Below are 69870 nucleotides of genomic sequence, written 5' to 3'. Positions count from 1 at the left end.
CTAGTCACTGTGACCTTTTTACCTGTGCTGGACTATGGTGATTTGATATATATGAATGCACCTGCCCATTGCCTGGAAAGGTTAGATGCCGCCTATCACAGTGCTCTGAGATTTGTTACTAACTGTAAAGCACTTACTCATCACTGTACCCTGTATGCCAAGGCAGGTCTGCCTTCACTTACTGTACGGAGGCTCAGTCATTGGTACATATTCATCTATAAAGCTATGTTGGGTAAACTCCCAATTTATATATGCTCTTTGATCTCACAGAGAGTGGCAAGTAGCTATTGCCTGAGATCCCAGGATGTGTTCTTATTACATGTGCCAAGTGCTAGGACTGTTTTAGGTACTAAAGCTTTTATGTGCGCTGCTCCTCTAGCTTGGAACACTATGCAATTTTTTTTGAAACTGAGCATTTTGATTCCCTTGCATCATTTTAAAGCACGGCTGGATGAAATGTTATTAGATACCTGTCATTGTGAATAGGTTGCTAATGTATACCCCTGTAATTATGTTGTGATGTCCTTTTTGTTTTCTGTTGTTTTTATGTGTAACCAATGTACCGCAGGTCTCCCTTGAAAAAGAGATCGTTGATCTCAATGGGATTTTTCACCTGGTTAAATAAAGGCTACAAACAAACAATTGAGAGTATTATGGTTTCAAACCTCTGTGTGGGGATGTTCCAGGTGAGAGGTTTAATAACTGTAATAACCCAACAACAAATTGGGACTATTTTATTCAGATATAGAGAGGCGAAGTCCCCTTCCGGTTGAGCTCCATGGGACCTTATTTCGGAAAAGTTATGCTGTCAATGGAGAGAGAAAGATTATCTTTCGATCCCGTTTGAATTGTGCCACGAATTACACATATGATGTTTGTCAATTTAAAAGATAATTTTACAAGTCAAAAAAATAAAAATATGTCGTAAAACTGTGAAGTAACACTTTTTTTGTGTGAAACCGCTCAATGAACTACATCTCCCGTCTCGCACCACACACCAAGACGGCCGTCACGTTGGCACATTTAACCTCTTTCTTTTAGAAAGAGGCGAAAAGTATTAAAAGAGGTGAAAATCACTACAAGTCTGGGCATGTTGAGAGCTGTACATACACAAAAGGGGAGTTAGTCGGTTCCGTAAGAGCCAGCATGCAGGACCGGGATTCTGGGATTTGTAGTCTTTCTAGTCTTTCTAGTTGCATATTTTTCATAGTCTTATATTTCAACAGCTTTACGACAAACTGTGACTTTTTTGACATGGAAATGATTATTTAAGATTGACAAACATCATATGTGTAATTCGTGGCACAATTCAAACGGGATCGAAAGATAATCTTTCTCTCTCCATTGACTTCAATACAAACTTTTTCCGAAATAAGGTCCCATGAGTCCCACCGGAAGGGGAGGGACTTCGCCTCTCTATAATGTAACACACAAGTTAATCACTGGTATTATCTGGAAACATTCAAAAACATTCATGAAAAAGCTTTTAATTTGCAGATTCATTTAGCCACAGTTAAACATTCATGTCATTGTATTCATGTGTCAAAGTATACTGCTTTATAATTTGAATAAGTAGATTGGTATGTAGACTAGAGAATATATGAAATATAAATTAATGCTGCTTATTTGATTTAGGGGGCATGATTAACCTCTAAAAGTTGATTTCAGAAACATGAACTTGTATCAGATTTGTTCTGTTAGTAACTGGTCCTCAGTCTGAGCTCCATCTCCTGTCAGTCAGCCTCTGCCGCTGCCCGCCCCCTCTGACCGTCCCTCTCTGATGATGTGGGGTTTCTTTTGTCTCGTGTCTCTGACCTCAGCAGGTTTGTTTCTCTACCCATAATCCCTCTCCTGTGGGCGCCAGCGTATATAAAGGAGGTGCGCACTTCGAGCCGCACACACTTCGAGTGAGGCTACTCATAGCATCGCACACACACACAGGTAAGGTACAAACACATACTGTATACCAACAGGTGTGTTGAGATACAAATCAGAAGGAATAGGCATAGATTAAATTAAATTATCCAGTTTATTTTAAATACCTTTTAAAAATGTTACATTTATAGTCTTTCCTCTATCTCGAAACACTTTCACTGGTGCAAACAGGATTGATTTGTCATATCAAAGTTTCCACTCTTATGATTTTTTTCTCTCTTTCCACCCAGCAATCATGTCCAGTGATAAGTCCAAGAATTCTTCCCAGACCGACGGAAAGGCTGCTCAGAGCAAGAAGTCTGAGATGGGAATGATGTCCTACAAGGTGGGTATCTCTTTCACGGGATATCAGGATATATTCAGGTTATCAAATCACAGATAACTGACTCATCTGTGTTTATCTGTCCCTTCCAGATGTACGTCTTCGACCAGGAGAACTTCCAGGGTCGCATGATCGAGATCAGCAACGAGTGCATGAATGTGTGTGAGATGGGCATGGACCGTGTGCGTTCTCTGCGCGTTGAGTGCGGACCGTAAGTCTCAAAGAAGATTTTTTTTTAGTAATTATATGCAGTCATCTTGCAGCATGGATGCTTCATAATATTGTCTCCTCTGCAGCTTCGTGGGCTTCGAGCAGATGAACTTCTGTGGTGAGATGTACATCCTGGAGAAGGGAGAGTACCCCCGTTGGGACTCCTGGAGCAACTGCCAGAAGAACGACTACCTGCTGTCCTTCAGGCCCGTCAAAATGGTACAAAAAAACATGCTTGATATCTTACTCACAAGTTTCTCTTTTACTTTCGACTGCCAGCTAAACTAGTGTTTCTCCCTGTTTTCCTCTACTCCAGGACGCTGAGAAGCACAAGATCTGCCTGTACGAGGTTGGAGAGTTCAAGGGCCGCAAGATGGAGATCATGGATGATGACGTTCCCAGCCTGTTCTCCTACGGCTTCACCGACAGAGTTGGCAGCATCATTGTCAGCTGTGGAACGTGAGTGGTTGAAGCTATCACTGATAGAAAGAAAATGTACCTACAGTATCCGGTGCTGACATGTTTCCTCTGTTTTCTCCAGCTGGGTGGGATACCAGTTCCCCGGATACCGTGGCAGCCAGTACCTGCTGGAGAAGGGAGACTTCAGGCACTTCAACGAGTTCGGTGCCCGCCATCCTCAGTTCCAGTCCGTGAGGCGTATCCGTGACATGCAGTGGCACCAGCAGGGCTGCTACACCATGGCCAGCAAGTGAGGCTCAGGGAAGGAGAGAAAGAGAAAGAGCGGAAGTGAGGGAGAGGGGCGGAGGAAGAGGGAAAGGGGGAGAGATGTCTGAGGCCTTACCTCAGTACCTTAAACAGTCGATGTGATAATGCAGTGAGGGGAAGGGTGAAGATCTGTCCCACCTCAGTGGAAGATGGACCACCCTCCATCCCTCTCTGTCTACTCTTCTCTTTCTCCCCTATGGGCTGAGCTTTGCTTTCCCCCATTTTCTCCCTTTTTTTAGTCCCTCACTTCATTCCCCCTCCACAGTCCTCTTAGAAGCCAGAGAGGGAACAAGACTCCCCTTGCTGTTTTACCAACTTGATTCTCGGTTCAGGGTATGATGCATCATGGGAAACTGACTCCCTAGAGCCCCCTGCCCCCATCTTCTTGCCCCTGTGCATTGCACACCCTCTCTGCTGTACAGAATCCTGGCCAAGTTTTCAATAAAAAGGAAAATCTTGATTTAAAAAATGTTGTTGTTGTTACTTATTACTAAAAGATCCCCTTAATGAATTGTAAATGGCATTCAGAAATATGTGAGATGAATCCCTTCTAAGTTATCACATTTCATGAAAAGTTTCATATTTGTGTTAAGAATTATTGTTATGCTTAATCGGGTTTGGAGAACAGGAAAAAAAACTAGAAAAAAGTCACAAACTGCTTGTAAAACAAGTGCAGAGAACTGAAGAAAGACAGAAAGGTATCCAACAGGGCAGTTTTAGACCTGAGATGACTACAATTTGACATATTAACATGTTGGTGTTGAAACTCCTGGATTGTGTAACTCATGGCTTTAGAATATATCAACAGGACACACCTACAACTCGGAATCTACAGTAATTGAGTAAATGCTCCAAATGGCTTTTATGTGAAAGTTAATGTCAAGAAAATAAGATAGTGGTTCATGTCCTGATTGTATGCAGGAATGCTCTGAAGTGGCTACGGGTTTATGACGAAATTAGTCCAGGTTCATCCAAAATATAATTTATAGAAAGAGAAAATAAACATTTAGGTGTGTTCTTTATGCAAACCAGACCATTTAATTATGTACTAGTGAAACCAGTAGGAGGCAGTAATGCAACTTAAATCATTCCAACTCCCAGAAAACCCCCAATTAAAGGTAGGGTAGGTAATTCACTTCAGAAACACTTTTTGTTATATTCCATGAATGCTTAACATCCCGATAGCAATGAATTAAATGCTTTGACAATAAATATATACAAATATTTCATCTGTGGAAGCCGTGGTGCTGTAAAAAGCACAACCAATTATCTGCCCCGGCCCGTGGCAGATAACTGGATGGCCTACCTGCCTGTCAGCCTTCCATCTCGTGCACAAACTTATCTCGTGCCCTCATTGGTCATTGGCGCGTTCGTGTGTGTTGGAGGAGGGGATCTGTAAGGAAGTCTGAAGGAAGGGGCAGATTTTTTTCGGTTGTGTACTTTCAAATTCTAGCTTACTCGAGCTGGTTTCTCCATTCTTACCTACCCTACCTTTAAGTAGAAGAAGAGGAGACTCAAGTCAAACACACCCGCAATGATGGTGAACAGGTGCATGCTAAATGCTAATAATGTAATGGTCTTGGTGGATCCTCCAGTGGTGACCTTTGTAAAGTTTATGAGACCATTCAGCTGTTTGTGACTTTTAATCCCTACAGAACCTCAATAATCTTACTAGGCGTAGTTCTGGCTAGCGGGTACTTTTTCACAGTTTTCTGGCTCTCCAAAATCGAGGTTCTTTCCGGGCCAACAACCGGGCTGAGTATGCTAAACTAGTGAGAGAATCGCTGGCAACTACAACAAAATGAACATATTTTACCATGATTTAATTGTAATACACGTTTCAAAAATGATGCCGAAGTAACAACATACTGATACCGGTTAGTAAAAACCATGAATTAATGCTTTGACAAGTCTGCAAACAGACGGCAGGCGAAAAACCTTTTAAAATGCGTGTTTTCTGAATGGAGATTGGCTAAGCTAACGTTGTATATGCTCCAACCAGTGGCGTCGCCTGGCCTGGGCATCCGGGGCTTTAGCCCCGAATGTTTTTTCTGTAGCCCCGGACAATTCTCCCTCAATAATATAATACATTAACCGTGCTTTACGTGAACCTCATCATGACACGAGAGGACGGCAGCACTGTAATTTCCCGTGTTCAGTGAATGCAACAGAGGCATGACACCAGACCAATCAGAGAGTTGCATGGAAATAAACGTGTGCTTGTGTCATTCAAGCTTGGCTCTGTGTGTGTGGCAATAGCGCATTTAGTGTGATAGAGAGAGAGAGAGGGAGAGAGGGGGAGGGAGGGACCGGTGCCCGGTGCCCGGTGCCCGGTGCCAGCAGGGACCGTGTTGTTAGTATCTGGTTAGCTAGCTGCACTAACGGACATAAGGAGCTGTTTGTTCCACAACAAGCTGGAGGAGAGTCCTCTCCTCTCAGACTGAGAAACTCAGGTGAGCTAAAGGACTCTCTGAGTGTTTAGATACTTAACTTTAGTCTAAAGGCCCTGACACACCAGGCAGTCATCAGAGAACTCGCCGACACCCAACACCGACAGTTCCATCGACGAGTTCTCCTGCGTCTTGGCCGTGTGTCGCACTGGAAATCACCGCAAAGACTTCAGCCAAGCACGTACGAACTGCGCATGCGTGAGTGGCAATAACTCTCCTTACCAGCAGGCGGCGGTAGTGTGTATTCGTCATTCAAAATAGGCAACAACCGGAAGACAGAGAAGAAGAACAGACTGATATAAACAAACAAATAGCGTGTGCGTTCCATTTTCACTCTCGTCCATCGAAAACATGTTTTAGAATATAAAAATACATGAATAATGAAATGAGCACATAAAGTGCAGACATACTATAAAATCACAGTTAATAGACCTGCATCTGATGATCGCAGTGTTCTGGCGGGTGTGTAGTTTATTGAGTCAGCAATGTAATAATGGCCACTTCTTGCTAAATTTACGATGAGATGAAAAACCGGACTTGACCAAACAAATCACGGAGCTCTCAGCAGAGGACAGCCGGGGACCCTCCCGCCGATATCAGAGATGTCCCTGCTATGTGTGGGAGGTAAGAGAGGACATTTAAGGGCTATGTTTGATGTCTTTAAGTATCACCTGCTGGGGTTTAGCTGCTGTCCTGTGCCTTAAATCGTTTGTTTACGTCCCTCACTTCCGTTTCGCTTCTCATTTGCTAGCTGAACAGCTAATCAGAGTGGTTTCTTGGCCCGATAGCTTGTGTCCGACACCCGGCCGATTCAACATGTTGAATCGGCCGGGTGTCGACCGTGAAAGGCCAAATAAGGCGTGTCACGGCCGAGGGTTCGGGACACACCAAATTCACTTTGGGCGACAAGGAACCCGTTTTCGCCAGACAACGCAAGACGGCCGATATCGGCCTGGTGTGTAGGGGCCTTAAGTTATCTCAGTGGGTCTCAAACGGTTTGGTCACAAATTCTTCAAAAGATTATTTCCACGGCACACCTTCATATAATCATTATAGTTATAAAAAAAATAAGAGAATAAAGGAAAAACAGTTATGAAATACTATATGGCAGTAAAACAAGAATATAGTTTAAAAGGGGAGTGATTAGTAAAATATCCATAAAGAAAAAGTACATCTGTTTACAGTTCTGCTTCATATGGGTGTTGAGAGAGGTATCCATAGATCTCTTCATTTTGCTCTCAAAGTGCACCAGATTGATGCATTTAACTTCAATATTTAAAAAAAAATCTTCCCCGGGGAGCATCCCCCCGGACCCCCCTAGAGGAGGCCACTTTACCCCTGCCTATATGCTGTGAGCTGATTATCGAGCCTTCATTGTAACAGTCGCGGGTGTATTGTGTGTGTGCGTGTGGGGAGTGTTGCAGTAAAAAATGCCACTGTAGTGCACCCGCCACTGTGGGCTAAGCCCCGAATGTTTTCAGGTCCAGGCGACGCCCCTGGCTCCGACCGTCCACACTCACAACAACGGCCTATACAGACATAAATAAACCAGCGACTGTACTCGCCATGACACAGACAGTTTGTGGTTTGTACTTGTTTAACTTTTGTCTAGTTTCTGAACAGATATGAGGAGCTGTGAGCTTGAGTGCTAACAGCTAACGGCTGATGTTGGTTTTGTGTTTCGCATTGAAGATGACGTCACGGCTCCGCCTACACTGCGCTACTATAGTTACTGCCCCAGCTACTAAACTGTAATGGAAACGCAGCATAAAGTGAGCCTGGCCTAACAAGGCCTAACGAGGCCTAACGAGGCCTAGCCATACCGTACTAAGCCGAGTGGGACCCTGCAGTGGAAAAGCGCCATTAGTGTGAGCATGCAGCCCAACAGGAGTATAACTTACACTTTGCAGATCTCTTTATCTTTAATATGTGTGTTGCTTCACCTGCAGTGGATGTTTTATTGTTTAAAATATGTCTGCTTTTGTGTTGTTTAACTGTTGATTTTGTAAGAAGTGTCAGGTTATTTTATTAATGTAGCCTTATATTGCAGTTATTTTGTGTTTTTCATTTAAATGTAATTGTTTTGTCCTCTTTCCTGGTTAATTCTGGTTGTTGTTATTCCGAGTGCTGGCACAATGAGATCTGCATGCTATGAGATATTAAAGGTGCACTTTCGGCTTAATTCTTTCCTACACTTCATGTTGACCTCAGCACATGCAGTGCAATTTCTTGTTTAATACCCTTTTAAACAATGCCCCCCTTGCCGAGTTACCATTAATTAAATCATTTTACGTCATTGACACTGTACATGCAGTCCATGTTTAAAGCTCCATATTAATGGGCTGGTTATTTCATGATGTGATTGTATGCCACATCCTTCATGTTTACCTTGTCGAAATAATTTGCCATAAACTTCATGTACATTCCTTTATTTTAAAAATGATTTTTCCATTTTACCAAACACTTTTTTTTTTACACTTAAAGCTCAAACATTGATATATAAAAAAACAGCTAAAAAACACAGAGTCATAAATGTTGTCTAAGAAGCGCTTGATATGTTTTACGCTATTAAAGTGCTTTATCTTTGTATTGCACCTAGTCAGAAGTGGATAGTCATATTATTTCTACTCTGGATACTATTCGTGCAGTCAAAGCCTTTTTGTATTCTTATTTGTTTAATACAAAAATACAATTTTATATGTGTAGTCTTACAAGCAGATTCAGCAGTTGCATTATGTCTGGCTGTACATTGTGTGACATGTGGGCATTCTGCTCAGCGGGACATCATTCGCACAAACTCTGAAAGAATAAGAGAAAGGGGTGAGTAGGATAAAGATTAGGATTAATGTAGTTGCCAAAAATATGCCACAAATGCAAAAAGAAAGTATTTTACCCTCAAAGTCCACCAGGCCGTCTCCGTTGAGGTCGGCGTCACGGAGGATCTCGTTGATCTCTCTGTTTGTCACTTGTTCTCCCATCAGCTTCTTCATAGCTTCACGGAGCTCATTCAAACTGATCTGACCGTCACCATTAGAGTCAAACTGGACACAGAGAGATAGATGCTAAGGATGACTCCTGAATATCTTCAATGTATAGTATCAAACTGAATAGATTGGGAAATACACTAGTTTGCTTTCAAAGAAGCCTGCAACTATGCCCACTAGACCCGCTTTGGGGGGAAGCTACAGTATATGAACAATTTATCAAGATAACTTTTTCAAAGAACATAAACTGTATTTTTGTATACCCCTGTCAAAAGCCAGTACAATATCTCCCAACCTGTTCCAATATAAAGGTTGTCCAGAAGACGTTTTGGCTATAGGCACAGGTAGTAATCCCACTAATAATAGCTTTATCTCATCACTTTTTGAATGTCTGTAGATTAACAGATTTAAGTAACAGTATATCTTGACCTCTTTGAATGCATCACGTAGTTCCTTGACTCCGATCATGTCTGCTGTCTCTGCCAGCATCTTGGGTCCCATCAGCTCCACAAAGTCCTCGAAGTCCACTTTACCTCCACCTGCAACACACAGGCGCCACATCATCCTCTGCTATCTATTCTGACCATCCACTCTCATCGTGTCTCTTATAAATTACAACAGTATAGAGCATGAGAAATGATTGGTAATCAATTGCATTAACCAATAGTTACCCCAAATGCAGGGTTTATCATTGTTTTGTTTATTTATCACTTAAAAACCTGTATTTTTCTATCTCCCCAACACGTTATCATTAATTGATTAGGGAATTGAACAAGAATTGTATCGATGAGAGATATGAATAATGGATCAGTATTAATTCAATCTTATTAATTCCCTTTTCACAGCACTACTCACAAATCTGCTGACTCAGTTCGATGAGCTCCATCTCTGTCGGCATGTATCCCATCGTCCTCATACACTCCCCCAGGTCATTGTGACTGATGTAGCCTTTTTTGTTCCTATCAAACTCCACAAAGGCCTCGCGGAGTTCTGATAAAAAAGAAAAAAGAAAAGAAAGATAGAACATGTTTATTATATAATGTAGAGCAGAAACACACTGAGGTTTGCTGCAGAGAAATCACTCACCGTCAATCTCCTCTGGTCTCAGCTCTCTGTCCTGCAGGAGGAAGAAAGACGTTAGCGTCTCACCTCATTCTGTTCTTGAAGAAAGTACTTTATACATTTATTTGGCATAATAAACAAATATAAACACAGGCGGATTTAAACACCCAGACAACCACTTGAGAGGAAAGATACACAAACAGCTGAAAATGAAAGAAATGATTAATGGAATTTGAAATGTGATAAACTGTCCATTTGCTATAAATCTAAGCCCATGAATTATAGTCAGGATTTTATACCTCAACGCAATTTGCAAATGTAGTAGTTTATGTTATTTGCTTTAGTTGCTCAGTAATCTGCATTGAATATACAAAACCAGTGCATATCCAAATGAAAAACAAACTCTTAATCTATATGGATTAGGGATTATTATATATATGACAATTCATGATTATTTTTGGAAGTTGACCGGAAAACAAACATCTGGAGATCATGAGATGTAGGAGGTTCAATTGTACCTTTGACACATTTCCACTGTTAGGACTTGTATAAGTACACATATAGATCCTCTCCTGCACATAGCACTCAAGCTCACACAAGCCCTGTCTGTGTATAGAGAACATAAGGCCTAGGGCTTTGGATGAAAAACAATATGGGGTATACAACTATGACCTCATTTCCTTCTGCCTAATTTCTTAGTGCAACACATTGCATGTATCAATATGAGTATGGTCTTCACAATGGGACACCAACAAAAACTTTTGTAAAATCCATATTCATACAAAAAGAAAAGATAGGAGAAATCCCATAATACTAAAGTTGTTGCACTCCTCCTTTTATCTTGGGTGCTATGCTAGATGGAAAAACAGAGTTTATCATTTGGACAGTTATTTTGGAAACGTAGCAGCAAGGTTTAGTGTAAATGAGTTCCCCTACTACTTAACATCTAATAATTGTTTCCGTTGCTGTGACAATACTACCAACGTTTGCAAAGTGTGTTAGTTTGTTTGTGCTAATTCAATTTAAAACAGTAAAAGGTTAAATGTCCTTTTTTAAAAGTCCAACCTAGATGAATCCATAATGGTTCATTTATTTGGGCCATAATGACGAAGTATCTCCTTAGTGCTCCTTGTCTGCCAGAAGCCATAAATCATAAGTCATAAATGTACCCAGTTTTAAGACATTATCTTTATGATACATCAGATCTTGGTTGCTCTTAACCATATTTGAACCGCATGTGTGTTTGACTATTTGAAGTTTAAAGAGAAACAAGTTGCCTTTGTGTCCACTTAATAGCATCAGAGAAACACATATTTTCAACATGAAAGCACTTTATTTAGTGTTTTTACTGGTTATATTTCCCTGGTCTGTTTTGGATTAGAGGACACCTTTGCAAACTATTCACCCGATTCAAAACTTAGATCGATAAAGAAATCCTAATCGAGAGAAGCTGACTCAAATGATGGCTTTAGTGGTGAAGTCGGAAATTATATATTGTGCATTAGACATATATTTATTTAGTAAAATCAAATGAATTGTTGTCACTCAAAACTGGGTCTTTAGGGGATAAGAACAGTATAGGAGCCACCACAAGGTTCTTTATCATTTCAGTTTATGTTGTGCCTTGTATTACAAATTAGAACAAGCAAATTGCCATGCGGTCAACCAGAAGTCTTAAGGGGCAGATGCACACTTTGCATGGTTTGAAATGCAGCCTTCACCCCCTCTTCATCCTTTGCTTCATCACATTTGAGTAAGCTGCACAAAGCCAGTCAATAAGTTTCCATGGAAGTGAACGATCGACCCTCTAAGTTGGCAGGCCCGTCTGACCCACAGCAGTGATGGGATGACACAGCAGGGTTAACCACGATGAGAGGATGGAAATGAACCAACACGAGCGGAAAGAAGTGGCACGGGGGGGGGGGGGGGGGGGATTCTGTGAGGACAACAGTGTGCACACGTTGCTTTGTTACATACGAATGTCTGTGAAAAGCCCTGTTTAAGGAAGATGCAGGCCGGCCCCACGGTGTTGTGCGATCTGTTGCAGAGGGGATCTTTGTACGGATTATCCTCATCCTCCTCTTCCTCCGAGCCCACTCCCCTAACTTTACCCATGAGGGGCCCATCCATTCCCCCCTTTGGAGGCACACAAGCTGTTATTCGACCTTAAAAACACTGTTTCACATACAACATAATCATTTCAAGGAGAAAGGCTAAGACCCGATGTTGTCAAGTCACGCACAGTAAGTCTAGATTACATAAACTGCTTATTATTTAAAGGAAATCCTCTCACATCCGCGGCTATTCTTGCTGTGAAAAGCTGATCCGATCTCCACATCTGCTTTATCTGTTTGTCCTGCTGACACTTTCTGAGATAGATCTGCCGTCTGGACTAATGAGTGACATCTTGTCTCAGTACTGCAGCATTAAGAACTTAATCAGTGTTTGCATTGGCTGTAAATGTACCTTTACCTAATGGATATCTTTTTAAGCATTCTTCTCGCAACCTCCATCACATGTTAAGCAGTGCAGCAATTTCAACAAATATTCTTCACTGTTTGAAAAATGTGGTCTTTTGACCTATACTTTGTTATGCTTTTCCCCCAAATACAAGAATGAACTTAGTTGCTCAGAGTTGTTGAGAGGTTTTTAGTCAATCTCATAACTTAATTTACAAAGGTGCTTAATAGTAAAAGCATAAATTAGTAAGAGACAAAGTGCTCTTACCTTTTTCATTTTGTCTTCCCGTTTGGTGCAGTTTCCCATTACCCAACCTGGATACAATGTTCCCTCCTCTCTCACTTCTCACTGATTTTATTTGATGAGTTTATTTCTTCTTTCTCTGCTCTCCTCTCTTTGGACTCCTCAGAGATCCAGATCCTGTTTGACCTCTGACTCTGGTGAACACTTCTCTGGGTTTCCTATGTTGGTTATGAATCTGATACCACAGTGATGAAGAAATAACGGGGACTTGTCTCCACCCATCGCAAAACAATCTGAAGTGAACCGATGTCACCAAAGAAAAGAAAAAACCCGAACCCAGCGTCACTGAGCTCTCTACTGACAGTGGCTCACTCGTGTTACTCCGCGCAGCATCTCTTCACACTGATCAGCGCTTTAATCTCCTCTCGCTGTCTTTATTTTTCAGTTGCCCCCCCCTCCCCTCTCTCCCTTGCTCTCTCGCCCATGTTGCACCAGCTTTCAAATGACTTCATCTACAGTGTGAGGAGTTTCAGGGGGAGAATTAAGAGGAAGTAAATGGAGAGAGGGATTTATTCGTTCCATTTGAGATTAAAGAAGATAATGAGGTGATGAAAAGAGAAAAGGGAACAGATACAGCAAAGAGACAGACAATGAGAAACTGAAAAAAAGAGTGTATGGGGTTGAGTAAAATCTACCAAAACTGAAGCTGGACTTCTTCATTGATTGAAAGAAGTTTTTTAACCTTTAAGTGAAAGCAAAAACATATTATCAAGGATAGATTTCTTAAATATAATTGAATAAATAAGATAAAATACACATCATATTCAATATCAATACCACTAGATGTTTACGGCTATATAGAATTAAAAACTAGAAAATAGGGGATTTATTATCTTTGTTATTTTTGATTAATTGAGCACTCACATACTTAAAATGTAATGTCAAAGTTTAAAAAAGGTATTTTTTAAATTGCTAAACAGCTGTGATCTTTAAGTGTTTTCCATGAAGAATTAGAACTTCAAATCACGCTCAACTTTTAAACCCAAAGCGCTGTAAAGCCTCAGCGTATGACAGCTTATGGGTCGCAGTGTCTCTCACATTTGGCAGAATGTGTTTTTTAGCTCTTCCTGATCTCTTATGGCGCATTTCCACCACACGGTCGGCCTCGGCCTCGCTCGGTACTGCTAGGCCGCGTTGGGCCTTGTTAGGGCCGGCTCACTTCATGCTGCGCTTCCATTACAGTTTAGGAACTGGGGTAGTTACTATAGTAACGCAGTGTAGGCGGAGCCGTGACGTCATCTTCAATGAGAACCCCAGAAAAACAACACAGCCGTTAGCTGTTAGCACTCAGAGCTCACAGCTCCTTATATATGTTCAGAAACTCGACAAAAGTTAAACAAGTACAAACCACAGACTGTCTGTGTCATGGTGAATACAGTCGCTGGTTTATTTATGTCTGTATAGGCCGTTGTTGTGAGTGTGGACGGTCGGAGCATATATTGCGTTAGCTTAGCCAATCTCCATTTAGAAAACACGCATTTTAAAAGGTTTTTCGCCTGCCGTCTGTCTGCAAACTTGCCAAAGCATTAATTCATGGTTTTTACTAACCGGTATCAGTATGTTGTTACTTCGGCATCATTTTGAAACGTGTATTACAATTAAATCACGGTCAAATATGTTCATCTTGTTGTAGTTGTAGCCCCCTTGCCAGCGATTCTCTCTCTAGTTTAGCAAACTCAGCCCGACTCAGCCCTGTTTGTTGGCCCCGATAGAACCACAATTTTGTCGGGCCAGAAAAGAGGTGAAAAAGTACCCCCGGGCCGGAACTAGGCCTAGTGGAAGCGCAACCAAAAACGGGCCCGGCACGACACGGCACGCTTAAACCGCGCTCCGCGCCATGGTGGAAATGCCCCATTACATGCACTCCCAAATCGAGTTGTGCCAAGTTGTGGAAAATAAGAACAGCTACATTAAAATCACACGTTGATTGCATTCATTGCAGGGCTAAGTGGTCAGAGGAGCTCGAAAAGCATCTGTCTGAAAATCTCTCAAAACTGATCTGGCATGCCGCTTACGATCAGTGCTTCCATATGGTGTGTGTGTGTGCGTGTGCGTGTGCGTGTGCGCGTGCGTGCGTGCGTGTGTGTGTAAATAGTATAAAAGGATGTAATACTAATGCACACAGTATAGAAAACACAAGTCATTTCATATTTGCCGAGTCATATTGCTGTTATTGTGTTTGAAAATAACTTCAATGGAGGACAGAATGCTACTTTACACAGTTTATATCAAAACTGATTAGTTTTATTGTTGATGATATGAAAGTGTTTTCATAAAAAACACATTTCAATACTATATCACCAAGTTTTAGATGGCTAAACCAATTCTGTACTTTTGCTCCCAACTACTCAGTTGTACAAATACATGTACATTGTACAGTTTTGGTGATGTTAATGTAAAAAGCCTTGCACACTCACACGTGTTTTCAACGTACTCTCTGAAGGAGATTTTAGTCAAGCACACACATTATTTAAAAATAGATATTTTTCGTCACAGATGAAAGGATGTGTGGTCTGAATGGATTTAAATGGATTTGTCAATAAATGTTTTTGGATTAAGAGTCTTTAGAATGAAACACAATAGCGGCATCTATTTTTGTTTGCTAAATATTTAGTTAAAATCATCAGCAGTCACCACTAGAGATCGCTTTACGACAGTCAGGTCTATAAGCTGAGTTTTATCTGACAGCTGCTGCAGTGAAAAGTCAGTAATAATACAAACTCTTTTTTTAACATAACCTCGCAGTGAATGCAGCTTAAGAGTAATGACTACTGTTAATAAAAACCTTTCCCGGAAAAGGTTCTTAAGTGGAAACGGATCGTTTGGATTGAAAAAACTATAATTGTGAATTATATGGTTGGAAAACAGGAGTATTTTTCAAATAATCTGATCCTTATGTTAGAGATCAAAAGGACAATTCTCAGAGCCTGTTGCATTCTGTGTCTTGTGCTGCGTACAAGCCGCAGAGTATTAATGTCTAATATAAAAGAGTTTATATGAATTTCGACTGTGACTTTAGAAGTGTATAAGGGCTGAACAATATGGACTAGTGCAATATGCAAACCCCAGGAGGCGCAATGCATTTGAGAATGGACAGTTTATGTGTCTAAATAATGTTCAGAATTTTGTGTTTTAGGGCTGCAGAGATGTCACGGCCTGCAAATCATACTTTACTGACTTTTCAGAATTTTTTGCAAAAGATTATTAATATTGACAACATTATTATTTTTAATACACTTTTCAATGAAAATTAAAATAATGATGCAAAATTGATCACCCCCCTCCAAAATTCTAACTTCTAAAGCAATTTCCACTTCAGTCAGTATAAGTGCAATTACCTTATTTTTACAAATCGTTCAGCCCTAATGTGTCTCTTTTGAAAAAGATATATAATAATTTATATTATTAACCAGTCTTTTACTGTGAGTTTTAGTCCTAAACTAAAGTACTTTGTTAACCATCAATCTATCTGATCATATCCTTGAAAGAACAGCAATTTATGACTGACTGTATTTATATGAGTTAAATTAGTTAATCTAACTACACAAAACAACTTTAATCAACCAAAGTAAATGTGTCTCTCAGTGAGTTACTTCTTGATTTAACAAACTGACACGGCTTGCTCAATAACCTGAGACTCCACCAATGCCATTAAGCCTGATTCATTACTATTCTCCCTAACTGATGGTTCCAGTTAATCACGCATTGAGAGAGTCAGTGTGTGTTTGTGACTGTGTGTGTGTTTGAATGCATGCAACCAAACACACACACAAGCTTATTTGCTTATTTATGTTACCTGGTTTGTCTTTTGCGACACACACATTTGTTCCACAAACCATGACGTGTGTGTCTGGGATATGCAGTACTCAGGTAATTTGACTCTGTCCTTTCTTCTGTGTGTGTGAGTGTGTGTGTGTGTGAGAGAGAGAGAGAGCAGGTAGATATATCATGTACTGTTCTGGTGTCAGATGTGCATCAGCTGGTTTTCTATTGATGAGACCTGTCAATCAGAGCAAGACTGGAAGAGACGTCATAGCTGGAGCAAGACAGGAGGAGAGGGAATAAGTATTTCTGGTTCTTTTACTCGAGTAAAAAAGGTTTACAGCATTAAAACTCAAACTAAAATGGTACTATCAGTAACACTGTTGTTGTTCTACTATTATATGTTGGAATATAACATTATCAGTACTGAAAAATCGATTTCATGTCTTTGTTGTTGAAGGTGGAGTTTATATTATATTGAGAAAAGTAATCAATAAAAGTTGATATTATTTTATATATATATTATATTTAATACACAAGTTTGGTTTGGAAATATTAATCTTGACAGTAATATAGCTGTCAAATAATTGCAGAGGGGTAATAAGTAGTTCAAATAACACTTGAAGTATCTGAACATTGTACTTGCTGTACAATTCTAGATGAAATGTATTACCTCCAACATTTGCAATAATAAATAAATTCTTTGATGGGATCGAAATGAAGCAGTTCGATGGACAAATGTTCATAAACTTTACTTGTCAAAAATTGGTCTTTATAACCCTTTTATTAGTACCAAATCTCACATTGACTTTTGTTGATTAATTGTTTGTAGTAATCAAAAAGAATTAAACTGCAGTAACATAAATAAAAAATATATACATGTATGTTTCTCAAATAGGTCATTCTGCATGATGATACTAACTTTTTGGACTTCGATTTTATTTTGATAAGATTATGTTTGTATGCTTTCGAATGCAGAACTTTCACACTGTAGCATAACTTGTATTTATGTTTTATTACAGTGTTTGCTTATGATGTAAGGTGTGTAGCTTGTTTTAAAAACATCACTTTATAAAGATGATGAGTATTTTAATCTGACTATAGTGTGTGTGGTCTGAAGGCCTCGAGGTCTCGTCCTGCAGGGTTCAGAGTGAGGGGCCCAGAGACACTGAGACGAAGAGAATATAAATTGCTTCTTCTCTTCAGACTTTGCCAACTGTCTCCTCTCTCCCACTCACTCAGCTTGTCTCTCTAATTTTGGCTCACTTGCATCACCACTGACATCACGTTTTTTTCCTTCTTTTTATATCGATTTCCTATTTCTAAACTCAGCCACACTCATCATCATCCACTTCAGAGTTTGCTGACATGATCAGGTGGACTCTTTTTTTTTCATGGAGTGACTCAGAAGCTTAGATCAGACACAGGAAGCAAGATGAGGCTTTTAACTTGGGTTTAATCCCTTTTGATTTTATTTTCATACACACACACAGACAAACCCACCACTTTCTCACACCATGATCCTACATTTCTGGCCGCGGGGTGACAGATGCTATTACGGCGTGGCCTTTCCTGCAGTGTCGTGTGTCGCTGCTTACAATGTGAGTGAAGGGATGTGATACTGAGATAGGGTGTTCATCAGATCTCTGGCTGACTATGGCCGTATCTGTTACGGATTACTCTTTCATAATGTTTCCCAAAGCAAAACGAGTTTAAATCCCATGCACACGCCATGTCCATCCTTAGCTTTAGCCCTCTGGCTTTTCTGACCCCCTCCATTTCCAGAGGGATTTAGAGTTAAACGAGAAGGCAAATAGTTAATGTTAGTGTTACAGCTTTTTGCTCTTTTGCCATGTCAGATCAAAGAGGTCAGGGGTGTGACTTAAGACTGCTATTTACAAAAACGGAACCACAGCTAGGGTATACATTTGAATTGATGCTTTACATGAAACACACACATGCTCACAAACGGGTGAACTGATGAGTCACACACACACTGACGGCAGGCGATGGCTCCTACCTGCCCGAACACAGATTCCACGATGGGCAGCAGGTCCACAGGCTCCCCCTCCTCCTCTCTCTCCCTCCCCCTGCCCTGTGGCCCCTCCATCAGCTCGTCCAGCTCCTCGTCTTGCGTCTCGCTGTCCTCAGCAGCCGCCGCCGTGGGGAAGCTAGTTTTCTGGTGGCGAGGAGGTGGAGCCGTCTGAATGTCTCCAGCCGCACCTGCCGCGCTTGATCGCCTCTTCTGCTTCTCCATTTTCTTCTTGATGGAGGCTTGCACCTGAGGGGAGAGCATACATCTGTGTCCTAACTCACAAACGTCATGTTTACATCATTACTGATGCACTCACATTTTCTTACATATTTGTAGTGTGCATAAATGCAAAATATAGTGAGATATAGAAGTTCCAATCTCTTGATACAAACACTTAATTTGTTCTATTGTCTTTTATTGTAAAGCACTTTGTAAATAAAATTTGCTTTAATAACCTAGGAAATTGCACAAAAAACAACAACGCTGCAATGTTTTTCTATCAGGTTCAAACCAACATGCGTACTTTTCATGAAATGCTCTTTGAAATAATTAATTAAATTACATTTTATAGGGTCAGACACGGGAGAATTTTCTCCAACAAAAATAGAGCTTTGTGTTTTGGACTAGAAAACAGTTATTTATCAGGTACATCAATTACACTTCAATATGTTTAAATTACCATATGTTGGAGATTGAGTTTAGAAGGAAGGCTATCATAAATGCATGCAAGATTTTGTACACAGAAAAGCATCACTGCATTTGTTTATAAGATTGCACTTGTAAATACTTTAAAAACACACTATTATACACTTCCTAACACCCATATTAACGTACCTGTTTTGCACTCCTCTCGTGCGGCGCGCTCATCACTGCACCGCCTCCTCCGGCGGACGACGACTCACGAATGATCATGAACATCTCGGTGTCACAGGCTCACACACACTCTCTCTCTCTCTCTCTACCTCGCTCACCCTCCCCCTCCCTGACACACTCTCTTGCCTCTACCCTGCTCTTCTTTCTTCTGCACTTGCTTTTGTTTTTTGGTGTTTATGTAGGCTACTATAATTCCCCAAAAAGTCTTGTTAATAGATTTTGTAAAATAAAAAAAATAAAAAAATCCAGCCCTCTTGATAAAAGTGGAAGTATTTTCTTGGTTCCAGGTAATAAAACAAAAACGAGAATAATTGAAGTGATTTAAGGAAAAATAAATGGTATATGCATCTATGTTCTCCTCTCTGTCCTAGTATTTCCTCCAGTAGTTTTCCTCAGTGCATGCTTCACCACGCTCTTGTGGTGCGTTCAGGTGAGGACGGTTTTTATCTTCAGGTGATGTCTTGGCTTTGGGATTGAGTTCCTGCCCCTCTGCCCCCCCCCCTCATTATCTCTTGGTCCTTAGGGTGACACTCTATACCTCCTGAACTTTACCTCCCTCACGTTATCTACCTGTAACACATCTGCCCTTCATCACAGGTAAACACTCCTCCTGTTGCCCAGGCACTTAGTCAAAGCCACCCTTCCTGTCATTAGTCGGTATAAAGATCCTTCATGGAATCTAGCTCTCATTCAGAATCTTGGGTTTTTCTGTCATGTTTTTTCTGTTTTCTTTCCTTCCTCCTTTACTCTCTTTGTTTGTTTCCTTCCATCCTTGCCTGCTTCTTTCTTCACCTCCAACAGTAATCCTTGTTGCTCTACATGCTTTCTCCTCTTCCCCATCCCTCCCAATCTGTCTGCCCTCAATCCCCTGTCATATTTGGAGCCTTTGTCTAACAAATTGGATTTTTGAAGGTGCCCAGGTCAGCTGTTCATCAAGTGAAAGAAAGAGATAAATAAAAGCAGGGAGGGATGCAACAAACTCTGCGGCTTGGTGATAATAATGATTTTGTGTAACGAACTGCAAAGCATCACCTTGATGTTGTCCTGCATCAATAATCTCGTCCAGCAAGCATGGCTGAGCACCCACACATGCTCACACAGGTGAACATGCTACCACTGACCTCTATTTTTAGACACGAATGTTCACACAAGCATGTAAGCAAATTATTCTGGTCTCTAAAACAACCGGATAGCTTCAAAGTCTAACGCATCTGATTCAACTCAACGCTTCAGCTTTCTATAAAAAAAACGTTCATTTTATTTCCCTTCTTTTTGAGAAAAACAGGGACGTTAGTGTTGAAGGGTCCAACTTTTGCCCTTTATTTTAAATCTCTTAAATCTCCCTCCATCTACTCTTCTCTTCTGCTTTCTCTCTCAAATTCAAATAGCACGACAGATCAGGAGCAGTTCAGAAAATGATCAACATTGAAAGATGATAATGAATAAATATGCAACTATCCACTATCATATTCAATATTTATGTTTTATTTGGTATAGGCAGATGCATTGAATGACTGAAAACACTGACAGCTATCAGAGGCAGTCATCATGTTTATGCAAGTTGGCAACATTTATAAAAGGGCTTTGAAATCACGAGTGGCTAAAGGTTAACTGGATCCAGCAGGATACAATGAAGCACACATTGAAAACATGACATTGTACGCCAGGATTTGGTAGCTCTTTTTATAGTAGTGATGATCATGTAGAAGGTTTCAGGATTTTGTGACTTCCACAGAAAATATGTTTTGTAGAATTGAGTCGTACCATTGCCACTTGATGCTGCTCTGCTGGATTGGCTTCTGATGTTTTCCAGAAAGGCTGTGGGCAAATTCATATAAACATTTAGGCTTTACATAATAAAAATCAACAAGACTCACAAAACCTAAAATATTGTATTCACTTAAAATTCGGCAATGATGGTACCTTATTTGCTTTTTGTCCAATATTGTTAAGGCCTGATTATAGAAACACTAGGGATTTGATTACAGACTGCTTACAGACTGCTTAACCTGGGCCAGAGGAGAATTAAGAATAATTTAATTTAGAAACAAGGCAAAATCAGAAGTCAATTATTCTCTTATCATCTCAAAACAGCTAAGGTTAGCCTGCATGTTTTTGCTTGATTTAAAAAAAAATGTATTTAACTGAGAATCCCTAAATTCTTCTCTGATACTTTTTCATCAAGCTTACCTTTTCTGTCTAAAGTTCAGCGATTATATTGATGGAAAACTGATCAAGCAAAACTAACACTTTTCATTTTGGATAGATAATCTTGTCAGACACATGGACTGACACTGTGTTGTCAGCGTATATAAAGGCTTACAATATACCAAAACAATATAGATGTTGTGATTTAGAGGATCACAGTAATTGTCCTTGGAAGAACACTCATTCGTCAGTAGTATTCAGCTACCACGGATGAAAAAATATTAATCTCATCATGTCATCAAACAAATCTATTTATTTAAGAAAATGTCCCTCAAATATTTCACATCTCTCACAAAGTAATTAGCGAGATTCTTTTTCCAACTCTACATCTCTTATTATCACACCCCCACATTACACATCCAACCTGATGGTGTTTATTCTCAACTTGCGGATAACGAATAGCTTGAAATCTCTCCAGTTTCTAATGAGGTTTCCATTAATCACTTTTACCCCGTCGTGAAGCCTCTCTGTCTTTCATCAGGCCCTCTCCTCATCCATTATGGATGGCAGGATGAGGCAAATTCTTGGGCTGAACTCAGAAAAGCGATCCATTACAGAATAAGCTGTGCTAAGTTAAAAATAGTGGTTGTATTTTGGGAACGGATCAGTCATATGAAAGAGCAAAGATGAAGGATGGATGAAAAAGATAAAAAGGGAGATGAGAGATGGAATTAAACACAGACTTTTTAAGAAATGAGTGTGTTAAGAAGTTTCTAAAAAAACTGTGGATAACTTTTTTCATCTCAGACTTCTATTTCACCTTGACCGTCACTGACACTGACCAAAGATAGGGATTAATGACAGAGGGAGTGGCATCAGAGCAGTAATGTAGAAGTGAAGTCTCGTGTTACTGCATGTTGATCGGCCTGCAATAATATCTAATTACAGATCAGGATAGTTAACTGAGAGAACAAGACATTAGCCCGGCACGTATAGTCTTAAGACCTGCACTCTATGGTTAACGTTGAGGCAGATGACGCACGGAGATAAAGCTGACATGGATAAAAGATACTTTTTATTTGGGTCAGACTAATTGTCATTATTTATTTGTTTGTAATAGTAGTCACAGATTACTGCACAATTGGCTCGAGGGACCTCATTAACCTTGCTCAACTGGACATTGAAAAAAACCACTTTGTGCGTATCCGTGACAGGTTAACACAAAGTCAAACAAAGGCAACACAACATGGTGAATCAGGGTTTTGTTGAGACTGTGTCAAACAGGACGTTGTTCTAACTCTGCGCCTGTAGCGTAAAATCCTGTTTGTTTTGTTGCATTATATTTTAGAATGGGCTGAACAAAGACCCTTTATGACCTACCACTTCCTGGTGTCTCTTTGACCCATTGTTGACATGGGTTTGCTGGACCATTGGCCGTCTCTCTGCCTTGCTGTTGGTGCCTCATTCCAGATGTTTTGGATCTGTATCTTTGGATGGATCTGTCATAGCTAGAGTGGAGGACAGATTGAAATTCGCCTTCATATATTTTTTTAAACCTGCCATAACCCTACATTCCTGAGACATAATATTTCATGAGAAACGTAGGAAAACATCTCGTAGCTTGAAAAATAAAAAATAATTAAGCAAAATAATTAAACAAAATGCCTCTTGAGGGCATGAAGTGACAAAAACTTTCAACATTTCTCCATTAAAGCCCATTGTAAATTCAGGCTGCTCTTTCCTCACAGCAGCAGCCGCACACCTTTAGTTAATCTGCAAAAAAGCCCACATTATGAACCCGAAAGTACACAAAAAGCACACTTCAGATGCTCAGAGTTCTTGAGATGCTTCACGCGTTGAAATTTCACCGATATCTGTTACGGTTCTTCAACAAAACGTTCACATGTAAGAGGTTTATCTCTCATTCAGAACAATGCAAACGCTCTCCTCTCACTGATTACTGCACATCACCATGGAAACCTTTGATCTCTGGACACGTCGTTAGCTGAAATAAACACCTGTGTCATGGAACACGATGATGTCATAACTCCAACTGACATGCTCAGAGCAGCAGACTTCAGATAACACAGCTCTACATCAAATCTGATGTTACGTAATGTGGTGTTACTATGGCAACGCATCCCTCGCCATAAAACAGCAGCAGACTTCAGATAATGGTTAATGGTCCTGCCCTCAACAGCTCTACGTCAATTATGGGGTGTCATCATATGACGTTTCCATGGAAACGCATCCCTCGCCATAAAACACGATGTCGCTGTAACTCCAATGGACACGGTCCGATCGTCCCCCAAACTTCGCTTTTATATCACCGGTCCATGCCTCAACAGCTTTACGCCAAATCTGAGATCTCACCATAGGCTGTTTCCATGAAAACGCATCCCTCGCCATAAAAAACGATGTTGTCGTAACTGATATGAAAATGGTCAAAACACCAACAGACTTCAGATGACAGTTAATGGTCCAGCCCTCAACATGTCTATGTGCCATTAGTGAGTTTTCCTCAAAAGCTGTTGCCATTGCAACGCATCCCTTGCAATAAAACACGATATTGCTATAACTCCTATGAAAATTGTCAAAAAGTGCTAAAACTTCACATGTGTGCTAACAGTCCAGCCGTGAAGACATCTACGGGACAGTTTTGAGATTTCTTCAAACGCCATTGCCATGGCAACACAATGCTAGCCATGAAACACGGTTTTCTCATAACTTCAATGAAAATGCTCCAAACAGCCCAAAACTTCACAGGTTTGGTAACGATGCAGCCATCAACATATCTAAGCGTATTATGGGGTGTCATCAAATACCGTTGCCATGGCGACAGATCATTCAAGTTAGTTCAATAGTTTGCAGTTCAAATATTCTGCTGCTTTTCCAAGCTTTTTTACTTTCTTTTCTTCTCTTATCACACATTCAAGCCCCCAGTGTTCATGTATCATTTCAATCTAAATTCCTCACTTTCTTCTTACACATTACATTTCAGCATACAGTAGCAGTTCAGCGTCAGCTTTTCAGCATAAAGCTTTCCCACTAGCAATTTCTTCAGGAATTGCATTCTCTAGTTCTTCATATTGTTCATTAAGTAAAGGATCTAAATATCTTATCCAGCCCTGACTCCTGTCTGTTTGGAAATTCCTAGAAGTTGCTTGAAATACTCCTGATTTTATGCTTAATATATGTTTGCAATCCATCTATATTATAACATAGTATAATACAACGTGGTTTGTGAAATCTGGCTACATATTTAAAATGGAGTTGGGTGGAAAAGAATTCTGAATCACCCAAGATGAGACGTTACCTAAAGCTTTATTTTGTCTGCAGATAGCTTCCTTATGGTTATAGGAACAAGTTTAAAGTTGTATTATAAAGAACACAGAGAGACAGTGATGCTGCCTTCAAAGCTAGATGAGGGCGCCCTCTAGTGGAATCAAATGAAACAACAACATTAGTAGGAAATTTAATCGAATTATTCAAATCTAACGGCACATTTCTAGATAGTGTTTTCCTTATTAAAAACTTCAAAAACACTCAGAAAATATTTCTGATCAATCATTTGTTGTATTAATTGTGATGGAACATTCATGTATATTTACCTTGTAAAGTAAAAGGCATTTAGAAACGAATATTAGTAGTCATCTGCTTTACACATCATTTCCTCAGTTGAACTCTACATGTTATTAGAATAACATGATTGGATATACAACAGCTATAAAACGGGTTTAAAATATATGATATTATAATGTTAGATATTGTTCCAAAACACACACTAAAATATTCTGCATTGACTGTTAATACAATTTTGAAATGTTTTTTCAAACAACCATTCAGTGTCCAAATTGCATTGTGTGTATCTTTGAGCACCAGCTAGCTGTCACATGATAACTCATAGGCTCCTAGAAATCAAAAACTTGTCATGGACCCTTTAAGTCTTTGGCTACATTACAAAGCGATATGACCTACCACTTTTCTAATGAATTCAGAACAAATACAAAATAGGATATGGCCATTCTTTGTGTTTCTTCTCAACAACACTAAAAGCAACACAAAAATTAGTCTGTTTCTCTGTACTCATTTGGCTCCCAGCACCAAGCCCATTCATGTTTACTGACATTTGTTCTTAAAAGCTTGTGCTGACAAAGTGAAAAAAGGGTTTAACAAGCAAATGTATTAAAAATAAAAAGTTAATGATGGCATAAGAAGACCCTTTGGCTCTTAAAATGTATCTCAGGTGTCCCTCATTTCTCTTAATCATCTTTGAGAGGTTTCAAAGGCGGGATTGGAGTTGTGATCTTTGCAGTTCATAAAACATGACTTGGAAAAGCACACCTGTCTAAAGTGTCACAGCTTCAGGGCAGTAAACATGCCATGAGGTTGATGATGTTCCTATACGTCATAGAGATATGAAATATATCCGTCTTTGGCTACACAGACAGTATTTGTTAGTAGGCCATCATAGTCAGTTTTTCTGGTGAAATAGTGTTCTGGCATACACTGATTCAATTACTTCCCAACTCACTCTCTTTTAGCCTTTTTTTATAGAAATAAAACCACATTCTTAGTCGAATTGGTGGACACTGTAACAACAAATTGAAAGTGCCTGATCCTCACAGCGGCAGATTTGCAGCACAGAGCAGCGGGGGTGTCACAGAGAGTTGAGAAACAGGAAGGCGGAGGATTTGATGTCAAAGCGAAAAGCACCTATTTCGCAATATCTTTGGATTTAGACTAACTGCTTATCGGGAACATGATAACATCAATGAGACAATCTGAGAATTGCTGGTAGGAAGTTCACGGACGGTGTCAGGTGGAAACATGCGGGGGCCCGTAGTGAAAGCTCGTCCAGAGAGGCCAGGCACACCGCTATCCAACATTACAAATATTTTCTTTTGATGTGTTGACTATAAGAAAAATAGAGTATCAACAGCCATGTGTTCTAAAGTCTCACTTGTCTGACATTGTCTGACACTTGTCCTTTAGTAGTTTCATCTTCTTATTTAAAGTCTCAAGTTTCAGGGTCACTTCCAAGTTCATTATCACCACATCTGATGAACTTTGTCCTGCAGTTTTATTCTGGATCTGTTCTGAGATGAAGGGGGAATCTATCCCCAGTGTGGTGTAACTATGGTGAGGGGCTCCCTGTTGTATCCGTTGATAATTGGCCAGGGATTAAAGTACGGAAAAACAGGCTCTTTGAATTTTGCACCATAGAAGGTGAAGAGGTGGGCCATGTTTCCTGCATCATAAAACCCAACGTCACCAGAACTATAGTCCAGATAGACCCCCACCCTGCTGGGGGGTTTGGAGGGATATATCATGGTCTCCTCTGAGTCAGTGCATGCCTCGTACTCGCTGCTGCCGTCACCGTTGTCCCTCAGCACTAGGGTCCAGAAGCCGTCATCTGGGCAGAGGCTGATCTCCTCCTTCCTGTTGACGGAGGCGGTGGCCACGCCCAGACCCCACGCTGTCTTGTTGCCCACCTCCACCTCCCAGTAGTGTCTCCCAGAGGAGAAGGCTTCAGAGCCCAGGACGATGTTGTAGCGGGTGAAGCGCTCTGGATTGTTGGGCAGGTTGGTCTGGATTCTCCCCACCTGGACGCTGGTGCAACACGGGGACACCCACAGGCAGGGGTAAGCTGTGTTCGGGTCAAGGGTCACAGCGGTGATAGCTAAGAGGGCCAAAACATGAGAAGGGTTAGAAATGTTGCAATTCAACAACAAACTTGTTTCCAGAGAAAGACTGGCTGTGACCTTCAACTAGATGAATGAATGCCTTCCTGTCTAATTAGTGTAAGACGAGCTAGATAAGAGCATCAGCTACATGGATACAAATAAAATATAAATGATATGCGTCAAGATGTAACTCCATTCTTTAGTGCAGTCTAGTGTTGCACGATCAACAACAATGCATGATTACATGTCATTGACTCAAATTACCCCAAATAAATCTTGACTTTGACCCAATAAGACAGAAGTTTGGAGAACAGGTACATGTTGTCCAACTTCTCTAGGCAGAGCATGTTGATAATGAGACAGAACATAAAATGCAAAGCAAATAAATCAAGTATTAATAGATAAAGGAAACTGTTTTTTAAAGAGGCACAGACTTGGAAACTGCCAATGTTTCACAGAACCCGAGTTGCAATATAAGATTACGTTTTTGTTAAGCTTTACTGATATAACTGAGCCTCTGCCACATTTATTGCCATTGCTTTCATAATTGTGTTAGGTGTTTAAATACCTGGCTGAAAAATTGAGCTCATTTTCCTCCAGGTCCTGTACTGCAGAGGTCCCAGGAACTCTCCTGACTGCAGATCCACAGTCACCTGTGGGGGCTGCTCAAAAAAGCTATGAGCCCTGACGGAGGGAAAGAAAAAGAGACAATGAGAGATAAAATAACTTAAAGCAAAAAGCCTTTTCACTTCACTTCCCATAATATATATCTATTGTTGTGGCTGCTTTAGTGTATACACCTTACTGCAACTGTTATGTTATTCTTGTCCTTTCACATACGTAAACAATTTATGTTTCTTATAAAATACAAGACCAATATATATTAAACAACTTAGAAAAGTGAAGATTTAAGCCATGTACAGCAAGCAGTGTGGACTTGAGTCATATCATTACATTGTATCTGCATTCTTACACCTATTTAAGAAGAAATGTCAACAAAACACTGGCAAATGGACAGACTGCTACCTAGTGGTCACTAGTTGGCGTGACAATGTTTGGCAAAGATAACATGATAAACCACAACAATGCCCCAACATCCTGTTTCAGCAACACTCAAAGATAATTACAAAACAATACACTATTGTGACTTTAGATTTAGGGCAACAGTCAAGTACAAGAAGACCGGGAGATTATCTAGAAATGAATAAGTAACTAAGACATTAGCGATAATGATCAATTGTGATAATACTCACCCTCCAATGAAGTCTTTGATTCCCTGAAATAGAGCAGATCAAAACAAGCCTATGATTACAAAATACCTCACTCTTTACTGTAACATGCAGAGAATATCTAAAACTGCACATCTAGAATAGAATATCAACATTCTTTGGTATTTACAGACTTTTTATATGGGGTAAAATAAATGTGCTCTACAAGCATCATATATATTACTTTTCTCTCATACCTTGAGTTGCTCAGGGTTTTCCTCTTCTGTCAGTTTGAGGCGAAGCTCGTCAGCTATATTTTCCATTTGGCTGATTTGCTCTGTGGTCTCAGTGAGCGCCTCCTCCAGCTGTTTGAGTTTCTGCTCTTTTTGATTCTGAAGTTTCACCTTTATGCGCTCCTCCTCCTCAAGCAGGAACTCCCTCAGACGGCCAAACTCTGCGGTGACCATCTCCTCCAGATCTCCTGCTCGCTCCTAAAACACATAGGATCCCATTAGCTAGAACATGGAAGAGGAGTTGTAGTGTTTCAGTTTTAACCATAGACTGTAAATATATGTTTCAACACGAGGCCAAAGTAATCTAACATTTTAAACATCTAAATTAAACCAAAAAAAGGTCAAAAGCTGTGTTGCTTCCGATATACCGGCTTGCATTTAATATTTAAAAGTTTATTTTATCAGAATACTTCTTAACCAATTTAGCATTGCCATCATTTTCACACACAAAGACAGACAGTTTTTTTTTTAAGTGGGATGACATTTTACACAGCAGAACCAAAATATGGTCTTTTTAAATTTCAAACATTCGCCTTTTTTGTCAAAACGTTCCACTTAAATTACCCATAATGCAGCTTGATCTGAGATTTAGGTGTTATGCTAGCAGCTAATGTAGCTTTTCGTCATTAGCCTGAACATATATTAATCTGACTTTGTGCAGCTCTTTCTGGAGCTTTACACTTTTTTCACATATGCCGTAATATGACCTGTGAACGGATGATGATGTGAGGTGGGGTTCCCCTTCAAGCAATAATCAATGCAGGACCTTTACGTTTCTAAGTAAAGGAGAGCAATACTTCCTTTATTGCTGACGCAGGTAGAGAAAAAGATTGATAGGTAAGCAAAAATGATAAGAAACGTACGGACACACACAGACTACATACTAAGAGAAATTGTCCGGAAAAGAAAGCTTGCCAAACTTCCTCTGAAACTTGTTGACCCACATCCTGTCATACCGGCAGAGAAACAGAAGTGAAAATCTGTGAATGTGCATAGAAACTGTGTCAAACAGATAGACAGACATATACAGGGGAATATACATGCTGAGACAAGCAGACATACAGGATAGAGAAAAATGTGTAAATAACCTAGAGCAGAGATATGTGTAGCAGCAAAAAACACTTTAACAAAGCAAACATGCTACACTAATGTCTCGGTTGAACACACACAAGCGCACCCACACACACAAACAGACCACTATTTGAGGTAAGAGCTGCTGTGCTGGATAAAGCGTCACAGCATAAATTCAGCCAGCTGTTATCTCTTTCTGTGAGGTTGTGTGACATAGTTCTTGTACTGTGTGTGTGCATGTGCTAGTTTGTGTGTCACCCAGTGGTAGAAAGTTACATAAGTATTTAACCTGTACTGAATTTAAGTACAAGTTTGAGGTACTGGGACTTTACTTAAGTATTTACATTTTATGCCACTTCTACTTCACTGCTTTTGGAAGCAAATATTGCACATTTTACTCCACAAAATGTATCTGACAATATTACATTTGTGTTACTGTGCAGATTCAGATAATAAATACGATATATATAAACAAATAAATTGTATTTTTACTTTGTGGTATCGCTACTTGACCTGAGGGCCGCATTTGTGAAAAAAGATACTGTGAGAAAGACAAACGGGATGATGTGCATGAATGTTTATTTACCACCTGTGTCATTTCAGGAGGAACTTCTACAGTTGCAAAACATGAGAACAAACCACACTGAGTAACAACCTGTTGTGTCATTGCCCGTCATAGTTAGGATTAGTCATCAATCAGTCTCGCTGTCAGACAGGTAAAGGTGGAGGAATGTTTCTTGGTGACCAGAAATGCAGGTTCAATTCACAGGCAAACACACACACGTATGTATTTGCTGGGATTATGTCCAGGGTATTTCCCAATGCTTCACAAACAAACAAACATGTATCTGTATACCTTAATGAGGAGGATCCTTTCATTGGTCTGGCTTTGGAAGAGCGTGGCCTCCTCTGTCTGCAGCTCAACCCTCTCCAGAGCGATAGACAGCTTATCCTGCAGCACAAATAAACAATCACATGCTAAACATCAAACAGAGGTGGTGTTGCTAAACTGGATTATACTTAAAAGTTGATTAAATTGGTGTATCTGCTCTGAAAAACAACAACATCCTTAATGGGAGTCATATGATGCACACCCTGTCCTCAACAGACTGCTGAGAGCCACAAATTCAAACAAAGTGGAAAATTCAGTCTTGGTGAAACATGAGAGGCCTCTCGGAGACTCTTCAAACAAACTGATGATGGTCAGCTGTCGGGTTAAAAGCATAGGGGGCGTTAAAGGAGCTCACACTGTTCTGCTGAATTCCTGTAAATAGCAAAACATCCAAAGGCTGCCAAGGCAAACAGGGAGCCTGCTTTAAAAAAATAAATGCCATTACACCACATCTGCTAAAGCCAGAGCAAATGAGTTCATTTATTAAATACAATCCTTATAAACTAGGTTTCCTTTGGCATTTAGGAATGCTTGACAAACCTGAGATATGTTTCTTTCCAAGAACAAGGAGAGGTGTGTCAGAGGAGCATGCATGGCACTCCCTAAAAGACTAAAATACTTTAAGTTTAGTGATCAATAATGACCATGATCAAATAATGATCACCAAGTTCTTTATCTTAGAGAGGAAAGTTTGTAATATTGGTTTTAAAGTAAGATTATCCCCTAATTTAGGCCTAGCTAGACGCAATCTATTGGTAAAAAAAACGTGTCTAACTCAGCCAATCAGAACGTACCTTGTAGTTTTCAAAGGCCTCTGTAATGGGGATGACATTGTGGGTCTTGTGGTCCCTGGACATGCCGCAAACCAGGCAGATGGGGAGCTGGTCGTCCTCACAGTAGAGCTTCAGCTTCTCCTCATGCTCCTCGCACATATCCATACCCAGGCGCGGCCAGTGCCCGGTGGAGGAGGCCAGGCTGCTCATGCTGGACCCCGGCTCCCGCTCCTCCGGCTCCTCCAGAGGACCCCCTGAGTCCCACCCGGTTATCCCCGAGGCAGTGTCCATGCACCGGGCTCTGCGCACACTGTCCACCACGTTGCACAGCAGCGAGTTGGGTCGCAGTCTCCCGCCGCTAGACTTTCTACACTTTGGGCAACTCGACAACTCGTCGGCCTTGATTTCCCAGCACTGAAGGATGCACACCTGGCAGAAGTGGTGTCCGCACTCGAGGATGACCGGGTCCCTGAACAGCTCCAGACACACCGGGCAGGTAAGCTCACACTGCAGCTCCTCAATTGTGACGTCCGCCATTCTCTGCTGTGAACATAGTCTTTAAACAGCCGCACAGAAAAAGTAGTTCACTGCTCTTCCGTTCCCTCTGAGACTGAGAGGGAGTGGTCTGAGGCGGACAGCAGAGCATGTTTTCACGGAAGAGAGGAGGACGTGCAGCAACAGGAGAGCCTCCTGGAGCTGCTCCATGACAGGGCGTACGGTCTGCATTAGCCCGGGGACAAACAGGTTTTATTAGAAAGAGTTAGCCACAACGAAAAACACTCATCTTACTAAGTACTGTACTGACCCCTCAAACATTAAGACAGTGAACAAAACTCACCTTTCAGAAGGACTTTTAACGTACTGTTGTCTCTTTGTGTTATGTTGTTTCATTGTTCGATTTTATTTACATTTTTTGTCTTTTTATTTATTCATTTTTAACCCTGTAAAGTGTCTTGTATTATTATCAAGCAAAAACGATGCTGTTATAAAGTATATTCCTATTGACAAAAGGTTACCTTTACCTCATGAATCAACCCTTTTCCTGTGTAAAATATATTTCAGATTGGGTTAAATTGCCCACACATAATTTAGAAAAAAATTCTTGGTATTAAGAACCTTTAAAAAAAAAACTTCGTTATTAAAATATATCCAAGCAGTGGTGGAATGAGTGTTCAGCTGCTTTACTTGAGTAAAAGTACCAATACATTATTTTTAAAATACTTAATTACAAGTAAAAGTCCTGCATTCAAAATGTTATACTTAAGTAAAAGTACAAACATGTTATCAGCTAAATGTACTTAAAGTATAACACGTAAGATTAATCATTGTGCAGAAAAATGGCCTTTATGTGTAATTATATTTATATGTGACATTTCTCGATAATATTGTTCCATCATAGCATTTCACTGTTATGGACAAACAAAGTTCTGATTTACTTTTTGTAAAATATTTAAATCATTTGACTCTTTTGTGACTTAAAGAGTTAATCCACTAGTTTAATTTTTGTTTAAAGTAGCTAAAGCTGTAATAAATGTAGTAAAATGTACATGAATTCCCTTTTTATTGTAGTGGAATAGAAGTATAAAGTGGCACACAATGGAAATACTCAAGTAAAGTAAAAGTACCTCAACATTGTACTTCAGTATAGGATTTGAGTAAATGTACTTAGTTACTTTCCACTTCTGCATCGAAGTAATTAAGTGAATCAAGTGTATTAATAAAGGTTAATGAAATAGCCTGTATTTATAATGTCACTGAAGAGTAGAGATTCTCTCCATTAGGCCAAAGGGTAGGAGGCCTAAATCATCTATTATTCTAAATATATATATATATATATATATATACGAACGTATGGATATGCTAATAGGAGGTAAAAGTGATTGACTTTGCATCTTAGACACTTACTGCCTTACTGCCTATACCTAAAGCATATTGACTAACTCAGTCATTGCATTCAAGTTGGTATCTATATAAACGTTCTCATACTCATTCATTACCATAACTCTCATGTAGCAGTAGAGCATATTAGAGAGCTTTAGGGCTCATTTATTTGGCAGAGTGAAGATGTATTCCAACTTATTTCATTAGGTAAGCGAACCAATAGAAGTTTTGAAACACACCCCGTAGCCTGTGAGTCATTTACACAAAACAAAGAATGACACAGCGTCAGTAAGTACCATAGATTTTTGCTTCTTCTTGGGACAACAGAGGTGGATCTTTTATTGCTTTTTTTTTACTAACTCCTTAAGTGTATTTTATTTCAGTCTTGCCTTCGTGTGTGCAGCACTTTCTGTTTCTCATCAGTATAAAACAGCAAGCTAATATCTGTTTTATGTAAGGCTCAGCAATTGTCCTCTGTGTGGAAACCGAAAAGGTGGTAGTTCCAGGTCAGCCACAGGTTACAATTCATCCCCAGTGACTGTAAATGCAGGGTTATTACTCACAGTAAGTTCCACGACCTGACCATTATTAGCTTTTGCTTCCGGGATAGTCAGCCTGCTGCCGAGTGTTATTCCTCTGAGTGCCCGCTAGATGGCCATAATGAACAGTCTACCCACCACAATTCAAAGAAAGGATAAAGATTTGAACAGTGTCTACTCCTTTTTGACTAAGTGTTCAGGCACTGCTCATAATCTTTACCTGCCGATGCTTTATGCTATGAATTAATACATGTGTCCAGAAATTCTCCATTCATTTGACAATGTGTATTGAAGGGAGCAAGATTTCATAGTTTTGTCTTTTTAAGAACACCTAATAATACAAAAATGAAGAGACATATTGGCACTCTATCAATGTCCTTATGCTAGTATAAATACTGAAAATAAGAATCAGCTGTTTCTAATCCTGGTCCTATCTTAACTATGCCAAGGTTTCAGTTAACATATATTTATATTTTAACTTGAGGAGAAATACAGATACTGTAAATGTTCCCACTAACAGATTAATCACATAATGAAATAAAGGAGCAAGACCTTTGGTTGAGAAAAAACAGCACTACTGTTTTGATGATTATATATTCTGGGAAATATTTCTGGTTCCCTTAATGAGAAAAGTGTTGAGAGAAGACATATCAGACAGAAACTGGACAGAGACAGAGAATGAAACTTGCTGAATTGCGAGTGTGTTTGTGTAATAATATCAGACTCATCATGCATTAAACAACTCTGAGAGACAGTGTAGAACAATAAAGCTTTTAAATGCAAGCATCACACTGTAATTTATAAAGTAGCTCTGCATTATGCAAGGCATTTGTGATTTTCTGGAAACATCAAAGTCTCATGATGTTTCACCTTTTTACAAAGTTTGAGAAAACTTGAGACAGGAGGGGATGTCTACCAGACATCAACAACGTCTAGAACAGTCAGCAACAATAAACTGCATCGTCAGTTCCTGTAGCGTTTACCACATTAAAAAAAAAAAAAATCCTGTTATAAACCTGGAATATATCTTACTAAGATATACACTGTTCTAATCAATAAACAGTCCAAACCACCAAATGATTACAGACTGAAAGACAAAGCTGTCCACCTCAGCTGACTAATGAAAACAAGTATTTGCAGAGCCATGTTTTTTAGAAGGCAAGACTGACTGCTGGTTTACAGGGGAAGTTTGACATGAGAATGGGGGGGGAGTCACTCTCAATCACAGGGTTCCTTGACTCAGTGTATAAACGAGACTACCTCAGTCCTCAGACAGTCTTCAAAGGCAAATACTTCAGGCGCTGAATGAACACTCAAAATATTGGTTTTATTTCAATCTAAAGCTTTGTCTGAGAAGAAGTCTGAACAAATGTCATGTTTGCTTGCATCTCTTTCCTGAAGACATACGTACAGCTGACCTACTGATCTGTTGAGCAGGATGTCTCAAAAGAAGAAATTCTGCACGGGAGCTCTGCTTCTTCTCCTCTGCTGGTTGGGTGGCCAGGTCCTTGGTGAGATCAGTGACGACTTCTCCCATTGTCTTGATTTCTTCTACAATAAAACCCCACCAAAGGGTATTGATTCAGCAGGATACCAGCCAATATGCCAGCGTTACAAGAACCAGTACCACTTTGCCAGCCTGTATCATCGGCAGAGTCGTGCACCGCTGTACTCTGCGTACAGACTCGGTCTTGCAGATGGCAAACGGCCCAATAATACCTGGAAGTACGAGCCGCAGGTAAGCAAAAAAACAGTGTGCAATGTACAAGAGTAGCCAATTTCTTAATTGAGAAGAAATAGCGTTAACTATTTAGTATGATTTGTTTGGAAATGCTAAGTTCATACAGCCTCGTTTGTTATTTTTATAATTATTATATGAAATAATATTTTTTATTTTCAATTTCATCAGTGAGGGTAGACTGAATACAACACCTCCCTGTATAATGCAACTCAGTTTACCAGCCTCCCAAATTAAATCTGCTGAAAGTTTAGCAACGGCCTTTTTTTAATGTTATAACCATTGTGAAGGTAGGATTTGTTGCAGTACTGTTGTGTTTTTGCGTCTTTAGTTTTAGATACATTGTGCACTTTGATTATATACATTAGCAGCAGGAACTAGTATTCTGACAAGGGCAGAGTGTAGCTGGGTTTCTCTTTGGTAATTGTTATTCTACAACAGAGCATAACTTAATTTGGTTCATGAAACTCACATTTGAATGTTGAGTGTAAATATAAATAGCTGTGATTTCAGAAATTCATTAAAGTGTTGGCATTCTTATGTAAGCGAATTAGAATGTATGTTTGTTTCAGGATACGCGGTGACAACGTTTCTGTTTGTTTAGTTGTCCTAATGGTCAATGTGTGACTGGCGCAAGTTTTAATATTTAACTTATAAGAAGCAGCCAATCTCCAATTTTAAATACAGATTGCTGATCTTTTCTCTTGTGAGATGAGAAATAAAGGAAAATGGAGTTGCCTAAGTTCTGTTTCACTTTTCAAACTACATGAATGAATTGAACTAAAAAAGCCAGAAAATGCAGCTTCTAAAAAGTCACATGTCTTTCTCTCTCCATCTCTAAGTTGGTGTTTTCCCGAGCCAGCTCAGAGATGACACCCTTCAAGTTTGCTACCTACCTGGATCAGAATGTGATTGAGAGCCAGGCGATGTCCAACGACTACAGGAACTCAAACTTCACAAGGGGCCATCTCAATCCCAGCATGCACCAGAAGACAAAAGAAAACCGCCAGGCCACCTTCACCCTGACAAACGTAGTCCCTCAGCGAGCGGGCTCCAACGGTGGCTCGTGGAACGGTCTGGAGAATGAAGTGCTAAAAAGATTCAAAGCCTACTGCAACGGGTCGATGCATGTGATCACCGGAGTCTTGCCTTATGAGTCTGAACCCCTGCGGATCAATAACAGGGTGTCTGTTCCTGAGTACATGTGGTCTGCCTACTGCTGCCCATCAAACAGATCTGACCTTCCTGCCCATATGCAGTCCTTTTTCCCCACACATGCTGCATTGGGGAGAAATGACCCGAATAGTGGGGAGGAGATTGTGCCAATTAATGTCAAGGCAAAAGCCTCGAAGAGGGGCTATGATGTGAGGCGCATGTCTTTAGAGACTCTGGAGGGCATCCTGGCACAAAGGCTGGCCATGTCCGTCAGTCTGTTCCATGGGCAGTGTCAGTAGAAAAGCTTTGCTGGGTGCTGCTATGGATGTGAAGAAGTCACCATGTACTGCACATGTCTTTGTACTTAATTACTGAATGAGTGTTTGATTAATCAGGGCATTATAATTGTCTCATGATGCTTTACATTTTCTTGTGATTTTAAAGTTTTTTTATTTTTATCAATAGTTTCCCCTTTTGTTAATGTCATCCTGTAACCAAAAAACCCTCATGATTTTACTAATAAAAGCAGATTTCAAAAGATGTGCCTTCTATGGAGCAAATTGTGTTTATTTTATGTCAAATACTCTTTGTTCACAAAAATGCAAACACCTCTAAAAAACTTTAAATCTGACATATAAATATAAGTGTACATTTGCTGTGACCATTTTTCTGTAATGGAAAACAATGTCGCTCCCGGTGGGCTGCGTCAAATTTAAATACAGATAAATATTCTGGAATATGCAAGAGAGTATCACACAGCACAAAGCATCAATATCAGGTTGTCTGTTCATTTGTACATTGTGGTCTGCCTACAGTTTCCCGTCTAACAACTCTGACCTTCTTGACTCTGTGAAGCCTTTTTTTTCCCGTAACAAAGGGTGGGTAGCTCTAGGGAATCTTATCTGCATTTATAATAACCAGGGTTCTTAAGGGTATGCAGCAGTGTTAATGTTTTAAGCGAAAACAAAAAATATAACAAAAAGGCAGGGAAAAGTATTGTCTTTCACTGGAACTCATTAAAAGGGGTATCCTTAACGAGATTGAGCTCAACTAAATTGTGAATGCCAGGCTCAGAAAAAATTGAAATCAATGGAAATGTCTTCGTATTCGTTTTTGTTAGCTTATATCCTGTTTTAAAAAAAAAGGATTTGTGTTATCCCTCATGATGTTGAACCATTGAGAAGGACAGGCCTTACATTCCAGTAGAGGGCGCTCTGCCCCAATTGCTTCATGCCATTTAACCAAGCCATTCAGTTCAGTTCTGTAGTTAAAGGTAGGGTAGGTAAGTTTGAGAAACCGGCTCGAGATACACTTTTTGTTATATTCCATGGAATGCTCTTAACATCCCCATAGCAATGAATATCTTAAGTGCTTTGACAAAAAATCCATAAAAAAATGTCATCTGTGGAAGCCGTAGTACTGTAAAAAGCACGACCAATCATTTTAGCCGGCCCGGCTAAAATAACTGGATGGCCTACCTGCCTGTCAGCCTTCCATCTGTGCACAAATTTATCTCGTGCCCTCATTGGTCATGTGCGCGTTCGTGTGTGTTGGAGGAGGGGCTCTGTAAGTGGCAGATTTTTTCCGGCTGTGTATTTTCAAATTCTTGCGCACTCGAGCTGGTTTCTCCAAAATTACCGACCCCACCTTTAAGTGCTTTGACAAAAAATCCATTAAAAAAACGTCATCTTAGTACTGTAAAAAGTACGACCAATCATTTTACCCGGCCCGGCTAAAATAACTGGATGGCCGACCTGCCTGTCAGCCTTCTTGTGCACAGAGCCTAGCGATCTTGAACCGGTTTCTCAAACTTACCTACCCTACCTTTAACCAACGTAACACGTTTTTTTGTGGCATTTAAAAAAACTTGATTCCCAAATCAAGAGATGGTAAAAAAAAAAAACTTGTGATACAAATAGTTGTTTTTGCTAAACTTTCCAAATATTTTTTAAATAAAGTCACAGTAAATATACCCCCCCCCCCCCCCCCCCCACCAGTGCCTGTTTAAAGCCTTAAAAAGAGGCCTTCACTATTCAATTATTACGTTTTCAATCAAAATGTTGTCTTGCGAAATAGTGATTTGATATAAATATTTTAAGTATAAGTATATACCTAATTTAAAATGTATATTTTGTCAAAGTCATCTAGTAATGGGTTCACCAACCTCAACATTTTACAAAAAAAATCAAAACCGAAAAAGGTAAAACATAATTATATTGGATTTAAATATTTATTTCTTAATAATATTACCGACACAAAACATACAAAATACCCAGCTGTCAATTAACTTGTCCGGCAAATAACAAGGACATCAGCGGCAACACAAGTAACTGATAAAAAGAAATAAATGTGCAATTTATTGATTATCATAAATAAGTACGAGCTTTGTACATACAAATGAGATCACCTCAAATTGAAATGGCTGAGACTTTTTTTTTTTCTTCAAGAAAACACCATGTACAACTGACTTCCTGTCAACTTTGGACATTTGCTTTTTTCACTTGCACAACAAAAATTACACACATGTATCTGCTTCTTTATCTTAAAGGTAATTCAATCAAGTCAATGCAAATCACTAAAACTAGCATCCACCAGACACATTCATCCCTTGAACCTCTACAACATTCAATTCAAAACCTGCTTTAATCTGTCCAGTTCTGTCATATATTTCAGGAAGAGCCTCTTAAAAACACTGGTGGTTTTTCAGTTGCTCCGCATCACTAAAGCCACTTGCACAGTTGGAGCACTGGAGTGCCATCTTTTCACTAGTGTGTATGAGTTGGTGTCTCTTTAAGTACTCCACACGACTGAAGCGCTTTCCGCACGCTTCACAGCCGTATGGACGCTCTCCTGTGTGGATCCGCTGGTGGCGCTCCAAATTTCCCAGCCGGCTGAAGCTCCGTCCACACTGCTGGCACCGGTGAGGCCTCTCACCCGTGTGCACCACTTGATGTCGCTCCAGTGAGCGCGAGTGTGTGAAGCGCTTCCCGCAGATCTCACAGCAGTGCGGCCTCTCGGCGGCACAGGCGCACTCGTGGTTCTTGAGAGCCCAGTCGTGGCTGAACGCGTTGCCACAATGGGCACACGGGAACACTTCCTTCCCGCTGTGTGAAGGAGAAGCTCCCAGTGGGCATGGGTGCTCCTCCAGCTCCGCCTCGGAGGTGAAGCCTCCTCCACACTGTGTGCAGAAGTGGAGCAGGTCCTCACCCCCCTCCTCTTCTCCACTCTCACCGACACTCCCTGAAGCAGACAGGTGGGGCAGGTGCTCTGACTGTCCCTCCTCCACCACATCCTGCTCAGTCAGGACCGCAGCCTCCTCCTCCTCCTCCTTCAGCTTCTTGGGCCACCTCAGCTCCCCCCCGGCCCTCACAGCGTCCTTCAACCTGCCTGGTCCTATCTGCTCCTCTCTCTGCAGAGTCGGCGGCTCAAGCTCTTCGTCGTGCTCCAATCCATCGAGACCAATGAACTTCGGGGCGAGGCTGTCTTCGCTGCCTTGCACCACCTCTGATTTGGGGCTGGGAGGCTGGGAGGCTGTCATGGCCGCCTGTTCGCGGCCCCTCTCGGCCCTCAGTGCCGATTCAAGACCCCTCAGCTCATCCATGGTCATGCCCCCCTCCGACGGCTCTGCCGAGTCCTCCTCCCAGTCCTCCTCATCCCTCTCTCCTGAATGAAGGGTCGGGGGGCTATCGGACAGTTCTCCTGAGTAGAGAGAAAGGGAGCAGAGAGAATGAGGGACAAAGCTTGTGATATTATTCCCACTTTAAATTTAAACTACTGGCTTCTGAACATTTTGCTTCTTTCCCTGAATAGGTGTGTCCTCGGCTCATTACCTTCGCTCGTGGCTCTGGAGCCCGTGTGCCGCTTCCGGCTTGGCGTTTCCATCTTCAAAGCTTCCTTGATGAGCTGGAGAGAGGCGGGTCGATAGCCCTCTGTTTGTGAAAACTGCATTGAGAAGCACAGAGAATATACATTTTTTAAAATAGTAACACCACGTTTAATAAAAAAAAATTCACATTTAAATGTGTAAATGCCTTTTTCAAATTGGCTTGTTGAAAGGTTAAGTTGGTAACATAGTCCCTCAAACTATCATAACCTATAACCTGATAGCAGTGTATGATCTGTGGAAAGAAAAGCTGATTTTGGGATGCCCGCTCTACAGGTGGGCTACCCGAGTGTCCCATTACCTGCGTTTTCTTATACAGATTATTTGTACCAATTATACCATGTAACAAGTCCTCACTGCAGGAGAAAAGGTTCAAATCCGACACAGCGCCTCCTTTTACAGTCTGTATTTCCTGTTTATGTAATAATGAAAAAAAGGCCTACACAATTAGCTGTTTAAGCAATCAGTTGAGTCAGGTATACAGACAGTACAGTTACTGAATATTCTCCATATTTGATCACTGCTGCCTAGTTTGACAGTTTTATCGGGTTACACATGCCTCTGATTGGTTGTTTTCCTTTTTGCGTAGAGAACATCTTGCAAATAGAATTATGAGCACAGAAGGAGGCAAAGGGACTTTTTAAAAGTTATTGTGATAAGTAACCAACTGAACATTTAACTGAACGTAAAATAAGATTGGTTATTAAAGCCATGCTGTGTCAGTCCTCAAAAACACCTTGTAATGACTTCCCAGGGAGGCCAACAACACATTCTGCATGCTTTGAATATTCAAATACAGAAGATAAGTGAAGAGGGAATATGTGCCTTACTACTTGTTCATGTGGGTGTTTTAAGCAAACAGCTTTTCACCTCTACTTGTGGTCTTTCTACCTAAAAGCTGTTGCACTTGCGAGGCGGAGAGCGGCTCATCGGGAAGCTAAATATCAAATCAATATCCTTCCCGTCATCAAGTGCATCTCAGCGGTGATTTGATGGCTGACGAACACAAGCACAACTCTCTCATCTCTCTTTTTCCATTTTATATGAAGCTGCAGAGATGCTGTGCCACTTCTTCCTCTTCCTCCTCCTCCTCCTCCTCTTCTGAGAAAGCCTGTCTCCCTCACCTCCTCTTTGATGTTGGCCGTCTCCTCCCCCTCACCGCTGAGGCTGCCCTCCCCTTCCTCGTCCTCCATCATCCCTCTCTCATCCTCTTCATCCCCGGGGTACTGGATGAGGTACATCTCCCTGGCCTCCTTTCCCCCTCTTCCTCCTGCTACCATCCCCACAGCTCCTCCTCCTCCTCCTTCCTCCCACACAACTCCAGGCCAGCGTTTGCCATAGGCTGCTGCTGGGCCCTTCTTTGACTTGCCTCCTGTGGAGGAGAGAGGAAGACAAGGGAAGGGTGGGAGGGAGGTGAGAGAGGAAGGAGAAAGAGTGCAGGTGGGCAGGAGAGAGGGAGGGTGCAGGGAGACAGGAAGGAGAGAGGATGAATAATGAGGGGGGGAGAGAGATAAGTGGGAGGAGATGATTGGAAAGGCCAGGAGAGCCAGAGATAGAGGAGAGAAGAGGGAGATGAGGAGGAGGAGGAAGAGGGGATTCAAGAGGGGAACAGGAGTAGAGAAGAGGTTGGGGGGAGGGAGAAAGTAAAAGGAGCAGGGGGAGGAGTAGTGAGCATGATGAACGAGTGAGGAGAGAGTGGGCGTAGAAGGACAGACAAGAGAGAGGAAACCATGTGAAGGGGGGAGAAAGCCAGTGAGGAAGAGAGGAGAAGTGGAATTGGTGGGGGCCATAGGGGAAAGGGGGAGGAAGACAAGGGGGAGGACAAGTTGAAGGAGAGACAGAGGAGGGGTGAGGATGAAAAGATGAAAGAGTGAGACAGAGCAGCGAGAGGGGAAGTGGAGCAGGAGTGTGTAATTATGGTGGTGATGTGAGGAGGAGAGTGGAGGTGGCGGGGGAGGAAAGAAGGGGGTGTGTGTGTGCAACGTGACGAAGGAGAAAAAACAGCAGGAGGAGGAGGTGGGGGAAGGGAGAGAGGAAGGAGGCGTGAAGGAGAGAGGAGCAGGAAGGGGAGGAGGAGTTGGAGAGAGACAGAGGAGGCAGGGGGAGGGAGAGGAGCAGGGCAGGAAGGGAAGGGAGGGAGAATGTGTGCAAATTCACATAGGAGTGGGAGGGACAGAATGCAGCGGAGAGGGGGAGGTGAAGGACAGAGGGAGAGAATATGAAGAGGAGGCGGAGGAGGAAGGAGGGAGGGAGAGATCAGCTCCTGCCAGATGGTTTCCAACAAAACAAGTGCGTCTCCACATAAGCCCTGACTGAACAACAAGAACCTGTTTCTCACCATACAGAAACGATCATACTCAATATTAATGTTTGAGCAAGGTGCCATTTAAATGTCATCAGAATCAGGTTTACACATACAAGATATCTGCCTTGGTGTATATGGTGCATACATAAACAGTTAAAGAAGATAAATTGGAAGAAAAACGAACAAGACGAGAAATATTTACATTAAATATATATATATATATATATATATATACACGAATAGACTGGGTAAGGTAATATGACAAAAATAATAACACTAAATGAAATATGTGCAGTATTGTTACCAAAAGTGGAAAGCTGTGCAGATATGAAGTCGCTTTGTATGTGCAAAATATTCAGAGTGTTGTGCAAGACTGACAGTAGGCTACTTGAAATAAATACAAACTAAATATATGACAAACTAAAAGGTAGTGTAAACCTGCTAGTTTTGGAAGGTAAACCTAAATCCTAAAGCAATACTTACGGGCCTCCGCAACTTTTCGTTTCTGCCGCCCTTCAGCCCGCTCTTCCGCCGCCGACAGCCCGGCGCTGCGGCGCTGCGCGGCCCAGCCCATGCCGTACTTGCGCTCGGCTCTCAGCTTGTGGTCGGTGAGCCTCAGCCGCTGTTTGAGAGCCTCGTTCTCCTTCCTGTTGAGGGACAGCTCCATCAGGTAGTCGTTCACCATATCCTGGAAGAGTTTGGAGATCTCGCACACCGAGGCACGGATCAGACCGTCCATGACAGCCGTCAGATGCGTCTCAAATGTGGACACCGATTCTTGCATCATCGTGGCCACAGGTTCAGACCTGGTTCAATAACAGTGTGTGTTACCATCACGAAAGTTACACAGTCTAATGTCATACATAGCTTAAGAGACACTGCATGTATCCATGTTATGCCTATCGCCAATGTCATGTACAAATATTAACTTTATTAGTTAGTGAGCAGCTGCACAATACATAATATCGACGTAATGTGTGACAGGGATTGCACACATGGTTATTCCACCTCTGTTATCGTTTACTTAAACTCTAGTAATGCCTAATTTAAGCTGTGTAATACCACATACAAGTTAGCTTGTTATTAAACGTGCATTGTTATTGACACACAGTAATGTAAAAGTGGTAGAGGAGGAGCAGCGTCTCCGTCAGGAAAGTGATCGCGTTAGCAGCCTGGCTAATTTAGCTCTGTATACGTACCGTTTCTTGGATGAAATTAGGAATAATTTGGAGGCGAATCGGCGACAGACGGTTTGATTTCACGGATCGCAGATATGCCAGGTCGATGTTCATGAGCAGAGAGACGCGGTGACAAAGGAAAGCGCCATCTAACTTCTGCCCTCTCTCTCTCCGTGCCACTGTTTTCCCTCTCGCCTCCTTCTGCTCTACTTAAATGATGCTGGAGAACACTGCGCATGCCCAGTACCGTAATTACCCTACACTGAAGAACAGCCGCACCCTGGAAAAACAAACACATTCAGAATTTCATGCACCACTTTGTATTTATTGTGGTCTTGACAGCAGTGTTAAAGTGTTAAGTAAATTGGGAAATAATAGCAAAGAACTACTTTCTCTTGGTTGGCGTTTTGTTTGGAGTGTGAACAGAACAGTGTCTTCCAGACTGGAAGGAGGCGCTGTGGTCTCTTTGTCTGCCAGCTCAACCACAGAGGAAGAACAGTGTTTTATTTTAATTGTATTCTGTGCAGAGCAGAATCCGGAGTCGCATCAGCAGCAGCAGCCTGTGAAGGGAGAAAAATAAAAAGGAGTAATCATGCCGATGTTCACAGTGAACACCAACGTGGCTAAAAGCGATGTCCCGGCGGCTTTGCTCTCCGAGGCCACCGAGCAGCTGGCCAAATATATGGGCAAACCTCCACAGGTAAAGTAGGCCAGGGGCGACCCTAATCCTGCACAATATCCTGATGCTCAATGAAACCGAGGGGCTATGTGCCTTTATTCTTTCCTATATACATTACCTTGGTAAATGTAACTTCTCTGCTTTGTGCAATATGACCAAAAACAAGCAGCTAAAATAAGGTATATGCCTCTCTTCTAAGGCTAGCTTCCTGCACAAGTAGGTTATGTAAACACAGTCTTGACTGTTAGAATTGGTAGATGATTGATCAGTGGCGTCAGTTTACTAAACCCACAAGTTAAAAGCAAGTATCTATAATTTCAAGCAAACTGATGCTATATACATATATTTTTCTATTTTAAACGGTCACAAAATATTTAATACACAATCTTAAGATTTGTTTTAATGGTTTTGTTTTGGTCACTTTTCAAAAACATTCTTCGGTATTGAGTTGCAGTGTAGTTATTTGGATTCACAACTCCAACATTTCCAAAATCCTTAATTGATATATTTACTTAGCTTAATATTGACTATATGCTGAAACTACAATAGAGTTTGACGTTCAATTAGGTTAAGAACCAGACACTCTGACAACAGTTGTGATTGATCCACATTCACCCAATGTAAGCTAACCTCAGTTTTGTGTCTCTTTCTTGCATATACCAGTACATTGCTGTGCATATCAACCCTGACCAAATGATGATGTTTGGAGGAAAGGGCGACCCCTGTGCACTCTGCTCCCTTCACAGTATTGGCAAGATCAGCGGTGCTCAGAACAAGCAATACTCTATACTCCTGTGTGGACTGCTCAACAAACACCTGGACATCTCTCCTGACAGGTAGGATACAAACAGCAACCAGTACATATACTGCAATAATGTGAGAAGCAAAGGCAACATGGTAACAGAAACATATAAAGCTCAATGTTGTGCCTCCTTGTCTCCACACTCCTCCGTCCTCCTGCCTGTGAGTCGGAATTAGAAGTATGTTCAGCAACTCTGATCAATAAAAGATCAATCGTTTTTGCGTACTTGCGTGACACATCTGTACAATTTGTAAATATATGAGTGGTCATGAACACTGAGATCATTAAATACAGCAGTATAAACAATGAACAGTTGAATCGGATTTGCATCAGGTTCTATTTTATTCACGTTTTGTTAAAAATTAAGTCTCCCACGCATTGATGTCTCATTGCCTCGACACCTCTCTCTTTGTGTCTCTTTCTTGCCGGATCTCCTTGCATCTCAGGTGGGAGGAACTAAGACATGAGGCGAGGAGGCATAAAAGAAGGAAACAATAATGTACAAACTGAGAAATAAGAGGAGGGGACAGACATACATAGAGAAATACTAGTGTAACGCGCATACCTTGCTTACTGTTAATGTCTGATCTTAATATCCGATTTCTCTTTGTGTCTATTTCAGGATTTACATTAACTTTACAGATATGGATGCAGCCAATGTGGCCTGGAACAACAATACCTTTGCCTGAAAAGGAGGTCAACACACTGAAATAAAAGATAATTCCAGTATTTTCCTGTATGTACGAGCAGAGTTACATTTGGCAACATGAAGAGTCAAAGACACCTGGTAATTTAGAGGTGACTATACTGTATGACTAATTTGAAGAGGACTTAGCTGGACTTTTTTGCTGATTCTTTTCCATTAATATGCAATAAAACAACCCTGCAGAACCTATTCTGTGTTTTCCTTGAGTGTCTAGCCTGACAAAATCACCGTACATTTTACAAGATCCCTGTTTTTTTATTAGATTCAAACACCCATTGAAACTTACAGAACTGCAGATGAATGAAAATGCAGACCAAAACAATATTAGGCACCTAAATGTGAAGCAGCTAAATGGAATTTGTTCATGAATCATTCTTTTGGTTATTTAGACGTGTGCTTTCCCTTTGCCTATTCAGCCTGACAGATATTTGTGGCATCGGGCATGACTTGCTACCTCTCTGAGCTTCTGAACGATCTGAAAAAACATAGGAAGAGACAGAAAATTCTCCTTTTCGCCTCAAAGAAAAAATCTTAATGAGCTGTCAATTCTTCATGCTGATGTTGACATAATGGGTGTCATTTTTTTTTAGCTAAATCCTATCTATTAAAAACGATATCAATCAATATATTTAATCCCTTGGCAGTGCCTGTTTTGCTATAAAAATGTCCTTTTCATGTTAGAAGCCATTTAATTAGGTCACTGCCATGTCACAGCAGACGGATGGTAAAAGCTGTGACATCCATATTAATCTTTAGGTGGCGCCCCTGTTTTAGAGTTTTGAGTACATGCAGATATGGCCAGCCTGAAAGGCATATTAATATCAACCCGGTATCACGGCAAGACGTGAACATGTGACGATCTACCATGCTGGGAGACGTGAATATGTCACGGTTTCGTCCCTTCAAACGTGACAGTTACACGGTATTGTTAACATGGCCCAACCAGTGGAGAAATACCCGGAAGTGCCAAGCAAATGGTCTACCGCGCCTATAGAGTGGCGAAGTCCCTCCCCTTCCGGTGGACCTCCATGGGACCTTATTTCGGAAAAATTATGTATTGAAGTCAATGGAGAGAGAAAGATTATCTTTCGATCCAGTTTGAATTGTGCCACGAATTACACATATGATGTTTGTCAATTTAAAAGATAATTTTGCAAGTCAAAAAATAAAAAATGTGTCGTAAAACTGTGAAGTAACACATTTGTTTGTGTGAAACGCTCAATGAACTACATCTCTGGTCTCACAGAACAACACACGTCACCAAGATGGCCGTCACTACTGTCAACAAAACGATTGACTACCCTCACTATCACCACAATGAAACACGTCCTGAATAATGTCATGCAAAGCTGCCTGCCTGCCTTCCTTTGATGCTCTCTGAACTGCCTGGTCGTTTTAATGTTTAATGTCAACCATTTGTGCAGATAGCATGAAGTAGAGAAGATCGCTAGCGTTAGCGTTAGCATTTCTCCCCCGGGCTTAAATTGTGTATTATAGAATGATCACACCGGTGACAGTACTATTCAAAGGGTTCACGAAATATGACTACTACTCTTACTGTTTAACATGTTGGGTTACTTCATGTTACTTCATGTTAAGGCTAATAAAAATGACACGGCTGTAATGCTAACTAACGTGCTAGCTACTAGCTAGCTTGATCCAGACACTCCTAGTCCTTTCATCAGACGGGAAGCGAAAGAATGAGCAAGACCCATTGCTGGTATGATAACAACCTGGTACTAAGCACACAGGCATCTTGTTAAAGTTATCTTATCTTAGCCAGCGCCATATAGATAGATTCTATCTATATGGCGCTGATCTTAGCTATCTCTTAGTGGAGGAAAACATTTGTGACATCACTTACGCGACTCTGGGATTTGTAGTCTTTCTAGTTGCGTATTTTTCATCGTCTTATATTTCAACAGTTTTACGACAAACTGACTTTTTTGACATGGAAATTATTTTTTAAGATTGACAAACATCATATGTGTAATTCATGGCACAATTCAAACGGGATCGAAAGATAAGTCTTCTATCTCCATTGACTTCAATACATTATTTTTCCGAAATAAGGTCCCATGGGGCGGAAGTAGATGGGCGTGACTTCGCCACTCTATTGGTCGGTTTTTATTGTCAAAATGAGATGTTTTTAATTTATTTTTTAATCGTCACACTCGATTTCGCCGATTTTCTTGTTGCCCTAGCTCAGGGGTGTCAAACTCAATTTCACCACGGGCCACATCAGCATTATGGTTGCACTCAAAGGGCCGGTTGTAACTTTAAGACTATATCATTAATTAATATAACTTCATAATTATTACGTCTGAAAGCAGAAGTCTAGGGCAAATAATTGCAAGTCTCTTCAGTAAGAATGTCACAATATGATTTTAAAAGAAAAGCCACATTCTGGATGTGGTATCTTACCTTGTGTTATTATTACATGTTATTGCATTTGTCCAGCAGGGGGCAAACTCACTCTTGGTATTAAAAAGAGCCTGTTGTACATGTTCCCACGAGGAAGTCCCGGAAGCATGTTACCAAAGTAAAACCAAGCCCCCAGGAAGTGCGCCGGACTCAGAAGAAAATATTCGTGCTGGCCAAACGGCGGTACTACACTTCCTTTTGGTTGCCAAGCCCGGAAACACTTTTTCCCATTGACTTACATGGGGAAAGAGTGGTCTGTAAATCGTTGGATAATTTTTTTTAAACTAAATAAACTACCCAGTATGAACACTTGTATAGCCCTTATTAAAAACATTCGTTCCTCAAGTTGTAAAAATGTGCTAATAACGTTATTCTGCGAGTTATTTCCCTCTGCATTATGAACGCGCATCTAACCCACGGGATATATATATATATATATATATACAGTGCAATAATTCTTTCATGCTAAATGAAGCTCTGTTGCTTGGATATCACTAGATCCTGTTACAGCGTAATATAAAAGTACATAACGATTGATGTGTAAATTAGCATAATTACTAGCTAACCGCTAGCTGCTAACTGCCGCCTCGTTAATATCAAATCTATCATAATAACAAACCATTACCATGCTGTCATGAACGTGCGGTGCTGTTACGTGTACGCAAATTGACGTGCTTGATGTGAACGAGCATTTTGGGGGGCATGGTTAAAGTTGCGCATGCGCTATGAGCGCACATACGGGTACTTCTCAGGCATGCCGGGTAATCTGTGACGTTTCGCTCTCTCAAAAGTTGGGCCATTTTATCATCATGCGCGAATGAGCAACTCTCATAGGAATGAATGAGGCCCCGCCTCCCACGCTGTATCCAGTTCTTATTATACATCCATGAGTAAAACCAGTTAAATCTACTCCTATGTTGTGGACATACAATTATTGATCACAAGATACAACATATTATTGGCGACGAGGATTAAGAAGAGGATTAAGACAAGGATCAATACGGGATCAAAGAGGACATGCCGAACGGACTGGTTAGCACCTTACATGCAGGTTTGGGTCGTTAGCGGCAGCTAGCTCAAATTATTAGCAAAGTCTGCGGGTGGAGGAGAGGATTCATTGACACACAATGGCAATGATTGGCACGCTGGCACGCTGGCACGCTGGCACCTTTTGATGCAAAAAATCAGAAGTGGGAAGAATACTGTGAGGTATTGGAACAGTTTTTTGAGGCTAATGAAATTGAAAATGGAGACAGACAAAGAGCCATATTAATAAGTGTTGTGGGATCATCAACATACAGCCTTATGAAAAACCTCCTCAGTCCGGATAAGCCCAAGGATAAGACTTACACACAACTTGTGGAGCTGCTAAAAAATCACTTTGACCCAAAGCCTAGTGAAATTGTGCAAAGGTACAAGTTTGACTCCCGCAACCGTGAGCCCAATGAGTCAGTAATGGAATACGTGGCTGAGCTGCGTCGGTTAGCGCAGGATTGCAACTATGGTAACACTTTGCAGCAGAGGTTGAGAGACAGGATCGTCTGTGGAATAAGTGAAGATCGGATTCAGAGACGACTCTTATCAGAAGCGGATTTAACATTTGAAAAAGCATTATCAATTGCTGTGGCGTCAGAGACTGCAAATAAAAATGCACAGGAGATACAAAGCCAAGGGGCCACAGCTAAATGCTTCAAAATGGATAAAAAGCCACAGGAGGCTTATGCACACAGAGAACCTACCAAAGAGTGTTACAGATGCAAGGGAACCAAGCATGAAGCAGCAGACTGTAAGTTTAAACAAGAGACATGTCATGCATGTGGTAAAATAGGACACATTGCCAGAGCTTGTCGTAGTAGATCTACACAGAATGGAAACAGCAACAAAAATGCAGACCCAAAGAGAGAAAGGAGGCAAACCACATATCACCGTTCTCATAAAGTACAAGAGCAACGGAGCCAAAGTGATAGCTCAGAAGAAGATACATTCTTACTGAATAAGATGAGGTTCAGATTGGGACGCATGAGTGAAGTGCACCTGAGACGAGTAGACCCATACATGGTTGAAGTGAAGCTGGATAGTAAGTTTGTTAACTTTGAGATAGACACTGGCTGTAGTCTCACAATAATGAATGAACAGACATTTCAAAGACTATGGAAAGACACAAAAAGTCCATGTTTGAGACCAACCAAAATCCACATCGAGTCTTATACAGGTGACCCTGTTAATGTGGTCGGAGCTGCCCTTGTTAAAGTGAAATACAGACATCAAAGGCGGTACTTGCCCCTCATTGTGGTTAAAGGGGACGGCCCCAGCCTGCTGGGAAGAGGCTGGCTGGAGGAAATACATCTGAGTTGGAAAAAAATCAAGCTCAGACACAAATCCCAAGTCCTGAAACACCTGAAGACAGAGGACAAATCGCTGCAGCAAGTACTGAGCAAACATGAAAATGTCTTCAAAGAGGAGCTTGGCACACTGAAAGGTATGAAAGCCACCATCCATGTAAAGGCTGATGCAGTCCCTCGTTTCTTCCGTCCGAGGTCTGTCCCGTACGCCATGCGCACCAAAGTAGATGAAGAAATAGACAGATTGTTGAAAGAAGGAGTAATCTCACCTGTTAAACATGCAGAATGGGCAGCACCAGTGGTTCCAATACTGAAGCCTGTTGGGACAGTAAGGCTATGTGGAGACTACAAGCTCACTGTAAATACAGTTTCCTCACTTGAACAATACCCCATACCCCGAATGGAAGACCTGTTTGCAGCACTGACAGGAGGAAAACAGTTCACAAAGTTGGACATGAGTCATGCATACCAGCAAATACTCATGGATGATGAATCAAAGAAATACTTAACAGTGAATACGCACAGAGGCTTATTCACATACAACAGACTGCCTTTTGGAGTAGCATCAGCCCCAGCTATATTTCAGAGGACAATGGAAGGTCTCCTGCGAGGCATTCCTTTTGTGGCAGTGTATTTAGATGACATCCTGGTGAGCGGTGTGGATGAGGAAGACCATCTGCAGAACCTCGAGACAGTGTTGGCAAAGCTGGAGGAGGCAGGATTGCGTCTGAGAAGGAGCAAGTGCACTTTCCTGGAAGAGGAAGTGGAATATCTGGGACATCGAGTGGACGCACAGGGACTTCACCCTGTGGAAAAGAAAGTCAAAGCCATCATGGAGGCTCCCAACCCCACAAATGTTACTGAACTCAAGTCGTACTTAGGTTTGCTAAATTACTATAACACATTTCTGCCAAACTTAGCTACACTATTGGCACCACTGCATGAGCTCCTGCGACAAGATGTGCGATGGCAAAAGAAACAGGAAGAGGCTTTTAAAAAATCAAAGGCCCTGTTAAACTCAGCAGAAGTGTTGGTGCATTACTCTGCTGACCGAGAGTTAATTATGTCATGTGATGCGTCACCTTACGGGGTGGGCGCTGTTTTATCACACGTAATGGACGATGGAACTGAACGTCCTTTGGGGTTCATGTCGCGTACCCTAGCGCCTGCTGAAAAGAATTACTCACAGCTAGACAAAGAAGGCTTAGCAGTTATATTTGGAATCAAGAAATTCCACAAGTACTTGTATGGTCGAACTTTCACCATCTATACAGATCACAAGCCACTGATCTCTCTCTTCAACGAAAAGAAACCCATTCCACAGATGGGTTACCCTAGAGTTCAGAGATGGGCAGTGCACCTGAGTGCCTATGAGTATCACATTGTGTACAAACCAGGAAAGAACAACGCTAATGCGGACGCATTAAGCAGACTGCCGCTGTCGGAAGATGTGCGAGAGAGTGAGACCGCAGAACAAGTGCTCATGATTGATCTTCTGGATGACACACTCGTGGACACAGCCAAAATAAAACACTGGACAGCTAAGGATGTAATATTGTCTCAAGTTCATGGTTATGTCCTGTCGGGATGGCCTTCAGTGACTGAGGCTCCTCTCAAGCCGTATCATCAGAGGAGAGAAGAACTGAATGTGAGGGATGGCTGCGTGCTCTGGGGAGCCAGAGTCATCGTACCAAACAAAGGCAGGGAAAAGATAATGAAAGTACTGCACCAAACACATTCCGGCATGTCAAAGATGAAAGGTCTGGCTAGATCTTATGTATGGTGGCTGAGGATGGACCAGGATGTAGAAAAGGAAGTGCAGTCTTGTGAGGAGTGCCAAAAGCACCACAAGTCACCACCATCAGCACCATTACATCCCTGGGAGTGGCCGGAGTCTCGCTGGACGAGAATTCATGTGGACTATGCAGGCCCTTTCCTGGGAGAGATGTTTCTACTGATAGTGGATGCTCACTCAAAATGGATGGATATTTATCCAGTGAAGTCAGCTACATCACAGGTGACCATTGAAAAGCTGCGTCAGAGTTTCAGTGTTTTTGGACTGCCAAAAATGTTGGTGTCAGACAACGGAACCTGTTTCACAAGTGCTGAATTTGAGACTTTCATGAAACAAAATGGCATCCGCCATGTGAGGTCAGCACCATTTCACCCGTCTTCTAATGGGCTGGCAGAGAGGGCGGTCCAAACCTTCAAAGGGGGGATGAAAAAGATGAAAGGTGAAACATTGCAAACTAGGCTGTCAAGGTTTCTGTTCAGTTACCGCATCACACCTCACGCGACCACAGGCATGTCGCCTGCAGAGTTGATGATGTCAAGGAGACTCAGATCTGCATTAGACCTGAGGCCTGTACTACGAAGCCGGATTTTCCTAACCTGGATATGTTTGAGTTAGCCAGTTGGCCCAATCCAAAACATACGCGCTCTCGCTAAACTGTACTACGACGCTGGTTATCAAGTGGATCGCTCAAGCCAGCCGTGTCCTATCTAGTTAGGTGCGCGTTCACATGAAAGGGGTGGTATTTGGAGCATTCGACCAATCTCAAACATGGACAAGCGTACTGACAGCGCAGCGTCATACTTCCTGAATGAAAAGTGAACTTTAATATTAGTCAAATATGAAGAAGTTAAACTTTAAACATCCATGACTTAAACACTTTATCCAGGATAAAAGCCACATAGCTGCACCTGCAAGGTGAATACAGCTGGTAACAGAAAAAGCGTTGGAATGCGTACATTAACAGGTTTATGAAATCACTGCCCCGTCCAAGACACGAGTGGATCTGACTTTAATTACATTTGACTCGAGTGTTTTGTCAACTTAATGTGTTGCTTAAAATAATACTTCTGCATACAGTATGTGACACTGTGAGTGTTGCACGGCCAGATACGGCTCAAGAAGCTGACTCAGATAAGGAAATATATGATACATTATGATGTGATATGATATGAATGATAATGGGACACATCGACGTCTGCACTCACAGTGCCGCGGACTGTACTTAATGTTAAGGAAAAATTCTTCTAGATATCTAACCTTTTGCTCTGTGACGTTTTATGATCTACTCTGACGTCTGTTATCTCCTTTAAGGAAAGGCATTGGTGCCATATGTGTTATTGTCACCAGTTTGTGACCGGTCAACTTGTCTGGCACGAATGGTAATTGTTGTGAGAACGCTGAGGCACTTCCTTATCGGTGTTTGTGGACTCTAAGATGTGAAATCTTTGAGGCCATGAGTGTCGGACGCAGGTGGCTCAGTGTTCCCAGCTGTTTAGTCTACTCCTTCAGAGATGTTGATTCTCTGTGAACCAGTTAAAAGGTCTAACATAGAGAGAGGCTCTTCAGAATTGACGTGGCAACTCTACCGTGTAGTCAGAACCTCTGACTCTTTGATTTGTGATGTGAATCCTCCGGCCGAATACTCTGAATAAACCCATCAGTGTTTGACATCAAAGCTCCAACTCTCACCGTGTCTCCTTCCTGAGTCGGTGACTCCATGCATTGCTACACAGAAGTTTCCTCCACAAATTGGCGTTGTCGGCAGGATACCAACAGATCTTCAGAAACTGGTAAGTGTGATTTCAAATCTACATTTGGACATTGCCTTACCAGAATCTGTGATTGACGGTATCCTAAAATTATCTGTGAAGCTAAGCGGCTGCGTTTCGTTTTGGTTAATGAACATTTGGGGCTGGAAACCCCAGGGGATCATCCAGGGACTCTGTCTTGGCTGGTTCCCTCTGTGTGTGCTGCTCGGGACGTATGTCACGGAGATGTTTAAAAAGACCTTAATGAGGGCAGCAGTAAAGTGGAACTTCTGTGTGAAATCAAAATAGAGATTTGTAATGAACAAATCGCCGAGATTCCGGGGGTTTCAGCGGCCAACACTAGCAGTTAACACAAGCAGCCAGAGATATTACCCCCAGCGCCTCTAAAAAAAACACGGCTCCAGCTGCGGCTCCGGGGGATGTGTGTAAAATACCTCCCCGTATCTGCATGAGCTGGTGAAGTGAACTCAGAGGGAGAAAATCACAGCTTTTGTCTATAGCTTTAACTCACACCACCGCCGTCTCTAGTAAAAACGAGACGGTTTAAAAGCACTCTCGTGGCTTGTGGCCGTTTACGACGTGCTGGCAAGTGCGAGGTGCATGCATTACCTGATGCGCCACAGCTCCCTACATTGCTGGAGGAGCTGGTGCCGGTCCGGGGTGCATACATAAAATTATAGGCTAATTGATCACGGGTGGGTAGTGGCATGCAAGTGTAGAACAAAACTGTGTTTCATCGTTGTGATGAACATGATGGCGTGTGTATAGGCTGGTCGAGTAGGACTACAGTTAACTGTGTAGTTTCGGATAGAAAGGGTAGAGGAGAAAAAAGTCTATGTGCTCCTGATCGGGGGGGGCATAGCACCACTAGAACAGGGATAGTGGGTTCGCAAGAGGATAAGCTAGTTATTGCTCTTGGACGGTCTTCAGGCACCGATCTAGGACTTGTATACACCCTCTGAAACCTCTTTAATCCGGACTAAATTGAGCTGGATGAACTTTGCTGTCGCGCTGGTGTTTATTATGAGTTCATGTTTGTTCGTCTAATTGCAGTGTGGTTTTTCTTGTACTAACCGCCGTCTTGTGCATGTTTTGTAACAACTAATAATGAATCAGTCCATAGCCAGGGTAAAATAAACTAAGCTTTAGTTAACTCACCAAAAGTAAATGACTTGAGAAAAATAAATAATATATAGTGTTTTGCAAAATTCTGGTAGTATAAATGTGCTGCAAATGAAAATAAATAGCAAAAGAGTGTTTGTATGTCCTGCATTTGAGTGTGCAGAGGAACATGTAAACAAGGAGCACACTGTTCAGGGTGTGCGCTGTAGGTGTAAGAAGAAGAGAAGATTATATTACTTTAAGAATACATTCTTAAATTGTATTGCTGGTATGTTAAGATATGTTTGTGACCTTTTATAAACCCTATGCCCCGTCCTGCACCCTGAGACCCTCAGAGGCATCACTGCTGGTCGTAAAGACCTGCCTGAGGAGGTCAGGGTGGCAAAATCTGTCTGCTGTTTTAGGTCAATGTTGTATTATTTGTTTCATTTATTCTTAAATCTATGTATTGTATGGTAATAATGAAAAAAAACGTAATGTATTGAACACATTCCGAAACAAAGCTGATAAGACAGAACTAGACTCAGACATAATACAAATTATTGTTGAAACATTTTGCGCTGTTGCTGCAAAATGGAAACTTTGTTGATTATCTGTTCCAACTGGCCACTGGAATCAGATAATTAATATAAGTTGAAGTTTTAATTACAGTTTTAAATATAGTTTAACATTCTTTATTAAACTGCTTCAAATGATTTCTCGTATCAACCAATTGGTCTCCATAGACATTACTACAATTCTAATAGTTGTTAAACTACTGACAAGTTTTCTGAAACCGAGCTTATGAACAAAAGAGTAAAGGTCGCTGGTTAAGCCAGGATCAATATATTTGTTGACGTTTTCATTACAGTGTGCATAATAAATGTGTTAAATGAATTGAGCAATTCTTTAAAAAGTATAATGTTGCAATCTCTTTACAATAAGTAATTACAGTTAAAAAAAGTAGATGTTGTTTTCCAAGGGCCTCTCCTTCACAGGCCTACACTTTAAATCATGAGACTTTCAAATCATAACAGACAGAGATCGGTATCACTTTGTGTTGCAAGCCAAATCCATGTAAAGGTTCTACTTGAGCCCAATTTAAATACCATAAAGAAAGTATTGAACCCAGCTCAAGCTAAATGTCAAATGTATTTAATTAAGGTGCAAGTGTTTTGATTTATTTAAAATGTTCTAATCTCAGCTTCTTTCGAGTTCAGTCTAAGCAACAAATTGTTTCTCATAACATTCTCACTGCTGTCCCAAATGTTTTAACCTTGGGCAGACAAGCTGTTCACACACCCACACACTTTGGATAAGTAGTCACCTTATCCACATTGTAAATTGTTGCCTTCTTTAAAGTTATTAGTAATTTAAGATTCATTATTAAATTAAATGTGGTACATAAGATAAAATAAATAAAATAACTTTGACTTGATCATTTTGTTCACAAACATTAGACCTGTCCTCTAATCTCTACTAGAATAAGATAAGTGTGCATGTTTGGATGTTTTATCACTCCTATAATGTACCTAATCTTGATATCCTTTTCATTACAGAGCTGGGAAAATGGTGTATTGATTAGATTCTGATCCGTGCACGTCCAATTTTGACTGACTTTAGTTCTAATGTTAATTTGACTTCAACCCATAAGTAATTATTTAAATTAACTCTAAATTTCACATGATGATGGATTAGGGTTCCACATTTCTTCCACTAATTTGTTTTACAATTAGGCTAAAGGTAAAGAGAGACATTGATGACCTTGTGTCCCTTTTGTTAGTACGTGGTTCCATTTTGTCTATGGCCATGGACGGCTTCACTAAAAAGTCACCCAGTTCTGCCCTGCTGCAGTCCGGCTGAGTGCAGTCACAGAGATGCTATGGCTGCTCTACATGACATTAATGGTGTGGTCCGAGAATGGACACCATTTCCTGCTCCCAGAGAGAATGACACTCCTCAAACTGAACATTACAGCCGTTGATACTGTCTCACATGGGTCTGCTCCCCCCCACTGAGCCATGAACTGAAAGCATGACATCTGCTATGAACACTTGGAAGCCTCCCTGTCACACCAGCACCAACCCTTGGGTCAGTCAGATGAGACTAACGGCTTCACTTAGGGCATTTGGTTCAGATACATGACTCTCGTTACCGCAGAGTGGGTTGGGTTTTTAAGGCTATTCATACTGCTATGATGCCTGTAAGTTGGCGAGCTGGTAAAAGCCCCTACTATTGTTTCAAATAGGCCTAATGTTACTCTGATCCGGTTACTTATGTTGTGGCAGATATTTAAGTAAGCTTTCTTAACGCTAATGTTATAATAGTCAGATTGCTCTGAAGATGGGAGGGGATATTCTATTAATTTTCACGTTCACACAGTCAGTTGATTTTTGCCGGCCGTCTTTCCTGCAACGGCAGTTTTTCTGTATTTCCTCTATCAATAATATGACTTGATCGCTTTAAACTCCGCACACACGGAGCTCTGATTGGTCAGCAGGCGGTGCTTTCACTGAGTTAATCTCTTAGCCTGCAACCTAACCTCCTCCCGGGGAGGTTAGCTGCTCAGCATAAGTTACCATGGAGATTTAGCCCGCTAAAAAGAGAACCAGCGTCGTAGGACCGGAAAGCCCGAGTTTTCCCTGAAGTCAGCCGGCTAAGCAAAAATCCGGCTTCGTAGTACAGGCCTCTGCTCCTGCCAGATGTGAAAACAAGAGTGCAGCAAAAAACAACTAAAACAGAAACAGTCCCATGACACAAACAGGAAACTGAGAAGTTTCTCACCTGGGGATAAAGTGTTCATCAGAAACTACTCTTATGGACCTAAATGGATCGCTGCGGTCATCGAGAGCTCATCAGGTCCAGTGTCATATACAGTGATCATTGGAAGTGGTCAAGTCGCGAAGCGGCATGTGGATCAAGTAAGAGCCAGATTAACAGACACCGTGCCCTTAGAGCCGGTGCTGGACTCCAACAGAGACACTGTGGTTCCAGTGACAATCGAGCAAGAAGGACCTCCTGCAAGTGAGCCAGTGGTTCTGTGTACTCCGGTCCCGCCGGACTTGCCTGCTACACCCGTGGTGAGACGATCAGAGCGCGAGAGACAGCCACCTGCAGTGGCGGCCGGTCCATAGGGGCGCTAGGGGCGCCGCCCCACCTCTTCCCATATTGAAAAAAAAAAAAAAAATAAATAATTAAAATTAAAATTAAAAAAAATATATATGTTTAAAAAAATATATATGTTTTTATTTTTATTTTTAATGAACAAGGTAAATATTATATAATTGGTATCAGTAAAATGTATAATCTACAATAAAATCTCGTTTAAAATTGTGTTACGATGTCTAAAGTTACTGATAAGTCACATGTTTCCTGCCTGGCCTTGCCCATGCACCTTCTCTCGTCTGGGCGCTAAGAGAGGAGCCTTCAACCAGTGCAGCAGCAGCCACCAGCAGCTGACTGTTGCTATCTGTAACGTGTAAACTATGCCGCGAAAATATAATTTCAGCCAATCAGCGTCGTCAAAGATGACGGTCACCGGGCGCCAATGTCAGCGCCCAGTGCAGTCTGTGAGTAGTTTGGACAGTGACTCGTATCCGGTTGACGCAGTAGTTGATGAGGATGGCTTCGTGTGCAGGTGGAGTCTCCGGACCTCGGTCCCCGCCTAATTCTGTTCAAGAGCTAATCTCCAATCCTTTCGAAAGGAGAAGTTTGGCAGATAAATTGTTGCTTAAAGACCTTGCACCGGACCAACCCGATTTGAATATATCGCAGCAATCTCGTGAAAAAGACAAAATGTATACACAAGGCTTCACAAGTAGCTGGTACACAAGAAAGGCTTGGCTAGCTGGATGCAAACAGGTAAATGCTGTCTTTTGTTTCCCATGCTTGGATATCACTTTATATGTAGAGAGGAGGTTTCCCATGGTTGTTAGAAGTTTATTAATAAGTGGGCATTTATCACAGAAGTGATTGTTCTGTCTCCACGTTTGTTGCATTGTCTGTGATGTATTTTCCAACGGTTATAGCTCCTGTTCTGTCCCAGCAACACTACACGGTTTGCAGCTCCACCACATTTTTGGTTTATCTTCGGTGTCGCTTAAAATCTGCTTCCCATCGGACTAAAACCTCCACGTAATCTGAAGACAGATACTTGAAGTTATTTAAACCTTTTGCAAACTTTATGTTCTTTCTTGCTCTAGCCTTGCCAGTTACATTGTACATAACACATATATTATCATTATGCTAACTGGTTGTTCGTGTTAGACGATGTAGCTTTTTCATTTCTGAGTTATTGCTATATGTAAATAAGCCTGTTTGTAAATAATCCTCAGAGAAACAAAGAAAAAACACAATTTATGACATTTTGTGCTGTGGTTATTTTTTTTAAATTGCATTTATTCACAGTTCAGTTTGAAATGCTGTAGTGACTTGTATTGAACCACTTAAATATTTATAATTAATGCTACTGAAAAGATGCTATTAATTTTATATCTCACATGCAGTTCACTGTAAAGCTACTTGGTGAAGGTGTTGGTTCATAAAACATGAACAGTTTTAAGAAAGAAAAAAACAGACCAGTTCTGAGAACACAAATTCCTGGTAAAGTAGTAGATGTTCAGGTTGATAAATAATATTTTCCACACTGAAGATTATGGAGGTATTGATCAGTCTTCTCATATTTTTAAGCCTCGATTTCTCCTTTCCCCCCCCCTCTAACATCACCAGAAGTCATCATTTAAGGGGTCATTTCTCGAAAAAAAAATTCGGGGGGAAACCCCCCGGACCCCCCGGGTAGGTCACTTACGGTACGTCAAGAGCCCCACCAAAAAAAAGGACCACCGGCCGCCACTGGCCACCTGTATACCTGAAAGACTTTGTTAAATAGATCAAGAGATGTTCCATTAATAGAGCAGCATAGTTCTCTGATCTCACTTTAAGGAAAGGTTTAGAATGTTAATCTTTGAAAGTGAAATGGTTTATGCCAGTACCTCGAAATGTTGTGTAACGGGAGTATGTTATACCCCCACCTTCGGGAAGTATTGTTAGCTTAAAGGGGGGGAAATGTGGTATCTTACCTTGTGTTATTATTACATGTTATTGCATTTGTCCAGCAGGGGGCAAACTCACTCTTGGTATTAAAAAGAGCCTGTTGTACATGTTCCCACGAGGAAGTCCCGGAAGCATGTTACCAAAGTAAAACCAGTTAAATCTACTCCTATGTTGTGGACATACAATTATTGATCACAAGATACAACACTGGAAAAACATTGATTGTGACATTTTGAAAAAAAAATCTATTTATGAGAAAAAGGCTAATTCTAAGAAAAAAGGCATATTTGGACAAAAAAAGTCAAATTCTGAGAAAAAGTCAAATTTGAGATGCATTGTGGGACATGTCGTTTATGGGCAACGTGCTTCTGTAAAGTAGCATGTAACCGTATAATAAACATATTATATTCTTTGCAAGCTCTTGTGGGGCCACATAAAATGAAGTCGCGGGCCGGATTTGGCCCCCGGGCCTTGAGTTTGACACCCCTGCCCTAGCTGGTCGACACCTCTTTTAGCAGAAACAAAGGCTACATTAATGTATTAAATCGATGTTAATCCATGTGTGTGGATCATAGACTGGTGTGGATGTGGAATTAACGGACGTGACGTTGTGCGATTGCGTTGCTTCTAATCTGCACTAGACACTGGATGTCTGCCTGAAAATGATTGCTTAGGAACATACAAAGACACAGAAAGAAGAATACGTAGCAAAATAAAATCAAAATATGACTGTTATGACAACTGTTTAAAAATAAAATGTTAAGACTATTATAACAAATTAACAATATTTACAACAAAAAATGGTTAAAAGATTGCAAAAAAACCCAAATATAAAAACAAGAATTTTCAAATGTAGCTTTTTTTTATACAACACTTTTAGGAAGGCTTCATGGATTTGTCATCCCATGCTGTTCCTCTGCAGCCGCTCTACATGATTAAAGTAGCTCAGTGGGCCTGTGAAGTTGCAATGTAACCCCCCCAGAGGCCGGGCGTACTCGGGCAGTTTTGAACACATAATCGTCTTCACACTGCGGCTGCAATCTCTCCCACATACAGTACACACACATTTACTACATCAGATAAAGAAGCAAAAAACTCTCCTTTTTTTCTCTCCTCCCAGCTCCTTGCTTATCACTGCCCTCCTCTGCTCTTATTTTTTATCCTCTTTTATTATCCTTTGCTTTTTCCTTTTTTTGCCTCAGCATAGGAGTGCTCAGTCCAGAAATGAAATTAATCTGTTGTACTACACCCCTTCCTCCTCCCTCCCCCTCTTCTTCCTCTTCCTCCTCCTCCTCCTCCTCCTCCTCCTCCTCCTCCTCCTCCTCCTCCTCCTCCTCCTCCTCCTTCTGCTTCTCAATCTCATTCTCTTTACAATTTACAAACTCTTCAACTACAATCCTAATTATATTTAAAAACATTTTAGAAGGCCTCACGAAATACTTTAATGTAAATTAAAATGTAAATGTGAAGGGCAAAGAGGCGGGACCTGCTGCCAACGGGCGTGAAGTTCCAGGCCTAGCTCAGGCTAAGAAGCTAAGCTAACATGCTCCCAGTATTAAGCTAACAACCCAGTTTGCGGTCACTGCTCCTCGTTCCCGGCATATTCTGAAGGTAAGATACCCTGTAACTTTACAAAACTTGTCCTTTTGATTGAAATGTTCTTGAACCTACACTATACAATTGTTTTTTAAGTGCTTCCCCGTTTTTCAAATATAAATGTCATTTGTAGCTAAACTTTGTAAACTAGCAGAGATATGGCCAGTGTTGCGTGAATTAGCCTATGGAATTAGCCATAGACTGTGGCCTGTATACAGTATGTCAACACAGTCTCACGGCATTTCGTGTTATAGTCACGAAATTAATCTATTGATTCGTGTTCACCAACACGATTTCGCCATTTTTTTCGTGTCACACAGAACGATTTTAAAAGCAATGTAAATAATAAGAAATTAGAAGGAAAAAGAAATTAAAAAAAATACAGATTTAAGTATTCTGACACAGAACGGTTTTAGAAGCAATGTATTTATATTGGTAGTATGTTTCGTGCCTGCACCAAATAATAACAAATTAGAAGGAAAAAAAGATGACATAAAATACAGATTTCAGTATTCTGAGGCTCTGAGCCCCATTTCTTTTCCTCACTGACGGCAAAAAAACTCAGACATTATTTAACATAAAAGGGATAGGGTTAGGCTTAGGGTAAGATATTGAGTAAGAACATGTTTTTATGAACCACACAGCTTCTGGTCTTCCAAGACCCGACCGGACAAAAAGACGTGTTGCAGGCACGAAACATACTACCAATAGAAATACATTGCTTTTAAAATCGTTCTGTGTGACATGAAAAAAAGGTGAAAATCGTGTTGGTGAACACGAATCAATACATTAAATTAATTTCGTGACTAATAACACGAAATGCCGTGAGACTGGGTTGAGTATGTAAAGGAATTAGCGTATTGTGAATTAAACAAAGCTTTTCCCTATGATTTAACTGTTCTTGATATTACACTATACACGTTTAAAAAACGCTTCTCCATGATTCAAATATAAACAGTGTAATATGCATGGGCTAACAAATGCAAAATGTGCATATTTATACTTTTTGACCATAAATTGTATATACATTTAATCCAACGTTACTGTTTCAACAGCGCTGTGAGAGTATAAATTAAATATGACTGTATCACTGAAAGGCGCTTTTATATTGATTAAACCATTTTTATTTCTTTCAGCATTAAGAAAAAAGAAGATGGCAAACTCCTCCACAACCTGTAAGTTGATGGTCCTGGCTTACTTTACATGACTTCAGATGGTTGACATTACACACAAACATACTATACATATATGTATATAGATATATACATATGTGCATAATTGGAGATAAACAGCACACAGTATATAAATATATATATAAACTGTGTGCTGTTAATCTGTTTTTTGAGGTGTTGCTCTCTTGTTACTTTTAACCATACAGGTGTGATTTCAGTTATGTTGTATGTTATTGTCAAAGGAACAAAATGAGCAACCCTTAATACTTAATTTGATATTCCTAATTATCTGAAGCATTTGTTACTCTCATTTATTTTCCTCCCATAGTGACTGTATGGATAATCGGAGACAGCTATGTCCGGCGTGGAGCCCAGAGAGCTACAGAGACCATCGGCAGCAACCTTGGCCTCGACCTTCGCGTCTGCTGGTTCGGTTGGGGTGGACTGCGCTGGAGAGGTCTCCTCCCCTTCTTTTCCAACTCCCTGCGAGGAAGAGCAGCCCCGGATGTCCTCCTCATCCACTGTGGCGGCAATGACTTGGGGGATGTGCCCAGTGTTCAGTTGCTGAACAAGATGAAGGAGGACCTGCACCAGCTTCACCATCGGCACCCTGGCATGAAGATCATGCTCTCCCAGATAAACCAGAGGTGCCTAGAGTATGTACTCTAAGGCCCTTGCTAAGCCCAGACTGTCATGGCTAATGTTGAGTTAGATATTACATCTGTAGCCATAACACTGTTAACATGGCTGCTCTTCCTCATCCCCACATCCCACCCCCCCTCTTCCCCCAATGGACTCTGTAGCTCTCCAGGCCCATGCTGGGCATGGCTGTCTGTCAAACCTTTTATTTTTATTTGTTATGATGTTTTTTGTTATTTTATTTGTTCAAATAATTCTGTATTTATGTAAATATTTAAAATAAATTACATTCATATTTTCACTTCTTTTGTCTACTGCTTACTGAAAATGTTAGCTATCACATCCAAATCTGACTATCAAATGAAAGGATAAGCTAACCATACAATACAGAAAACATTACACATTAAGGCTCAAATCTTTTCCCAAGCCGTAGCAGTCTGAAAAGAGTCCCAAGTTTAAAAACACAAAATCTTGACAATGAATACTATAGAATGTAATTATGAAATGCAATACCCACCATCCCTACAGGGTCGTAACATCACAGAAAATAATAGAGTTTCTAAATTGTTCAGTATGCAGATAATTATTTGTTTTACAATAGAAACATTTTTCTCAATAAATGTTCCCACATGTTGTGAGCATCAACTTTAAATCTTTTGTCAACAAATAAAAAACATCTTAATTTCCTTTACGACAACATTTTGTTTATAACACCACTACATTAACAATAAGCATAGGAAAATGATAAATGTCAACATTTAAGATTGTGCTTTTACTCTTTATTTAATCAGATCTATTTCACATTGAAAATGTACGACTTAAGTACACTAGAAAATAAATTAAAGATGTGCAACAACTGTATCAGTAATTAAAATTATATAACTTATGTACAGGGTTGACAATGAATACTATAGAATGTAATTATGAAGTTTTGGCTACTTGCCAAAAACGCAACCAGTAACTTAATGCGAGTATCAAGATATAAAAGTAATGTAACCTGATAACTTTATTTTTCTTTTGGATTACCTCAATATCAAATGCAATGCAAATTAACACAGGAGAGAAGAAATATTAATATGATTTTTTTTACTTAATGTATAATATAATACCATAAAACTGATTCAGGCAGTAGGTGTATAGATTCACAATTAAAGTATTAGCCTACAGAACAGTACCGCTTCCAGAGAAGAGAGAACATCTGATCATTTTACAACAAACACTATATGCTCTTTTTAGGTTTTGAATAAGATTGTAATCCTGAGTTTCCCTATTATTAAAAAAAGTAAAACTAATCCGATTACATCTTTCCCATGTAACTAAGGATTACACTTTCCTTTTTTTCTATACGAACTTGATTCGTGTTAGATGTAATCCATTACTACCTAAGCCAATAAAAGTAATAACTTTTGGAAAATTGTCTCAAGTTATAAGTTATGCCTTCAATCTCTTTCACGTGGAGAAGACATCACATTGGCCGAGGCGTTGCAACTTCCCTCAAGTGTCCTATATGAAAGAAAGATCACATGTTAAAAATGTGTGCACAAACTTCAGTATGACCCGTCTTATAAACTAAGACGGGTCAATGCAAGAACAAAATGTAAAGATAAATATTGTATAGTAAGATGAAATTAAATCCTTTTTTTTTTACAGTGATAGCTATTAAGATAAATAAGTTATAAGATGACAACAGATGAATGAATGTTGCTATTAAATTAATGTAAAAAAAGGTAATATAATTCATCTGTTTTTAACATGGAGTATGTGGGGGGGAAATGGCAATTCTCTATCTATGATAAAGAGTCTTTGTATAAATTGAAGAGAAATGTGATGGTTTGCAAAAAAATTCGATTTCTATGTTTCTATACTGACAAAATCTTAATTTGGCCTTTAATCAAAAGAACATTACTCATCACTGATGTGCAAGCTGTGCCTTAACAATTATTTAGCATTGTATGATGTATGAAATGTATTTAATTAGTAACAACAATTTACACCTACACATTTTTAAAAGATCTGTACCCATGAGTCAGTGCTGAAGTGATGACTATCAAAGTGTTCACTGCACAGGCGAGAAGAAAATTTGGGGGTCCATTTATTTCTCCGGATGTTCAGCACCCACTGGTCCAGCCTAATTTGTAAGTCGGCAAAAATATTTACAATAGCACATGTTTCTATGCTGATTGCTGAAATGTTATATTTATAATTTGTAGTTCAGGACCATGGACAGTGCAGCTTCCTTGCATTGACAGTTCTCTGTGCTGAATTTCTGCTGAGTTTCCTTTGCCTCATTTTTTATTGTGTGACCTGTCTGGTTTAAATGAGTGTGTTGCTGCTTTGATGAAGCCTAATTTCATAAAGTTTCAAATTAATTGAAATATTTCGTTAATAAATATTTCACGAGTAATATAGTTGTCTTTGTCACATTTTATTTGGCATTAGTAAATAATTATGCACATTTACAGATATTTTACATGATATGAGTGATAACACGTGTTATACGGGCTATTTTGCACAATAGGTGTGCCTTGAGATTTTTTTTTGTCCTTTGTTGTGCCTTGGGCCCAAAAAGTTTGGGAACCACTGCTGTAGGCTAATACTTTAATTGTGAATCTATACACCTGCCTGAATCAGCTTTATGGTATTATATTATATATTAAGTAAAAAAAATCATATTAATATTTCTTTTCATGTATTTTTGTATAAAGGTTTCCTTAGTCTAGAGGAATGAAGGCCAATGATTTTATTTTGCTAAAAATGCCTCGTTATTAAAGATATCATATATTGTGAAATCAGAACGACTTAATGACATAACAAATCAATTTTTATTACATTTAAATTTATCTAATAGATGCCGCACCTGAAAGATCTATTTCCTAAGAACAAAAAAAGCTTCACATACTATCAAAAATATTTTAAATATCATCAGTCACTACTGTACCACATGGCCAGGTGATGAGGAATCACATAATACTGTGATAATGAAACAAAGGCTGGCATGCAGAACACAGGAAACACTATTGTAATGTTGTTGCCATGATGCAGCTTGTGAAATAGCAACAGGAGTTATGCATTATTTCTATGTATGTGGTGATCAATTTTAAACGGGACCTATCATGCAAAATGCACTTTTGTATGTCTTTTATACATGAATATGTGTCCCCGGTGTTCCAGGGAACTCACCAAGTGTCAGAAAACACAACCCTCTCTATTTTCCTCCATACCCAAATCTCTAAAAAAGGGGCTGCAACGGATCTGATCAAAACTGATCCAGATTTGAACACTTTACTGACGTCAGGAAAGTGGCGCTACGGCTATTGGGCCAACTCTCCACCTATCAGGGGAATGTGGGGTTGGGCCACGGCCGGCCATTGCCGCTCTAAAGCGCTGGAGACGCTGTAGTACATATGCCAGGCCTGTAAGTGGCGCTGTAGTCTGCCACAAAAGCATGTTTCTGTGGCTTTCTGTCTCCCTCCCCGAGGCAAGCGTTTGCTCCCGCTGCTTTAATTCAATGCAATCCCTCCCCGTCGAGGCAAGCACTGTAATTCTCTCCGGTTAGTCCACCAGCAGATGACAAACACCCACCTCTCCGCCTCTTCCAAGGAACGAGGGGACTGTGCGGCAGAGTTTCAGTTTCAGTTTCTTTCGCCGGTCAAGATGTCCGTTAAAGTTTAAATCTTCCGGACAAAATTAGAAAAGTGCCGGTCAAAGGTCTTCTTTGTTATTTATTGAGCTTTAAAACAAATGAATAACGACTCTATATAGGCTATAATAAAACTATTTTTCTCCCCCTCTTCTGACAGCCCAGCAGCTGTTCAGAGCGGCTCACCTCTCCTGCAGGGGGGCGTGGTCAGCTGCAGCTCACAAAATCAGACCCGTAGACAGCAAACAACACAGAGCGAAATGAGGCATGGCTAAAATGCATGATCTATTTGGTATTTCGAAAACAGAAACGTATAAATATACCTTATGGCCCTACAATATAGGTTTCCTTTAAAATAAAGTACAAGGTATTTCGGTACCACTTTACAATAAGACTACCCTTATAAAGGGTTTACGAATAGTTTGTATTGTAATTCATTTATTAATTAGGTTGTGAACACTTTATAAATCATTAATAAGCTTTTATAAGACATGAGATAAACAGGGCAACTGTGACCGGTTGCTTGCCAAATAGTGAGCCCACATTTATCTGTACTGCTAAGCCTTATTATAAATGGTAACTCATTAATACATGGGAATGTGTTTTACACTTTACAATAAGGCTCCCTTTTGGCAACTATAAATGTTAGTAACTCGTAAATAAATGGTCATAAAGAGATGCCAAGAAACATCAAGATGGAAGGGGGGGAATCAACTCAGTGAACAACAGATACCAAGGATGCTGGCTGATGAAGAAGACGAAGTAAGCTAGGTAGCCAATATAAGACTTAGCAGTACAGATAAATGTGGGCTCGCTATTTGGCAAGATGACTAAGCCTCATATTGGCTGCCTACCCTGTAGCTTACTTTGTCTTCTTCATCATCCAGCATCTTTGGTATCTGTTGCTCACTGAGTTGATTCTCGCTAAGTAGCCAATATAAGGCTTAGTCATCTTGCCAAATAGTGAGCCTGTGTTGATGTATGAAAACTATGTTAGAACTGGTTTATAAATGGTTCTTAATGATCAATAAAGTGTTTACAACCTAGCATTAGCATTCGCCCAGCGCACAAACGCAGAGAGACTAACTTATGGCAACACAAAATAAAACATGGGAGCGGTGGAGATGAGGAGGTGTCGGCGTTCTGGCGATTTACTCGGAAGGCTTCAGTAGAAGCTGCTGGGAGTCCCAGCAGCTTCTACTGAAGCCAGTCCCCAAGGAGAAGGAGGAGGCTGGACGTCAGTAGCTGCCTTTTCCTCCCCTCTTTCCCTCCTCCATTTCCCTCACCTCCTTCCTCCTACCTCACCCCTTACTGCCTTCCCCTTTTCATACTCAGGGTTTTCTCCTGGAGCTCAGGTTTTCCCACAATCTGTATAATAGATGTAAAACTCACTATTAAGTCCCTCCCCCATTAACTGTACCTACTTCCTGCTACCTCCCCCTCTCTCACCTTCCTCCATCCTTTATTTACTTTCCCTACTTCCTTTCCCTTACCCCTCACTTCACCCCAAACTCTCTCCTCCATTTCCCTCACCTCTTTCTTCCTACATCACCCTCTTCCTCCCTTCCCATTTTCATATTTAGTGTTTTTTTGTTGTGTTTAGACTTGATTTTGAAATTAAATGTTAATTAAATGTATTATGTGTATGCCTCACTGTGTAAACGTATACAGTTTATATTAATAACTGTATGACATGTTGGTTACTAAAGTACCAGTATCTGTTCTATTTGTGATTTAAACAACTTTGAATTTAATAAATTCAACAACAATAGAAGATGTTTGTGCAGATTGTTCTTGGTGTTTATACTTTTGGGTTCAATTACATTGTTTTGTTTTTGTTGTTTTTCAAAAATGTGGTGATTTCATAAGAGCTGTTAAAGTATTCAAATGTGTTTATCAGGGTTTATTTAATGTATATATGAATTAAATCTTGTTGGGTTGGATCAATGTGCTGCTGCTGGTCTCTCTATATTGAGGTGAAGTTTCTGCTTTATGCTGATGATGTTTCCGTTTTAATCAACAGTTAATTTCATAAATGAAATAACCCGAAATAGAAGATGTATGTATTTATAGTTCTTGGTGTTTTTATATTTGTCTCACTGTACACGTTCAATCCCATTATTTTGTCATTGTTGTTTTTATCAAATGTGTTCATTTCATACAAGCTGGTCCAATATTCTTGGACTCTAGTCCTCAAAACATTGAGTTTAAAAGATGAAAATGTAATTTTATCAACAGAAACATATAGTGTCAAAATAGAGCAAAATAACAAATAACAAG

At 40.7% G+C, this 69870-nt stretch overlaps 7 protein-coding genes across 7 annotated transcripts; 4 read left to right on the top strand and 3 right to left on the bottom strand.

The window, feature by feature from the left end:
- The first annotated feature begins 2170 nt into the window (after positions 1–2170).
- Positions 2171–3180, top strand: LOC117488809 (beta-crystallin B1-like). The gene is made up of 5 exons (XM_034137929.1): positions 2171–2260; positions 2350–2468; positions 2554–2686; positions 2784–2926; positions 3009–3180. The coding sequence occupies exons 1-5, from the start codon at positions 2171–2173 to the stop codon at positions 3178–3180; spliced, it is 657 nt and encodes a 218-aa protein (XP_033993820.1).
- Positions 3181–8132: 4952 nt separating this feature from the next.
- On the bottom strand, positions 8133–19222 carry LOC117488914 (calcium-binding protein 2-like). Its single transcript, XM_034138076.1, has 7 exons — positions 19084–19222; positions 18235–18495; positions 9714–9744; positions 9483–9617; positions 9057–9166; positions 8537–8684; positions 8133–8442 (listed from the first exon to the last, which is right to left on the bottom strand). The coding sequence occupies exons 1-7, from the start codon at positions 19165–19167 to the stop codon at positions 8417–8419; spliced, it is 795 nt and encodes a 264-aa protein (XP_033993967.1). The 5' UTR covers positions 19168–19222; the 3' UTR covers positions 8133–8416.
- Positions 19223–24577: 5355 nt separating this feature from the next.
- LOC117487301 (zinc-binding protein A33-like) lies at positions 24578–31903 on the bottom strand. The gene is made up of 6 exons (XM_034135999.1): positions 31216–31903; positions 30386–30481; positions 28423–28656; positions 28211–28233; positions 27526–27641; positions 24578–26953 (listed from the first exon to the last, which is right to left on the bottom strand). Exons 1-6 carry the CDS (start codon positions 31729–31731, stop codon positions 26388–26390), a joined length of 1551 nt encoding a protein of 516 aa, XP_033991890.1. The 5' UTR covers positions 31732–31903; the 3' UTR covers positions 24578–26387.
- A 2959-nt stretch (positions 31904–34862) lies between these two features.
- On the top strand, positions 34863–37048 carry LOC117487310 (endonuclease domain-containing 1 protein-like). Its single transcript, XM_034136007.1, has 2 exons — positions 34863–35352; positions 36195–37048. Exons 1-2 carry the CDS (start codon positions 35053–35055, stop codon positions 36804–36806), a joined length of 912 nt encoding a protein of 303 aa, XP_033991898.1. The 5' UTR covers positions 34863–35052; the 3' UTR covers positions 36807–37048.
- A 1642-nt stretch (positions 37049–38690) lies between these two features.
- Positions 38691–44087, bottom strand: si:dkeyp-121d2.7 (zinc finger and SCAN domain-containing protein 22). The gene is made up of 5 exons (XM_034135986.1): positions 43895–44087; positions 43179–43501; positions 41515–41762; positions 40338–40449; positions 38691–40206 (listed from the first exon to the last, which is right to left on the bottom strand). The coding sequence occupies exons 2-5, from the start codon at positions 43480–43482 to the stop codon at positions 39191–39193; spliced, it is 1680 nt and encodes a 559-aa protein (XP_033991877.1). The 5' UTR covers positions 43483–43501; positions 43895–44087; the 3' UTR covers positions 38691–39190.
- A 109-nt stretch (positions 44088–44196) lies between these two features.
- mif (macrophage migration inhibitory factor) lies at positions 44197–46249 on the top strand. The gene is made up of 3 exons (XM_034136008.1): positions 44197–44573; positions 45216–45388; positions 45977–46249. Exons 1-3 carry the CDS (start codon positions 44466–44468, stop codon positions 46041–46043), a joined length of 348 nt encoding a protein of 115 aa, XP_033991899.1. The 5' UTR covers positions 44197–44465; the 3' UTR covers positions 46044–46249.
- A 3398-nt stretch (positions 46250–49647) lies between these two features.
- On the top strand, positions 49648–55463 carry LOC117488677 (uncharacterized protein K02A2.6-like). The gene is made up of 2 exons (XM_034137706.1): positions 49648–53060; positions 55444–55463. Exons 1-2 carry the CDS (start codon positions 49790–49792, stop codon positions 55461–55463), a joined length of 3291 nt encoding a protein of 1096 aa, XP_033993597.1. The 5' UTR covers positions 49648–49789.
- Positions 55464–69870: the final 14407 nt, after the last annotated feature.

Source organism: Trematomus bernacchii, unplaced genomic scaffold (genome assembly GCF_902827165.1).
Source record: "Trematomus bernacchii unplaced genomic scaffold, fTreBer1.1, whole genome shotgun sequence".
NCBI classification, from domain to species: Eukaryota; Metazoa; Chordata; class Actinopteri; order Perciformes; family Nototheniidae; genus Trematomus; species Trematomus bernacchii.
Note: the sequence above shows the minus strand (reverse complement) of the source record. Positions and strands in the feature narration are given on the sequence as shown.

What these genes read in the sequence shown, in the direction of transcription:
- LOC117487301 (XM_034135999.1), bottom strand. Translation starts at nt 31,731, where the DNA reads ATGGCGGACGTCACAATTGAGGAGCTGCAGTGTGAGCTTACCTGCCCG. An exon ending in ATCAAAGACTTCATTGGAGG is followed by an intron (nt 27,642 to 28,210) that starts GTGAGTATTATC and finishes TCCCTCCGTCAG; the next exon opens with GGCTCATAGCTTTTTTGAGC. An exon ending in GAGCTCAATTTTTCAGCCAG is followed by an intron (nt 26,954 to 27,525) that starts GTATTTAAACAC and finishes TGGCCCTCTTAG; the next exon opens with CTATCACCGCTGTGACCCTT.
- LOC117487310 (XM_034136007.1), top strand. Translation starts at nt 35,053, where the DNA reads ATGTCTCAAAAGAAGAAATTCTGCACGGGAGCTCTGCTTCTTCTCCTC. An exon ending in CCTGGAAGTACGAGCCGCAG is followed by an intron (nt 35,353 to 36,194) that starts GTAAGCAAAAAA and finishes TCCATCTCTAAG; the next exon opens with TTGGTGTTTTCCCGAGCCAG.
- LOC117488809 (XM_034137929.1), top strand. Translation starts at nt 2,171, where the DNA reads ATGTCCAGTGATAAGTCCAAGAATTCTTCCCAGACCGACGGAAAGGCT. An exon ending in TGGGAATGATGTCCTACAAG is followed by an intron (nt 2,261 to 2,349) that starts GTGGGTATCTCT and finishes TGTCCCTTCCAG; the next exon opens with ATGTACGTCTTCGACCAGGA. An exon ending in ATCATTGTCAGCTGTGGAAC is followed by an intron (nt 2,927 to 3,008) that starts GTGAGTGGTTGA and finishes TGTTTTCTCCAG; the next exon opens with CTGGGTGGGATACCAGTTCC.
- si:dkeyp-121d2.7 (XM_034135986.1), bottom strand. Translation starts at nt 43,482, where the DNA reads ATGATGCAAGAATCGGTGTCCACATTTGAGACGCATCTGACGGCTGTC. An exon ending in ACGAAAAGTTGCGGAGGCCC is followed by an intron (nt 41,763 to 43,178) that starts GTAAGTATTGCT and finishes TCTCCTCCACAG; the next exon opens with GAGGCAAGTCAAAGAAGGGC. An exon ending in CTCCAGAGCCACGAGCGAAG is followed by an intron (nt 40,207 to 40,337) that starts GTAATGAGCCGA and finishes CTCTCTACTCAG; the next exon opens with GAGAACTGTCCGATAGCCCC.
- mif (XM_034136008.1), top strand. Translation starts at nt 44,466, where the DNA reads ATGCCGATGTTCACAGTGAACACCAACGTGGCTAAAAGCGATGTCCCG. An exon ending in ATATGGGCAAACCTCCACAG is followed by an intron (nt 44,574 to 45,215) that starts GTAAAGTAGGCC and finishes TGCATATACCAG; the next exon opens with TACATTGCTGTGCATATCAA. An exon ending in CTGGACATCTCTCCTGACAG is followed by an intron (nt 45,389 to 45,976) that starts GTAGGATACAAA and finishes TGTCTATTTCAG; the next exon opens with GATTTACATTAACTTTACAG.
- LOC117488677 (XM_034137706.1), top strand. Translation starts at nt 49,790, where the DNA reads ATGAAAAACCTCCTCAGTCCGGATAAGCCCAAGGATAAGACTTACACA. An exon ending in GGGGATGAAAAAGATGAAAG is followed by an intron (nt 53,061 to 55,443) that starts GTGAAACATTGC and finishes GTCTAATTGCAG; the next exon opens with TGTGGTTTTTCTTGTACTAA.
- LOC117488914 (XM_034138076.1), bottom strand. Translation starts at nt 19,167, where the DNA reads ATGTTCATGATCATTCGTGAGTCGTCGTCCGCCGGAGGAGGCGGTGCA. An exon ending in TACGTGATGCATTCAAAGAG is followed by an intron (nt 8,685 to 9,056) that starts GTCAAGATATAC and finishes CTCTGTGTCCAG; the next exon opens with TTTGACTCTAATGGTGACGG. An exon ending in CGGCCTGGTGGACTTTGAGG is followed by an intron (nt 8,443 to 8,536) that starts GTAAAATACTTT and finishes TTATTCTTTCAG; the next exon opens with AGTTTGTGCGAATGATGTCC.